The 71,555-nt window shown below is 38.1% G+C and overlaps 5 protein-coding genes and 1 long non-coding RNA gene across 9 annotated transcripts in view; 3 read left to right on the top strand and 3 right to left on the bottom strand.

The window, feature by feature from the left end:
* The window catches only part of LOC110729064, a 1,136-nt gene extending 492 nt beyond the window's left edge, over nt 1-644 (top strand). The window contains exon 2 of the long non-coding RNA XR_002512801.1: nt 469-644. This is a non-coding gene — a long non-coding RNA (uncharacterized LOC110729064). The remainder of the gene's footprint in view (nt 1-468) is intronic.
* A 2,203-nt stretch (nt 645-2,847) lies between these two features.
* On the bottom strand, nt 2,848-3,772 carry LOC110729063 (auxin-binding protein ABP19a-like). The gene has a single exon (XM_021908759.1). It carries the CDS (start codon nt 3,705-3,707, stop codon nt 3,075-3,077), a length of 633 nt encoding a protein of 210 aa, XP_021764451.1. The 5' UTR covers nt 3,708-3,772; the 3' UTR covers nt 2,848-3,074.
* Nucleotides 3,773-23,570: 19,798 nt separating this feature from the next.
* Nucleotides 23,571-37,343, top strand: LOC110729174. Its single transcript, XM_021908895.1, has 3 exons — nt 23,571-25,748; nt 35,581-35,736; nt 35,871-37,343. The coding sequence occupies exons 1-3, from the start codon at nt 23,571-23,573 to the stop codon at nt 37,341-37,343; spliced, it is 3,807 nt and encodes a 1,268-aa protein (XP_021764587.1).
* A 17,445-nt stretch (nt 37,344-54,788) lies between these two features.
* Nucleotides 54,789-57,873, bottom strand: LOC110729145 (zinc finger CCCH domain-containing protein 39-like). Of its 2 annotated transcripts, none has more exons than XM_021908865.1 (2): nt 56,564-57,873; nt 54,789-55,401 (listed from the first exon to the last, which is right to left on the bottom strand). In XM_021908865.1, exons 1-2 carry the CDS (start codon nt 57,390-57,392, stop codon nt 55,133-55,135), a joined length of 1,098 nt encoding a protein of 365 aa, XP_021764557.1. In that variant the 5' UTR covers nt 57,393-57,873; the 3' UTR covers nt 54,789-55,132. The 2 variants fall into 2 exon arrangements, with proteins under 2 accessions (XP_021764557.1, XP_021764558.1); XM_021908866.1 differs by having other exon boundaries at nt 54,789-55,383.
* Nucleotides 57,874-58,092: 219 nt separating this feature from the next.
* LOC110729142 (transcription initiation factor TFIID subunit 15-like) lies at nt 58,093-70,158 on the top strand. Of its 3 annotated transcripts, none has more exons than XM_021908863.1 (8): nt 58,093-59,212; nt 61,566-61,636; nt 62,220-62,447; nt 63,306-63,411; nt 67,082-67,237; nt 69,248-69,623; nt 69,768-69,838; nt 69,937-70,157. In XM_021908863.1, exons 6-8 carry the CDS (start codon nt 69,268-69,270, stop codon nt 69,948-69,950), a joined length of 441 nt encoding a protein of 146 aa, XP_021764555.1. In that variant the 5' UTR covers nt 58,093-59,212; nt 61,566-61,636; nt 62,220-62,447; nt 63,306-63,411; nt 67,082-67,237; nt 69,248-69,267; the 3' UTR covers nt 69,951-70,157. The 3 variants fall into 3 exon arrangements, with proteins under 3 accessions (XP_021764555.1, XP_021764554.1, XP_021764553.1); XM_021908862.1 differs by having other exon boundaries at nt 59,993-61,636; XM_021908861.1 differs by lacking the exons at nt 58,093-59,212; nt 61,566-61,636; nt 62,220-62,447; nt 63,306-63,411; nt 67,082-67,237 and adding an exon at nt 67,246-69,076 and having other exon boundaries at nt 69,937-70,158.
* On the bottom strand, nt 63,640-65,662 carry LOC110729144 (zinc finger Ran-binding domain-containing protein 2-like). Its single transcript, XM_021908864.1, has 4 exons — nt 65,228-65,662; nt 64,563-64,948; nt 64,394-64,464; nt 63,640-64,318 (listed from the first exon to the last, which is right to left on the bottom strand). The coding sequence occupies exons 2-3, from the start codon at nt 64,934-64,936 to the stop codon at nt 64,395-64,397; spliced, it is 444 nt and encodes a 147-aa protein (XP_021764556.1). The 5' UTR covers nt 64,937-64,948; nt 65,228-65,662; the 3' UTR covers nt 63,640-64,318; nt 64,394.
* Nucleotides 70,159-71,555: the final 1,397 nt, after the last annotated feature.

Below are 71,555 nucleotides of genomic sequence, written 5' to 3'. Positions count from 1 at the left end.
ATTGTTTGTTTGCTTATAAATATTTTTGTTTCAAAACCTATTTTCGCCAATTTATTATGATATTTTCATTTAAAAACACCTTTCTTAGTCAGATCTAGTAATTTTCGTCTTTATTAATTTTGCATTTGATTTTCTATTTTTGTTTCCATTTTCAATTTCGATTTTAGCGCTTTAGATTTAAGTTCTTGTATTTTTTTATTCCTTTGAGAATTTCTTGACGAATTGTTCTTTATTAGGATGTCTTTGATATTAGTATATTTTTCTTGCTTTGATTTTGTGTTCAATATCATTTTAAACTAATTCTCGTATTTCGTTAGTTAAATTGAACAATTTCTCATATTTTTTTTATTGTAAACGAATTTTATTTTATATCTCATTTTAAACTAATTGATTTTTCATTTTCAATCTGTTCCTTATTATGTTTTATTTTCAGGATAATAATATTTGCGTTTGTATTTGTGGTTGTAGGTAACGATCTCTCAATTTTCAAGTTTGAACTGAAGAAATCTGCAATAGAAGATTTGGGAATTTTATAGTCATCATTTCCGGAAAATTTTATTTTTATTTATGTATTGAATTTTCATTCATATCTGTAAAATGTACATAATTTTTAGAGTGTATGAAATACAAGAATTATTTTTTTACTTCTTATTTTTTAACTTCTGATTCAACAATGGAATAAATAAATAAAATTAAATCAGTTATTATGGATGTTAATATCGATGAATTGTACGAGTAATTATAAAAAAAAAATATTTTTTTTTATTTAAAATGAGACCAAAGAGACCCGTTGAGTTGAAAAGCAGTCTCACTTTTCTCAAGAAAGAGATTGCTTATTAAAGACATGCGGTCTCAGTTTTTTTAAAACAGAGACCGCTTTTCTTATAAAGGCAGTCTCAATTTCCTAAAAATTGAGACCGCTTGTATTTAAGAGGTGGTCTTAGCTTTCTCATTCTAGAGACCGCCTCTAATAAAGCAGTCTCTTTACCAAAGAGACCATTGTGCTAGAGACCGCCTCTAAGACAGTCTCTTTGGCTAATTTGGACCGGTCTCTTTGGCCATTTTTGTAGTAGTGTAGGTTATAAGGTTTATACATTTAGGCTTTATTTTAATGATATATTCTTGTTATTTCGTTAAATTAGGTTTGTTTTAATAGTGCGGATTGATTATAAGAGGTTTTATATTTTAAGGGGCATCAAGAAGAGTAGGAAGTGCAAAAAAAATTATGTTAGCTTCAAACAATAATTAATAGGTTATATAAATAGTGGTTTGTAGAAGCGTCCAGTTGATTTTGTAATCATAATTCATTAAATAATTTTCAAAGCAATAAAAATTAAAAATTATGATTTGGAAATTTTATCAAGGAAAATAATAAGTCTACGTACTATTAGAGCCGAGGACGTCAAAGTCTTGCATGGCGTGCATGCATGAGAATTTTGCAACAATTACGTATAGTACATTATTCACTTCATTTTCACGTACTTTTTTTTACAGCAAAAGCCATGTTTTCATTTGTTCACCCACTTTATTTTCACTTATTTAAAGTCAAATAATAAATACATATATATATATATTTTCGAGGCAAAATACATATATATTTATAAAAAGGAAAGAAACTATTTAAATGTGAAATAAATCAAACATTTATACTCCATATATAAAACTTCAGTATTTAATAACTTTTTTAGAGGATTTCTCATTAGGATGTAAAATTGCACATTCTCAATGGAAACAATATATTTTACAAATTCTCCCAAATAGTATAACTTTTGGCCGTACTACTCTTGAAACTGAGCGCGTGGCGCCGCCGACACCCCACCTTGACTCCGGGTGATAAAAAAATTTGGTTCAGTCAAGTCAAGCATTCATATCTCATATCCAAATTCGAGCTTTTTTTTAGCCTGAGTTTGGATTTTTAACTAAATAAATGTTATTGAATTTGCCAAATCCGTCCTTTTTCAGGTCGGATTAGATTCGTGGGTTTTAAGTCATAGTTGATCACCTTTACAACAAATATGTTTCCCGTGAGAATGGTGCAAGCTAAGCTTATGTTGTACCCATATTGCTCTCCATTTTAACTCGTAATACGTTATTACTCATATATATAATATGATCCATACAAATTGATCGCACTAATCATAAAACTAGTACATTAAACATATAGTAGAAAGTATGAAAAATACGAAGTACTCTGTCTTAGATTATGATGAGAATTGAGAAGTCAGATGAGTTGCAAAAACACCAACAAAAAACACAATAATGGGTGCTAGGGGTTTCGAACCCACGAGGCCACAACCAATGTAAAGATATTATTACCAACATAAATATGGGCATTGTATTATATATAAATATTAGTTTTTTAATTAAACTAGTCAGAATTTTCCAGAATCCAGTATGGGTTCAGCTGAACCCATACTGAAATCGCCACTGGTCTGAACTTAGCTATTGTTGCCCATATTAGCATAATTCACGAAAAAAAAAAAAATCCTAAGACGAAGTAGGACACACCTTGGTCTACGTCTACTGTACACTCATAAGTATTTTTGTTTTCATTTTGATTAATGTTTTTTATTTAATCATTAAATGAACAACAAAACTAACCTTGGGTTAGTTGGATGTATATATAACAAATTCTACTCAAGATTATGCAAATAAAAAAACAAAAAAGAAAAAAAAAATCCTACTACCCTCAAAGAAGGAAGGCTTCAGCTTAAGAAAATTGCAAACACACCAAAAAATTCCTAATGATTCTAGGGTGATCTAGTGACGGAAGTGAATCCTAGTTATCTCATTCTCTATCACGAAAATCAGTCAACATAATAATATGATTCATATAGTAACAGTAGCTTAGAAACGGTCCAAACGGAGCTAAACTTAATCTTCAGAAAGCAAAACCAAACACTGAATTGGAAGAGTATACTCCAAAGTCCAAACATTATACTACGTAACAAAATTACACATATGAAAAGTGACCTGAAATTAATGTTTGATCAATTATTTTTTCTATGTATGTATATAAAATATAAAATAAGTCCAACTAAAACTTAAGAGAATTGGTCCCTAAGAATAATAGATCAATTAGTGCCACCAAACATCTTCTTGAGCTTCTTAATTTGTGCATCATCTAGCAAGGCAACCTTCTCAATCAATTCCGAGGGTAGACTGCTTTGAAACAAAGCAGTGTCAACAATTTGAATACCAGGATTTTCACTTGCGAAACTTGCGTACGCAAGAACCGGCGTTGATCCTACATTAACTTGGAAGTGTAGCAGTGTTGGTGGGAAGATCATTATATCTCCCTTGGTTAAAGTTTTATAGTATGCAGTGTTATTTGTGTCGATAAACCCTGAAATTATTGTTCCTTCTACAACGATGATAAGCTCAGACACTCGATGTGTGTGGATTGGTACAACCCCGCCTACCTCCAAGTCTGCTCGTGCGATGGAAATACCCATACCATTCAAACCCGGGAACTGAGGGGCAAATGCGGTACTTGCACCCGATTTAAAAGGCTTTGCGATGTTACCAGCCACTCGCAAACCTGAAAAAACAAAATCATCAGCTGTGACTTTTGCAGGATTCTTACAAGAATATCCCGCCGGACTACTAGGTAGGCTTAAGTCTCCAACACAATAGTCGGATTGAATAATATTAGCATAAGATGTAGATACTAGGAGAGAAAGAACGGAAAAAATAAGTAAATTCATCTTTGGAAATGACTTTAATTGGTTATATGCTAGCAAGGGTGTTTTAATATTATTCGTTTATTGAGATATATTCATTTTGAGGGGTTTGTAAGCGTATTTATATGGGTAGGTTGTAATTTACTACTTTGTTGACTTTCCTACATATGTGTGTTATGACGTAAAGGGACTTTTCAATTCGATGTAATTACTGATGTCACTTATAACCTTTAAGTGGTAATCAATTAATCAGATAATTAACTGAGATAGCAACTGAGAATCCTTTACACGCCTATCAATTCCCAACATTGTTGTAAAAATTATTATTACTCATATAAAACTAGTTGATGTTTATGCATCAATAATATGGTTTTTGACATAAATTTTACATGCACAGCTTCAATGAGCTCCATTACCCACATGTGTAAAGAGAACACCTTGGGGCTAAACTTGCTTTAAGGGGATGAATTACTTGTGTTAAGCAAGGAAGCATTGGATGGTTGAACTTCAACTAGGCATATCTCTCAAACTACTTAGAGTTTTTAGGCAATTCAAATTGGAGGTGAAACCTTGTTTCAAAAGCTTTTCAACGATAGATCATAAGCTTAATTCTGATCAGAAACGAGGAAGTTATAGCTATTCTACTACGAGTTATCTGTGTTGATTCGAACAGAGAATGCACGTCCGTGCCAAATTTTGCATTGAAATGTGTCTACTAAATACGTACAATATGATTGAAATGTGTCTTTAGCTACCAAGTTCGTTCATGACTTTATGTCACTAGGTGTCTTTAGCGACCAACCAATAATATTTGACCATAACGAATTCATACGACGGTGTAATTTTGAACTTTTTTTTTTGTTTAAAAATTAAAATGATATTCACATAATAAGGTAAACATAATTTGAAATTTTTTCTTGAAATAATTCACAATTTCACGAACACAAGGTGAGAAATGGTAATGTAATACTCTGTAATAATTTAATACTCCGTAGTACAAAGATTGGACACCAAGCCACCTTGATATTTTTCTTATATATACTACTTTCATTTCAAATTAATTGCAACGATTTGATATAAATTGTGAGTAGCAAATGTCTAATTAATCGTTGTAAATAACATTATACTTCTTTTATAGACGTGAAAAAAATCATACGACGTAAACAGAGCTATGACTCTATGACGTGATTAATACAAAGTATAATGTTATTCAACCATGTTGAATTTTACTCGTAATTGTTTACACCTAAACAACGACCAACATAAGGCCTCTATTTGTTGTTGTTGTTGGGTAATCTACATCATTAAATAGTAGAATTGACAATTTAGCCCAAATTAATTTGATCCTAGTATGTGCAAGACTGATGACTCTATCCAAAGAAAAAATCACTGATCCAAATATGATGGTACAACTAACTCTTAATTGACTAATTATATCAGGATTTGAAAATTATATAAAGGAAAATAAGTCTATTATTACAGCCGAGGACCTCATCAAAGTCTTGCATGCATCAAAATTTGCAGAAATTACGACGTACATTATTTATGAATATGCAGTTTTAATTCCATGGATTTGGGGGTCTCATAAAGGTATTAGGTATACTCTTGTATGCCATACAAAGTATATCATATGATAATATCATGTACGTACTGACGTCAAAAATTTGTTTTACGTACCCTATTTCCGTTCTGAGGTGTTTTTCTTAGAACAAAATATTGGTGTAAATAATCTAGCCTAGACATGAAACTTTATTAGTCCTTATAAATGAAAACCCTTAAAAATTATTGATTTTAATATCGCAAATTTCTACTAAATTGAAATTCTTTTACTAGTTAAGTGTGGTTGTAATTGACGTTAACTAATTAAAACTTTAATTCTTTTAATTAAAATTGATTTTTACAGATCAAAACTTGTCACATATATTTTTTTTTAAAAATACTACTATAAGGTGAAAAATCTTTTAATTTACAAAGTACATAATTTGATTTTCTCCCTTGGCAACAGTGAACTTTTAACTTTTACCATTAAATAATGCAACGTATATATCTTTAATTATGAATAACAGAATAGTAAATGTTGAATTTTGGAAGATATAGATTGAGATAAGAGAAAACTTAACAATATCTCACATGCATCACTGTTTATTTTATTCCTTATACGGAGTATAATTTGTGCAAACTATAAATTAAACACCAACCAACATTTTGTTGAAAGTACAGTAGTATATGAGCATTATTACTACAAAGTACAAGTGTTTGAATTGAAAAATACGAATGGAGTAGATGATTGATTACTGATTAGCCATGACAAAGTAATTTTCTCAAATAAATATTTCATACATTTATTGTCTTGAAATATCCGAAAGACAGAAATAAATAACACGCCCTCAGTTTATTCTCCTTATGCCAACTTAATTAATACGATTACATACTATGCATGCATATATGCATGTAATTAGAAAATATAGTTGTAATAGTTCAAACATGGCTTAAAAACAGTGGAGTACATATATTTAATGGATTAATTAGTGCCTCCAAAAATCTTCTTTAGTGTCTTCACGATCACGTGCCACGTGCGTGATGGTCAACACCGGAGAAGTAAAGTCAATGGTCATATTTCAACATCAAGGTCCCTCCTCACAACAAAAGTGACTTAGCTTAGAAGAACCTTCTTCACCATTTTGAACATATAAGGTCCTTCACAAAGAAATGAATATATAAATACCTTTTAGACAAATTTTCCTACACAAAATTATCTACGATGACTTTAGCAGGATCTTTACAAGAGTACCCTACTGGTCCACTAGGTAGGCTCAAATCTCCTACACAGTAATCAAATTAAAAGCAATATTCGCCAAAGAAAGATCAGAGAAACTAGGAGAGAAAAGACAAAGAAAATAGAAAGTTTCATATTGTATTTTGGTCACAAAAGTAAAAGCACGCTAGTTGTATACTTAGGGCATGTTCTCATTGACTGAACTGAACTGAGCTGAACTGAACTAAACTAAACTGAAATGAAATGAATATTTTATAAGAGAAGGAAATTAGGAGCTGAACTGAGCTGAGCTGAACTAAACTGGGCTGAATTGAACTGAAAATAAACGTATGAGGACAGAAGAATAAATAAAGTTGCATTTCTTTAATTTGAGGGCTTTGGAACCCTATTTATTATAAGATGCATGTATGTGGTGACTTGTTGAATTTTCCTTGCAACATGACAAGTAGCTAGACAAATTAATTGATCATTTGATCGATATCATGTATGAATTAATATGAAGTGGAATTAGTCATCGATCGATAGCAGAAAATTAAAATTCGTCAACTTGAAAATCGAAATTGAGAGCAACATAACCCTTGTCTAATGTGAGTCATATTCATATATTAAGGTTGAAGAAAAATTTAATGGGCCATACTGTAGATGAAATTACGAACATAATCAAAAGAAATGTTCCAATCACTTTATTCCAAAAATAAATAAATTCAGATATAAGGATTAGATTAAGACATACAAAATTGCATATAGTGATCATATTCATATACATTGTATATATTTCCCTAAAAAAAAAAAAAAAAAGATAAAGACATACAAAATTGCATATAGTGATCATATTCATATACATTGTATATATTTCCCTAAAAAAAAATGAGAAAATTGTAAAAAAAGGACCTTTTAATTAAGTGGTCAACTTTTTGAAAAAGGACTTTTAAGTGAAAACTTGTGAAAAAAGATCTTTTAAGTTGTATTTTGTTTGTATGGAGTACTTGGGTGAGCTTGCATGGTGGTCAACACCGGAGCTTCGAGGTTGACTATCACGTATTAGTCACGTGTCTTTTTTACAAAAGAAAAAACTAAAAAAATTTCCCAAATTTCCCTCATTTCTCGACTTAACCCTTTCATATAGTATTCTTACTGAGGTCGGGAAATGAGGGAAATTTGGGGAATTTTTAATTTTTTTAAAAAAATAGGTCACGTGATTAACATGTGATAGTCAACGCCGGATCTTTGGTGTTGACCACCTCGCAAGCTCACCTAAGTACCCCATACAAAAAAAAAATACAACTTAAAGGTCCTTTTTCACAAGTTTTCACTTAAAAGGTCCTTTTTCAAAAAGTCGATAATTTAAAAGGTCTTTTTTCACAATTTTCTCAAAAAAAAATATACATTGTATATATAAATATATAAGGTATATATATTATCATAATCAAACATTTATACTCCATATTATGTAAATTCAGTATTTAATATATAGTTTTAACAATTATAACAAAAAAGGTAAGTATTATAATTTCCATAATAAAAGATATTGTTCACATTTAAAGTATGAAGACTAGCATTGCACCAAAAAAAAAGTATTAACTTTGATTAAAAACCCCATAAAATAAAAAAATCAAAAGCTCCAAGTTTACTTCATCATATGGCTGGAAAGAATTCATTTGTGCCTCTCATTCTGGTGCTACTATTTGTCTTGTATTGTGGTAAGTGTTGAAATTGATATCGTAATATATTATCATTTTCGTTTTTTTTTCTGTAAAGAGATATTGTAATTGAATTATTTGAATTATCTTGATTAGTAAATTAATCCCACCGTTTCTTTTTTTTTTTTTAAAAAAAAAAAACTAATTTAGTTTTAAAATATAATCGTGTGCACGAAGTTACATATGTGGTTGGCCATACTGTGTGACTGGGGCTACCCGGTCGATTGTTGGGGGTTACTCGATTATTAGGATTTTACCCGGTCAACGTTTTGATGTGTGTGAGCTTGTCACACGGTGTGACACACCGCACACGCAATAAATTAGGTGAATGTGTTGACTCTTCGTAGCTTGTAATTATAGGAAAATTATACATTTCTAGTCAATTTCAAAATTATATGGTTTTTTTTTTTTTTTTTTTTTTTTTTGTCAAAAATATCATCTAGCCTCCTATCAAATTATCTTACACTTGCTTAGTAGTATGCCAATTTGATAGAAGAAGGGTGATGTGGCATGTGGTCCACAATTTACTAACCGTCAGACAGTCTTCTACAAAAATTTGTACAAAAAAAACTATCTAATTAATTACTTAAGTTGATCAATAATTTAAAATAAATTGTAATGCTTTTTTTTAAAAAAAAAAATATTAATATGGAGTATTATAGTTTAATTTATACTAAGTATTATTCATGATTGTAGGTACAAGTGTTATGAGCTCAAGATTTAATAAAGTGATGCAAGCTGAAGATATTGGAGTAGGAGGAGTAGGACCTCGTTGCAATATTCACATAGTTAATTGTACAACCGAATTATGTAAGGCAAAATGTCCACCATTTGCCTATAATTCCTATTGCATACTGAGCCTATGTTGTTGTGCAGCATAAATGAATTTTTGTTACAATAATAATAATAATAATAAAATTATTTGAAGGATAAAAAAATTTATTAGTATGAATATAATGTAGTAACCATATAGTATATCAAAATAAAAATTTGAATTAAGCATTATATCCACATTAATTATAAATATACATATTGCAGTATTGTTATTTTCATAGTGCAATTTGAATAATTTTATGCAAACATATCACTCCATACTTCTTATACTCGTTGCTTCAACTAACTTGAAATATGAATGTAATCTTCTTTTCCAAAAGTAAAGACTTATTCTGAAAAATTCCCTACAATATGGACATGTTCTTTTCAGCTTAATTTCAGTTCAGTTCAACTCCTTCAATTCAATTCAGTTCTTAATATTCTTCTCTCATAAGCAATTCAGTTCAACTTAGTTTGATCAATTCAATTAAGTAAATCTACAATTAGTTCAGTTTATTTCATCTCAGTTCAATTCGGTAAATTAGAACATGCCTTATGTCTCCCCTCTTATTGTTTCAAATTACACATTGATAATTTGATATGGAGTACGAAACTACGAATTTATCAAGACATTGTTGATTGATGTTTTATTACGAGTACAAATTTCTGGAATGGTATGGAAAAGAAACACAAAAACCACAATTAGAGGGTATTGGGCCCATTAGACCATGTATCCATGTACCAATTCTAATGGGCTATTTCTTCGAATGTTATCTACAATACTTTGGGCTTTATGTGGCAACAAAAATGTTCCTCATGAGAATTGTGCATGCCTCTTATGCTGTAACCATTAACACTCCATTTGTTAACTCAAAATACCTTATACTTCGTATAATGTACTATAATTCATACTTCGTACTAATTAATCACGCCAGGCTAAAGGCTAGACTGGCTAGTACATACGAAGTATTATTTATCATGGATAAATCAGATGAGTTGGAAAACAAAAGCCATCATTTATTACAATTACCTCTACTCCGTATTATAAGTAGAGGCGGCAAAACAATACCCGACCCGATTTAAAATCGATCCGAGAAATATCTGATTCAGATTTAAATTTACGTGAAAATAATAATTTAGCAAGACTCAACTTTAAAAATTGACCCGACCTCATCAGACCCGATCCGATCATCAAAATTGACACCTCAAATTATAAGTCGAGTATACATACTTCTGAATTTCTGAAGTCTGAACTAAGCTATTTCGTGGCTCGTATATTAGCATCTAGCAACCATATATGTATGGGAAGATATGTAAAATGGGCCGACATCTTTTACAAATACGGACCTGAACCTAGAAGAGCTGATAAATGGACAGATATGTTTGATAAAGCAGGCATATCGGCCTGTCGGTATTCGGCACGTGGCAACAACAGGTTGACACTTGGCAAGAAAGGCTTTGCATGCTTTGTAGCCACCTGTCTTGGTATTTATTATAAATAGTAGGTTAGGAGCCATTAATGAAGGTAATTAATGACAATCTCTCTCTCTCTCTCTCTCTATCTCTCTCTTTCTCTCTCTAAATTCTTTTTCTTCATCACAAACTGACTTTGTCATCGAAGCGGTTATCCCTGGAATACCCCAGGGTTAGCTAATCCTTTCTCTTTGTGTAGGTTCACTTCTGGCCGATATGAGCTTAACGGGTTGCATACTTGTGCTTTGGACTTTTGAATCGGGTTGTCGGATCCTTGCAGGAACAATTGGCGCTAGAAGGAGGGGAAGCAGCATAATTGCTTCTATCGCCTAAGAACCTCACATCCTACAACAACAAAAAAAAAAAAAAAAAAAAAGAAAAATGCCTGAAAACTAGAGTACGCCAATAGCCGAGAAGGTAGTTAATCGGACAATTAGAGTGGGAACTGGGGTACCGAATCCGGAGATTGAAATTGAAGATGAAACCCATACTTTAGAAGGTAACCATTTCCATATGTCGTTAACCCTAGAAGGTCAAGGAGAAGGGGATCAGGATCCAATGGCTGAGTTCACGCCAGAAGAACTCGAAACAGCAGCGAGGGTAATGAGTGCCATGAGTAGAAAAAGGAAGGAGGCTAGGGCAACCCAAGATGGGGAAGGGGTGCCGATTATTGGTCATGGTAGCCAATCAAATCGGGCTAGTAGTTCACAGAGGCGTCGACATGACAGGTCGTCGATAAGGTCACAACCGACTCAATGGGAGTCAGAAGTTCAATCTACAGGTCCCGTTGTAAGCACCGGAAATCAGCAGCAAGGGGCAGTGCGAACGATAGTCCAGTTGAGGGCATCGCCATTTACACAAGGGAACTTAGACCAGCCTATGGAAAAGATAAAGATGCCAACATGTCGATATGATGGAAGAGGGGATCCAGGCCGGTATATAACCTCTTATGAAGGGCACATGATCTTGTATACAAATTCGGACGCTGTATGGTGCAAAGTTTTTCCGACTACTTTGACAGGGGCAGCGGCAGATTGGTTTAACAACCTAGGAAATGGAACTATAGACAACTTTAAGAAACTGACAGAGATGTTTGTTGGGCAATATATCAGCAACAGTGTGAGACAAAGGACTTCGGGGGAATTGATGGCAGTAGAGCAACGACCGGATGAATCTCTGAGAGACTATATTAGATGTGTTTCGGGGTTTTCTGATGTCCTGCGGGAGAGTTACAATTCCGAGACTGGAACCGGACGCCTGTACCTGCAAAATAACGGAGACTCCTGAGAGCTCCGCCTCCAACGGTCAAGTTAGTACCTGATTAAGGAGTAATTAATACGGAAATTAAAGTAATAAGATCTCTCTAGGTGAGAGTGCTTAGTGTTGGTAATCTGCGTCGTTAGCGAGATTAGCCAGTTGTCGATGTTCCGTAATCACTCTGTTCTTCTCTGCTTGAGTTCTTTTGATTTGTTCGATTACCTAACTAATGAGGATTAATTAAGTATTTATAGCCTTGAGAAGCGTGCAACTCTCTAGGTTTAAAGTAAACCTAGGGCTGATCGGGCCTCTAAACTGGATTGGGCCTTGATGGCCGGTTTTCCCATTTGGCATGAGTGGACACGTGGCGTGTCTTAATTGGTCCGTAGAGGACGTATCTGTGATTGACACGTGGCAGGCTCCCGTTGGCATTCGTGAAGGACACGTGGCGGAACCTGGTTGGTCCACTTGTCTGACGGTGATTGGTGGATAAAAATCCCCTAATTATTTGCCCCTCACAGGTGGCACGTGACTGGTCACGTGTCGCCTGTGACAGGTGTCGCACGGTGACAGGCGACGGCCTGCTACAGGTGTCACCTTGCAAACGGCCGAGAGATTTTCCCGCCCAAATTTTGAATTTGGAAGTGACCCTTCGCCTTCTCACTTTGCCTATAAAAGGAAGTGCTGACTTCGGTCATTTTCACATTTGAGAACTTTGCGAGAACATTCCGACCCCTGAACTTGCTCTGACATTTCGGACTTTTTCTGCCTACCGCCTGTTCTGACAAGCCGACTGACCCGAACTTCCAGGACTTCATCAACCGTCACTCGTTCAGGTAACTCAGTTCTCTTACTCTTAATTTTCTTTTTATTTTTTGAAATGGCACCATGGAAGCACACGACACGACCTAAGTTAGTGATCAGCCGGTCACCGGGGACGGCTGAATCTAGGACTAGGAGTGCCGCCTGCCCTTTTCTGGACCCATCTTTGCCCTTTATACAAAGTCCGACTGTATCTGTGTCTATGCAGAACGTGATGGCCAGAACGAAACAGACTGCTATGATATCAAACTCAGACGGCTCTTCCCAAAGGGTGCTCCTTAGTGAAACATCTGACCAGGCGCCAGATGTAGAACGAGGCGACTGTCAAGCCGACAGTTCTGAGAGAGGGGCCAAGGTGTTCCCTTCCCATCTTACTGTTGACATGTCTAATTTTCCTCCTGCTCCTTCTAAGGGAGAGGAGGCGGGCCCCTCTAGGAGAGGGGAGGAGTCGTCCTCCTCGGACTCGTCAGAGGACGAGTCTGAGTCCAGCTCTTCTGGCCACAGTTCTCCAGGCTCAGAAGAAAAACATAGCCGCCTACAAGAGGCGAGACTTTCTCATGCAGTTGAGAAGGGGGACAATTGGGCGGAGCCATCCGCCTCTTACAGAGAGGAAAACACCCCCTACTACTGCAGGGTACCCCGGGGCCGGATTGCAACCATGCAAGACAACGTGGCGAGCTTTATTGCTAACCACAAAATGGGCCCGGAATTTTTACTGTTTGTGCCGGATCCAGAAGACACTGTCGTCTGGCCGGCTGGTACCAGCTATGGTGACGGCTGCTTTGGCTGCTATGTGGCGGCCATCAAAGCTGGACTGCGCTTCCCATTACATCCGGCTGTTCAGCGGATTTTAGATGGGTATGATCTGGGGTTATGGCAGTTAGCCCCCAACTCTTGGGTAAACGTACTCGGCTATGTGGCCGGGTGCGAAATGTACGGGGTGGAGCCAAGCTTTGAGGCTTTCGCCCACATGAACTATCTCAGCTGGACCCCTAAGTCGGGAGGTACCGGCTGGTACCAATTAACAAGCCATAGGGGTTACCTCATGACGAGAGGTAAGGCGAACAAATGGAAGGATTGGCGGAACACCTTCCTTATCATTGAGGGTTCAGACACGGAACTGAACAAACGTTTTAACAAGTGGAATAGGGATCCGCCTCTCCTCGCAGGCGGCCGCAGCATGCCGCCTGTTCCCCCAAAGGCTAAAAAAGAGATCCTAGACAAAGGACTCTTCAAAGTAGAGACTAGGGTGAACTCTACTTCAGGGGTACGAGAGCAAGTACCCCTAAACTGCGTCCCGAGCTTCAAGTGGCTCTATGACGAGTACTTCTTGGCCGCCTGTGGCCTCGGCAGTCGGTGCTCTAGAGGTAGCCGGCCTGACAAATACTCTGTTTTTTCACGCCTTGTTTACTTGGGACTTTTACTAACTTTGTTGTTTATTTCTTGCAGCTGACGCCATGAGTAAAATAACAGCATCCAAGACTGCGGCGGCCATGTTGCGGGCCTCGCTCATGAAACAGTCGTATGCCGACTCCCCCAACAAGGAGGCACCCTTGGTAAGCTTCGAAAACTCTTCCTCTTTTAGTTGTCTTATGCATATACTAACTCTTTTTGTTTTCAGTCTGGCACTCCAAGGGCTTCTTCCTCGCAACAGCCGGACCCCAAGGCCCGGAGGACGACTGTTGCAAGCTCTCCTGGGTCTTCCAGGAAAACAGTGGCGGCTGAGAAGCAGCCGGCCACTTCTTCAAAAACACAGGCGGGGCCGCCTAGATGTATGGATACTCACTTGTAAAAACTCACCCTTGCTTCCTCCTTGACTAGGTCTAACTTGTTTTTTCCTTTCACTTAATGCAGCCGGCCCCCAAGGGCTTGACTTGGTTGAGGTAGCCAAGTCAATGGTTAAAGTAGTTCCTCCATCTGACAGGGAGGCGGTCAGGGGTGCCGGCACCCTTGACCTTGATGGGATTTCAGGGGTCCTTGCTGAGGTACACTTAGCATATTTTTGAGCTTTTGAGTTCCAGGACGCCTGTTAACTTTTCTGTTTGGAAACTGACGCCTGTTTTTCTTTGTACTTAGGCCCTGCTCCGAGTCAACAGCCTTCGCAAGCCGATTGATCGGAAAAACAAAGAGGTAAAGGCCGCAAAGGCTATGGCCGCCTCCAGCTGTGATAAGGCAATGTTTCAAATTGCCCAAAATGAAGTACTGACCATTGATCTTCTTTATTATCAGGCGCAGGCTACCGCCGCTGTTCGGGCTTAGTTAGAGGCGGCCCAAAAGAAGGTTGACGAGCTGGAGGGGACCGTCACCAACCTTAAGGCCGAGCTGAAACCTCTTCGCCAAAAAATGCACTCCTACGAAGCCATGGAGAAATCTTTGGCCAACGTAAAAGAACGCCTGGTGAACCAAGAGAAGAGTCTTACCCAGGAGCTCTCGGATAAGGCCGAGCAAGAGAAACAAGAGCTCGTCCGGGAGATGGTGGAAGACTCCGCTCAAATCCAGCGCATGACCTGGGAACGACTGTTCCCCAGTGCCGACTTTGCCTCATGGGAAAGAACGTACCGCCAGTGTTCGGAAATATATAATCAACAGATCCTGGCGGCTGCTGAAGAAGAGGCGTTGGACGGTGCGTTGGAGGAGGAAGAGCCGGTCGTGGCGCTTGTGGCACTTGGGGGTAAGGCATCAAAAGAGGGTGCAGCTAAGGCCGAGTCCAGCAAGAAGAGTGCTGACCAGGCGGCGGCTGCTGATACTGAACTGCCCCCTTCTTAAGCTTTAAGTATTTTTTTTTTTTTTTTTTTTCACGACCTGTGTGCCGTTTGCTTTGTAATTACCCGGCCAGGGGGCCGGGGTTTTGAATATTCTGCTGGTCTTTAATGGCCGGCTCATTTATCAAATTTTTGTTTTGGTTCAAATTTGTCTAAGTATTTTTAATTTGTTCACTAGACCGACTGTTGTTTATGGCCGAACGTTAAAACAGGTACAAATAGTAAGTATGCCGCCTATGCCCCTGGACGACTGGTGGTCTGTTTCCAGGGTAGATGATCAGTCGGCCATTTATTCAATCGGTATTCGAACTATTTATTCAATTTGTCTGACCAAGTAAATAGAATTACCTAGTCGCCAAGGAACAAGCGGCGGGTACCGGTTGTTTCCCTTTATTGCCAATGTTGGCTTTTAACTCGTAATTTGTTAACCTAGCAAGAGTATTGGTTGAGAGCCCTTGTTTATTAAAAACAAGTGGACGACTCATACCTTTTAGGCTCCATACTAAGTTTGAGTGACTATTAACTTAGGAGTTACTTAGTCTTTGTCGCAATCTAGATTGAGTAGTAGAGGTACCAGACGGCGTAGGCCGGCTAGACCCCTTGATTCGCCAATGTTGGTTGGCTATTAACTCAATAGGTTACTTAGTAGGAATAGGGGTTCGAATGCCCTTGTTTGTTTAAAACAGGCAGACGACTCAAACTTTTTAGATTCCATACCAAATTTGAGGGAGTGACTATGAGTTAACGTTGGAGTTACTCAGTCGCCGTCACTTTTGTTTGAGAAGTAGAGGTACCAGGTGGCGTAGGCCGGCTAGACCCCTTGATTCGCCAATGTTTGTTGGCTATCATCTCAATAGGTACCCCCTGCATCTATCCCAAGTAATACAGGCGGTCATCTGACTCAGATGTCAACTGCTACCACTGATTTGGTTAGTGATAGAGTTATCCTTGTCTCAAAAACGGCTACGTAGTTGCCCTTGGGGACAGTCGTATAGGTGCCGTGTAATTAGTTTATAGAACAATGTTCCACCCAAAAGGGAGCTGCTCTCTGCGACGAATTTCATCCGGAGGGATGCCGTCGGACGCCTGCTATGATGTGGGGACAGGTCGAATTAGTTTTGTAGATTTGATCAGTTGGCTTGGCGCCTGGTCTGATCATTCGGCCGGTGGCCTTTGTAAGTTCTTGGTGAACGTAGGTGCTAAGTGAGAGAAGGGTAGCCGCCTGTTAGGCACAGGGTCGGCCAGGCCCTAATCTTTTTAGCTAAGTGTTTGAGTAAAATACTCAATGGAGAGTAGCCGACTGTAAAGGAACAGACGGCATGCCCCTCAGAAGATAGAGTGAAAAACTCAATGGAGAGTAGCCGACTGTAAAGGTACAGACGGCATGCCCCTCGTAATACAATTAAATAGTAAGTGCAAACTTTATTAAGTAGCTCTTTACTTTACATCTCTCAGAAGAAATATTTTTTAAGGTTATCTACATTCCAAGTTCGAAGCAACGGTTGTCCGTCTGGTGTTTCCAGACGGTAGGTACCGTCCCTGACTTCCTCATAGATTCGGTAGGGTCCTTCCCAGTTGGGAGTTAGTTTGCCAGACTCATTAGCCCTACCTATTGCTTCCATTTTTCTAAGTACAAAGTCCCCTACTTTGAGTGGACGCCTGTGTACTTTTTTGTTGTATGATCTAGTCATTCTCAGGCGATAGATCTCATGGCGCAAAACAGCATTGCCCCTCTTTTCAGGAAGTGAGTCTAATGCCAGGCGCATGGCTTCCCAGTTTGCCTCTTCGTCATATAGCATTACTCGAAGAGTCGGCTCGTAGTGTTCTATTGGAAGAACAGCTTCCGCACCATAAGTTAGGAGGAATGGAGTTTCTCCAGTCGCCCCTTTTTCAGTCGTCCTAATGGCCCAGAGAACATGTGGTAGTTCATCCGCCCATAGGCCGCCTGCTCGTTCAATCTTTTTCTTGAGACCGTCTGAGATGATTTTATTAAAGGCTTCTACCTGGCCGTTTGCTTGTGGACGACCGACAGATGCAAAGTAGTGTGCAATTCCTTGGTCTCCCAACCAGCTTTTGAGAACAGGCGTCTCAAATTGGGGACCATTATCAAAAACCATAGACATGGGAACCCCGAACCGAGTGATGACGTTTTTCCAAATGAATGAAATTACATCTTTCGTCTTGATCCCCTTTACAGCCTCCGCCTCTACCCATTTAGTGAAGTAGTCAACGGCAACAAGTATATACCTTCTGCCGCCTGTAGCAGGCGTATATGGACCCAGAATGTCCATGCCCCACTTAGCAAACGGCAGTGGGCTGTGAATGGTAGTGAGGTCAGTAGCCGGACGGTGAATTAATTTGCCAAACCTTTGGCACTTGTCACATTTTTTCACCATCTCCATTGCATCTGCTTCCAAAGTAGGCCAAAAGTAGCCCTGGCGCCTTGCCCTTTGAGCAAGCATCCTACCACCTATATGGGAAGCACAGAAACCAGAGTGAAGATCATCTAGTATCTCTCGTCCCTTTTCAGGAGTAACACACTTTAAGAAGGGTTGAAGGTACCCCCTCTTGTGAAGTTCTCCCTGTATCATTTCAAAACAGGAGGCTCGTTTTTTTAGTGCTGCCGCCTGTTGAGGATCATCCGGCAGTGTACCGTTTGTCAGATATGCCCTGATTGAATCCATCCAGGTTGAGCTTCTGTCTAGGATTCCAATAGGGTTTTCCTCGATGCTTCTCTTCTCCATCACTTCCCAAAAAACAGTTCGAGGAGTATCGGAGGAGGCGGATGATGCTAATTTTGACAGTGCATCTGCCTGGTTGTTTTCTGACCTCGGCACTTGGATTAGGTGGAAATCCTCAAGGGAGCCGACTGCTTGTCGAACCGCCTGTAAATACTTGATCATGGCCGGATGGGTTGCTTCGTATTCGCCATTGTACTGACTCACTATCAATTGTGAATCAGAACAGGCGTCTATTTTTCTTGCCCCTGCCGCCTTACACATGCGGATCCCGGCTAGTAAAGCTTCATATTCTGCCTCATTGTTTGAAGCCTGAAAACTGAAGCGTAGGGCATACTCGAACCTGTCGCCCTCTGGAGATTGACATACGACGCCTGCTCCACAACCATTTGAAGTAGAGCTTCCGTCCACATATACCTTCCAGACTTGGTCTGGAACTTGAGAGTCAGGAGGACGAGTCATCTCTACAATAAAATCAGCAAAGGCTTGCCCCTTCACTGCTTTTCTAGGCTCGAAAGTAATTTCGAGGCTCTGTATTTCTATGGCCCATTTGATCATTCGTCCTGACGACTCCATGATGGTAAGGGGCCGCTTGATTGGTTGGTCGGTATACACGACGACTGCATGTGCCAAAAAGTAGGGCTTCAATTTTTTAACAGCCATGAAGAGTGCAAGACCAAATTTCTCCACTAGGGGATACCTCAACTCGGCATTTTTCAGTACGTGACTGACAAAGTAGACCGGGAGCTGACAGCCGTCCCTTTCAGCAAGAAGCACAGCGCTTAACGCATGATCAGAGACGGCCAGGTACATGTAGAGATCTTCTTTGGGCAAAGGGCTGACTAGCCTCGGCAAGGAATGCAAGTGAACCTTTAATTTCTGGAAGGCGGCCTCAGCATCCAGCCCCCATTCGAACCTTGCCTTTTTCTTAATTGCCTGGAAAAAGTATAGGCATTTGTCGCCTGATCGGCTTAGGAATCTCCCCAAGGCCGCCAGACAACCCGTTAACTTCTGAACCTCTCGGACGGTACGAGGCGACTGCATGTCAATGACCGCCTGTACCTTCTCAGGGTTCGCCTCTATTCCTCTCTGATTGATAAGGAATCCGAGAAATTTCCCAGACTCAACTCCAAATACACATTTCTTGGGATTGAGCATGACATGGTGCCGCCTGAGTGTGACGAAAGTTTCTCGGAGGTCCGTCAGATGATCTTTCTGAAGTTTAGTCTTGACAATCATATCATCAATATATGCCTCGACGTTTCTCCCAATCTGATCAAAGAACACTGTGTTTATCATTCGTTGGAAGGTAGCCGGGGCATTCTTAAGACCAAACGGCATGACCATGTAACAGTACAATCCCTGATCAGTGACGAAGGCCGTCTTCTCCTGATCTTTCTTCCATAAAGGAATTTGATGGAAACCAGAATAAGCGTCCATAAAACTCATCAAGGCATGGCCGGCTGTTGAGTCGACCAGGTTATCAATTTTAGGCAGAGGGTAACTGTCTTTGGGGCACGCCTTGTTCAAGTCTGTGTAGTCTACACACATTCGCCAGGTGCCATTCGGCTTTTTAACAAGCACCACATTTGCAACCCAATCTGGGAAGTAACATTGCCGAATGAACCCTGCATCAAGTAATTTTTTGACTTCGGCGGCTGCCGCCTGACCTCTTTCTTCACCATGGTTCCGCTTCTTTTGCCGTACCGGCTTCTTTTTCGGATCCACAGCGAGTTTATGTACTGCCAGATCAGGACTAATGCCTGGCATTTCATGGACTTCAAATGCAAAGATGTCCTTGTATTCTTTCAACAGATTGTGAAAGTCGTCACCAAGGTTTCTCAGAGCAGTCGTCCCAACTTTGACTGTTCGGTCAGGACGTGAGTCGTCTAAGATCAGGTCCGCATGCTCACCAGCCGGCTGAGGGCGGAACTCATCCGGCCGCTCCTCTGCCAATGATTGCTATTTTCTTGCTTTTCTTGCGAACTCTGTCTGGGACGCCTTTCTCTTATTGTCGCCTGTTTCTTGAACAGGCGTACTCTCCTTGACATTGTCAAGGTCTGTTTTTTCTCCACTTGACCCAGTAGCCATAACAGTGGGCTTGACATCCGAGAGATAGCACTCTCGGGCCATCCTCTGATCTCCCCTCAGGGAGCCGACTGTTCCATTATCCCTTTCAAACTTAAGCAGCATAAGTGACGGGATTATAACAGCCTTGGAATTATTCAGGGTTGGTCGACCCAGAATCATGTTGTAGGCCGAGAGTTCCTCTACTACTAGGAACCGGACTACCATGTGTCGTCCTTCCCCTTTTTCGCCCAGGCGAATGGGTAGATCTACTCGTCCCAGTGGGTGGACGACTCCTCCTCCAAACCCTATTAAAGGGTGGGAGGCCGGATGTATGCAGTCCGTCTGATATTTTAGTTTTGACAGACATTTGCTGCTGTTGAGATCTGAGGAACTCCCGGTATCTATGAGGATTCGGCCAACTCTCTGGTTGGCCACTTTACATTCAATAACGAGAGGGTCGTCATGCGGCCCCCTTATTCCTCCTAGATCCTCTTCAGTGATGACAATCTCAGGAAATGTATATTTGGACGGCCGTTCTTGGTGAACGGAGTTTACATCTAACCGCCTTATATTATCTTTGTTGCCCCTAATAGTGGGGCCGCCTCCTGAGAAGCCGCCTGCAATGGTGTAGACGACTGCATCATCTGTATCGGAACTGTCGGCCTGTTGATTCTTTTTGGCCGACTGCTTTTTTGAGGAAGTGTTCCCCGTAGATTTCTTGACATAAGTGTCAAGATCACCTTGATCAACCAAGCGGTCTAGGTACCGCATGAGACTGATGCAGTCATTGGTGTGATGACCAACGTCATCATGATAAGCACAGATTTTGTCTTGGTTCCGGTTGCTCGCAGAACCCTTCATGGGGAGCGGCTTCTCAATTGAGAATCGTCCCTTTATTTCTTTTAGGATAAACTGGTTATCCTTGTTAAACACATACTTTGGGGAGTATGGTTTGAATTCTTTTTTCTTTTTCTGGGCCGGCTGTTTAGAGGAGTCAGCCGCCCAGACCTCTTTTCTTTTCTCATCTTTGTTGGACGACTGTTTCTGTCGGCCCTCTCTTTTGTCGAACCTCTTCCCGTCCGACTGTTTTATCGTACACAGATCAGTCGCCTGTATATAGGCTTCTGCTTCAATCAAGGCCTCTTGAAGAGTCGCCACCCTTTTTCGAACTAAATCAAATTTGAAGGTAGACCCGTCTTTGAGACCTCTAAAAAAGTCAGTATAAGCTACCTCATCCGGTAACCCTTGAATCTGTATTCTCATCAGGTTGAACCGCCTGATGTAAGAACGAAGCCCCTCCTTCTCGCCCTGCTGAATTGTTCCCAAATCAAGGGTCGTTTTCTTCGCAGGGATGTTCATAGCGAAGTTGGAGGCAAATAAGTAAGCAAGCGTCCTGAAGCTGTTTACACAACCAGTCGGCAGGTTGCCGAACCATTGCTGTGCAATTCCCTTGAGAGTCGCTGGGAAACACTTGCACCAAGTGGGATCATCCAACCCTTGAAGGTACATCAGGTTGGTGAATGCCATCAGATGGTCTTCTGGGTTAGTAGTGCCGTCATAGGCGCCTACTAGAACATTTTTTACTTTGGCCGGCTGAGCGACTTCAGTAATTTCCTTGGAGAAGGCCGACGGCTGTTCACCAAGTCTAAGCAGCCGTAGCTGCCAGTCCATAGGTTGGACGTTTTTTGCTGCAGGTCCACCAAATGGAGGTGGCTGCATAAAATACTGTTGTTGCGGCACAAATGGTAAGTTTGGTACCGCCTGGGCACTATGAAAGCCGGACTGACGGGAGGTGCCGCCTGACTGACTCTCATGGTACGACTGAGTATGCCTCATCGAGGCATTTCGCAAACTGTCCTGAAAATTTGAAGTAGAAGCCGACTCTGATAATCGGTCACTCTTCTTCTGCTCTAGCAGGTGCCGAGCATCTGTGAACGTTTGCTTTGACCCGTCCGCCTGAATATGACGAACCGGTTTCCTATTTCCCGTAGGATAACGGAGTTTTGTGAAATCAAGAGCAGGTGGCTCCCGCTTCTTGGATTTAGGATGGGGAGTCGCCTCTCGCCCTTGAACTGGCTTCCTCTTCAGTGAAGTGGAAGGTTTCTTGGCCGACTGCTCTTTGACTGAAGCAGGCGGTTTTTTGTTAATCAACTCTTGGATCTCTCCCTTGAAGTCCCTCATGAAGGTCATGAGTTCGTTCCTTGTGATGGGAGCAGACCCATCAGTCGGCTGTTGCCGAGCAAGCGGTGCGCCTGCTGGCTCGCTTCCTGTTTGAAGATGCTCCCGTTCCCTCCTTTCGGTATGACGGGTACGTCGGGCCCTTAGGGTCCCGTCTGGAGCTGTATGAGTTTCAACTTCAAATTCACTTTCGGTATCATGGTCCGACTGAACTTGAGGGTCGTCTAGGGGACGCCTCTCTTCTGGAGTCGGTACAGACTTGGATGCCATCTCTGAAGTACTCTCCCCACAGACGGCGCCAAATGTTTCGGGGTTTTCTGATGTCCTGCGGGAGAGTTACAATTCCGAGACTGGAACCGGACGCCTGTACCTGCAAAATAACGGAGACTCCTGAGAGCTCCGCCTCCAACGGTCAAGTTAGTACCTGATTAAGGAGTAATTAATACGGAAATTAAAGTAATAAGATCTCTCTAGGTGAGAGTGCTTAGTGTTGGTAATCTGCGTCGTTAGCGAGATTAGCCAGTTGTCGATGTTCCGTAATCACTCTGTTCTTCTCTGCTTGAGTTCTTTTGATTTGTTCGATTACCTAACTAATGAGGATTAATTAAGTATTTATAGCCTTGAGAAGAGTGCAACTCTCTAGGTTTAAAGTAAACCTAGGGCTGATCGGGCCTCTAAACTGGATTGGGCCTTGATGGCCGGTTTTCCCATTTGGCATGAGTGGACACGTGGCGTGTCTTAATTGGTCCGTAGAGGACGTATCTGTGATTGACACGTGGCAGGCTCCCGTTGGCATTCGTGAAGGAAACGTGGCGGAACCTGGTTGGTCCACTTGTCTGACGGTGATTGGTGGATAAAAATCCCCTAATCAAGATGGTTTAATAATGAGGCGAACACAATCCCAAAATTGCAACAGGAAATAGCTGTAATGGCTTGAATGATTCTGAGTTCAAGCGTTATCTCACAAGAAAGAATTTTCCTACGTTAGCAGCCGCCTTTAACAAGGAACATGATTACATTAAAATTGAAGAGTTGATGAAGACAAGCAGCAAAAGTATACCGACTGGAAGGTATCAGGCTGAGGGAGTGGCCTCAGGAAGTGTGAGATCGAGAGTTCCAGCCCCGATAAGGGGTGGAAATCGGCAGGAGGCAAGGGCAGCAAAACTGCCAATGCGATACAGTTCGTATACCCCCCTTAATACACCAAGGGCGGCAATTTACTCGGTGAATCAGAATAGGGAAGGATGGGTGAGGCCGATTCCGATGAAAGCGAACCAAGGGATGCTAAGAAATACTAAATGTATCATAGAGATGTGGGTCACTATACAGAGGAATGTACGCAATTGAAAGATAATATAGAAGAACTGATAAGAAAGGGTCACTTAGCTCAATACCGGCTAAATGCGTGTGGAAGCCAGCCGCCACCCCGACAAATTGAAAGGCAACAACTTGAAGTAAGGCCAGAAAGGCCACAGGGTAGTGTGATCCGACAGGGAGGTGGAGGAATGCCGCCGTTATCAACGGGAAGAGGAGTTGATGTGATAACCGGAGAGCCGGTGCATGGAGGGACTATTAGTGGAGCAAAGAAGCACTTATCAGAGCACCGCCATATAATTAATGCCCTGGATACCGATAGCCGCCCCAGGCCAACTTCGATCCCTGATGTTGTATTCACTGAAGAGGATACAAGGGGGATAGTCTTTCCGCATGATGATCCGCTGGTGCTGATAACAAAGATTAACGGAGCTGACATAAAAAGAGTTCTAGTAGATGGAGGAAGTTCAGCTAATGTTCTTTTTATGAAGGCCTTTAATGAGATGGTGATAGGAAGGCAATACCTGACGCCGGTATCGTACCCAGTTATTGGATTTAATGGGTCTTCAGTACGACCAGAGGGGAGCATAGTCTTGCCGGTACGACTGGGTGATGGGCCTACAACGAGAGATGTGATGGCAGAGTTTTTGGTAGTTATTGTTCCATCGGCTTATAATGCGATCATTGGAAGGCCGATAATTCATGATATCCAAGCTGTTGTGTCAACATACCATTTGACGATAGCTTATGTGTCAAATTTGGGAGCTGTAGAAAAGGTTCATGGGGGGCAAGTTATGGCGAAGTCTTGTTATTTAACGGCTTTGAAGAATCCGGTCGGAGATGGTTCAGTACCGAGTAATCCTAAAAAGGAGCTGGAGCCCACAGTACGTGACTTATCCATGGGTAACTTTGATACAAGGCCGGAAACAGCTCCGAGACCATTACTAGGAGGGGAAACGGTGCAGGTTGAGTTGCAGCCAGGTGACTCCAGCAGAACGGTTAGGGTTGGAGCCGATATGGATGTTGACATGAGGTGTAATCTGATAAGCCTGCTGCGCGAAAATGCAGATGTCTTTGCTTTCTCGGCGAGTGAAATGCCAGGAATACACCCGGGGGTGATGGAGCATAAATTGAATGTCAACAGGGGGTTCAGGCCGGTAAGACAGAAAAAGCGGAACTTCTCTACTGGGAAGATAGAAGCTATACAGGCTGAAGTTAACAAGCTCTTAGCGGCGGGTTTTATTGAACCGTGCACATATCCAGAGTGGTTGGCAAATGTTGTTATGGTAAGAAAGCCGACAGGAAAATGGCGAATGTGTGTCGACTTAACCGATTTGAATAAGGCTTGTCCTAAGGATTGTTATCCATTGCCCCGGATAGACAGACTGGTGGATTCTACTTCTGGTCACGAGATGCTCAGCTTTTTAGATGCGTTTTCAGGGTATCATCAGGTCAGCCTTCATAAAGCCGACAGACCGAAAACGGCCTTCATAACGGATGCTGGGGTATTTTGCTATAAAGCCATGCCGTTTGGGTTAAAGAATGCTGGGGCAACATATCAGAAGTTGGTTGACAAGATTTTTGATAGGCAAAAGGGCCAGAATGTGGAGGTGTATGTGGATGACACAATTGTTAAAAGTAAGAAAAAGAAGGATCACATAGCAGATTTGAGGGAGACATTTGAAACTTTACGAAAATATAAGATGAAATTGAATCCCGAGAAGTGTGTATTTGGAGTCCGATCAGGGAAGTTTTTAGGCTTCATGGTTAACGAACGGGGAATAGATGCAAATCCTGATAAGGTGAATGCGGTGCTTGAGATAAAGCAGCCAAAGACAATCCAAGATATACAAAGATTGACTGGCCGAATGGCAGGGTTAACTCGTTTTATCAGCAAATCAGCTGATAAGGCACTTCCCTTTTTTGTGGTTCTACGGAAGAACAAGGTGTTTGAATGGGGAAAAGAACAGCGGGACGCGCTAGAGGTGGTACGAAATCATTTGAAATCTCTCCCAACAGTTGCAAGGCCGGAAAGGGGGGAACAAATGCAATTATACATCTCAGCGTCTCCAAAGACAATAGCTGCAGTGTTAGTAGTGGAGAGGAAGAAGCAGCAAATGCCGATATACTTTGTTAGTCATGTATTAAATGCGGCTGACAGGGTAAAGTCGTATCCCCAAATCAAAAGTAATACCTATATCCTCTAACTAATGTAGATAGGGAAGTAGGGTCGAATCCATAGAGAAACGAGTCTTTCTATTCCTAATTAACTAAAATAATCTAGATTATTAGGTAACCAATATATAAGTTGAATATGAAACTAAACTACGAAAGTTAAGAATAGGGAGAAAACAATATATGAAAGGATCTAGGGCATAGGTTCACCAATAAATAATATTCCAGGGTAGAATATAATAATCATTCATCAATGCATACATCAATCAGATTATAAAGGGCTTTTGCTGCGTATTATAATCACACAATTAATTTACCGATATTAAATCTCATCTTTCGAATCTCGAATTAACCATTTATAAATTAACCTGCCTATTGAAACTAGACCTAAACATTAATTCTCATCTGTCGAATCTCGAATCAATATTGTTAAACTCATGCATAAAAGATCAGGCCTAATCTAGTCACAGAGCATTAATTCAATCAATAGGAAATTAATCTAGCATTGGTAATTAACAACAATAAATTACCCCTTCATATTATTTATGGATCCCCACAAACCCTAGAAAGTAAACTACTCACACATAGTGAAAATTAAACTAATCAAAGCAATAAAGCCAGACATGATAAAAAGAATAAAGTAAATAACTAAGATTAAGAGAAGAGAAATCGTTACCAAAATAAATCTGGAATTAAGAGTAGAATTAAGAACAAAGGTTTTTGAGAAAGAAAATCTAAGAGCTGAACAATTAAGAGAGTAAAGAAAGAGTATAAAGAGAGAAGAAGGAATGCTAAAATCGTATTACGGAGGAGTATTTATACTCCGTACAAAATCCTAAACTAAAACAAATTAAAACGACGCTAATCGTCTCATAAGACATACACGCGCCCGATCGGGCGCGTTTTTTTGCTCATAATAATAATCTCGCGCCCGGCCGGGCGCGTCACCGGGCGCCAACCTAAGCTTCTCCCGCCTGGCCGGGCGCGCCTCCGGGCGCTAGCCTCTTTGGCCGGGCGGCTCATTTGGGACACTATTTGGACTACGATTGGGCTCCAATTCTTCGGGCCAATCTGGGTTTCCTCTTCCGGTCTTGAATACTCGGTCCAAATGCCCCGATATCACCTATACCGAGCCCTTAATCACCATTTCGATGGCTCTAATCGGCCCTGGGCTATAGAATCTGGTCGTGCTTCTCCAATGTTCGTGATTGCTCCAAAATATCTCGGGAAAATACTCCAAAAGCATAAATCCCTGCAAAAGTCAACCAAATCTACGAAAACACTAGAAAACACCAATTAGTAATAAAAGTGGCTCTAAAGAGCCAAAAACACTACTAATTATGACCAAGGGACGGGGGTAAAATACTGTATAAAATAGACACATCAAACTCCCCCAAGCCAAACCTTTGCTTGTCCCTAAGCAAAGATCTCATAAATAAATCAATAAATATGCTTCACCCCAAAAAGTAAAAATCAAGCACAAACGTTCCAGGGTAAATCAAATAAACATGCTTCAAAGTCAACCAATCAAATCCATTCAATTACCAGTCTTCCCTAATAATTGTCAAATAGAGCAAACCACAAGAGCATATAGAATTCAATACTAGTGCTCACACACTCAACTCTCATTTATGTGGCGAGTAAAAGATGTACTCGATCGCTCTCCATCTAACCCCCTTTATGTGAACAATGCCCTCCCAACTCACACTCTCGTGTGTATAAAACAATGAACGCTCAATCCTACTAGTCGACTCGAAATATGCCAAATCATAACTTGTATTGATAAACAACACTTTCACATTCATACAATTCTATGCACAAAGGTCAGAAGGTCTTTAAAGCTTGTAATGTAAGGCTAGGGTAAAGGGTAGGATAAATTTGGGAATAAGTGAGAGAAAAGCTATGCTTAAAGGAGCCATATCCTAATAAAACCCATGATCAAAATAACTAATGATCATACATCTCCTACATAACCAATTCCAACATCAACCAAATATACTCCAATCATAATGAATAAACCCAACTTCTTACAATTTCACTCATAAGATATAATAATGAAGAAGTAGAGTGAATAAACAAACTTTATTTTCCAAACTTGAATTTTTCATTGAGGTTCAAAATTATTATTATTTTTTTTATCAACCTCCAACTAGAACATTTGAACATTTTTTTTCTTTTGAAGTTCACTTATTTTTTCACATTTTTTTTCTTGAACTTCTCTCTTTTTTTTTTCTTCATAATATCATGCTTTATTTTTTCAAGAAAATATAACTCTCAAACTCATCAAAAATAAACATGATCAACAACAAAACAACTTCTCAAAAACCCACCCAAGTTATGCAAATAATAAGCACACCACAAACTCCCTCACCTCACTCACTAATAGCTCCCCCAAGCCAAGCTTGTGACTAGTAACCAATGGGGCAAAATAGGCTTGTAATGCGGCTAATAAACAACAAAAGGTCAAGGCAACAACATGGGTAGCAAGAAGGGAACAAATGTATCTACAATATCTGGAGGCTACCTAAAAGAACAAATGCCTTCGTCCACCACAATGTGCATAATAATGAATCATATAAATATTACTAATAGTTGCAAACCAATACTCAAATTCATTGACATACCAGGAACTATGGAACTATCACACATTCCTTACCAAATCAACTAGTCAAGCACTATATTCACAAGTAGTTGGACAAAATTGACGCATGCTAAGATTTCAAGGCAATCAAACATCAAATCATGATCAACTAATCCACAATGCTTATCATCAAATACCAAGAATCAAAACAATTTTCTCAAGTAGGGGCATAGGGAAGCATAATTTACAATTCATTGGAACGTATTTTTAAATTTTTTTTGTATTTTTATATATATATAAGAAAGCATTAAAACTAACCTAGAAAGCAAGAAATCTAACCTAAGAAAACACACCAAAAATAAAAGAAAAGAGAAAAAGAAAAATACCAAACCAAAATCTCCCCCAAGCCAGAATCAGACAATGTCCTCATTGGCTCGGGAACTAGCCCAGCATAGCTAGTCCTGATGATCCTCATCCATCGAGCCGAAACCCGCACCTCCACTGCCACCTGCACCACCTGCCCCAGAAGAGCTACCACCAAAATAATCAGCGTGAAAACTCCCTCCCCCCGCTGGTCCCTCGAAAGGAATGTCCTGGCCGTACCCGAAGAAAGAAGAATAGTCAGTGTAAATACCACGGGCAGTGGGATCCCTATCGTATCCCTGGGGTGGAGGCTGAAACCAGTCAGGGTGAATAGCGTCGTCGGGAATGTTGCCCCGACGAGCATAATCATTGTACATAGGGTAGAGAGCTCTACCCTGGTTCCGTTCTATGTACCCTAACCTCTGGTCTAAGGAGCCTACCATCCTCTTAAGGTCAGTATGGGAATGCTCGGTACGTCCTAGGGCCTGACCTATACTCTGAAGATCCCAAACTGGGTCAGAGTCAACATGAGGGACGGAGTGGGACATACGAGGTGGAGAGAAAGCCACCTCGGGTTGAGGCTGGGGTGGTGGAACTGGTGGTGGTGGTGCCTGCCCCCTAGCGTTGGCAACCAAAACATCATAAGTGTAAGAAGGTTGCCCTGGGGGAAAGGCGGTCAAGTCAGGACTGGGTAGGGGAAAAATGGGCAAAGGTTGCTCGCTCCCAGTCCGAATACAACAAAAGGGTGTCTGCTCGCTATCCGGTCTAACCCACCCCACATCCTCAAAATACCTAGCAGTCATATAGGTATTTGGTCCACAGTTGGTCAGCTGGTGGGGTCCGTTTACTACAAAATCGGCCTTTTTCACTGCTATTCGAGTGATAAGGCCACCTAAACGGATAGAGGTCTTGGATGTGGTGCTGGCTGTGGCATGCCTACTCAAATGGTGAACTATAAACCTACCTATGTTCAATTTCCCGTACCCGTACACATAGTGTCCTATGACAGCTAGTTCGTTAGACTGAGCATTATGGGGCTCGGCCCTACCTAAAAAACACAATCCCGCAAATCTTTGCCAGATTTTTGGGACAGGTTGGTGAATAGGTTTGGTACTAGCATGTTGGGGGTCGGGGGTAGGCAAACCAGTCAAAGAATAATATAAGTCACCCATTTTATAGTCTGCATGCCACTGGTGAGATAATTCAGAATTTAATTCAAAAATTTTACAAAATTCTACAAAAGTTAGACTAATATTTCTATTGTTTAACCTGAAAAATAAATTTGGCCCATTTTTACTACTAACAACATGGAAAGTGGACAGGAATTCACAAGTAAGTTCTCAGTATGTAGGATAGTGCATATCAACAAATTTTCTCATGCCAATGTCATTCAAAATCGTTTTACAAAATCATACAAACCAAATGATTCTAGGGTAGGGCGGTGTAACCACCGAGAAGGAATTACCTCACGACCGATTAAGTGCTCTAGCCGTTCCTTTTTCTCTCGGCTCACAATCCGGATCGTCGGCCAGTACGGGAGTTGCAAGTCCGGGTTGTATTCCTACCTCGAACTGGAGCTCCTACCGAAAATGGACCTAGCCCTCTTTGAAGCCATGTTAGGAAATGGGTTTAAAAATTTATTGAACTAAATCTGAAGAATTTTTATATGAAAGTGTAGAGGATGAAGAGAGGATCACAAATATGTAAAGAGTTTTGAATTTGGGTAAGAAATGGAGGAGAAATCTTAGAGAGAAGGTAGAGAGAATTTGAGTTTTAGAGAGAGAAAGTAATGGAGAAAGAAGAAAGAATGAGAAAAGGTGAAGAAAGAAGAAGAAAAAGGCACGGGTAAGGCTCGCGCCCGGTCGGGCACCAGCTCGCCCGGTCGGGCGATCTAATCATGAATATTGGGCTGGCTCTCGCGCCCGGTCGGGCGGAGTTCGCCCGGTCGGGCGGAGTTCGCCCGGTCGGGCAGAGTTCGCCCGGTCGGGCGATCTTTCAATCCGATTTTGACCAATTCTCGCGCCCGGTCGGGCGCCGTTCGCCCGATCGGGCGATCTGTAGCTCTAAAATTTCACCCTTCTTGCGCCCGGCCGGGCGAGGCTTGCCTGATCGGGCGGATAATTTAGTCCGTAAACGACAAGTTTCGCGCCCGGTCGGGATAAATTACTCTATTTTTAGACCTTGCTCTCGCGCCCGGTCGGGCGAGCTTCGCCCGATCGGGCCCGAGGCTAAATCGTCTAATTATCATTTTATACTTATCTCCAAAATTTGGCTAACTCTTTTCTTAAAACCTGTACAAACACTCATAAGACTCATTAAATTCCCTCATCTCTCCTCTCATAAGGAAAAAGGAAATAAAAACTAGTCTAAAAAGCATTGAAAATACGGGTTGCCTCCCGCAAAGCGCTGGTTTATCTAGTTCCCGCATGACCTTCTTACCAAGTACAATATCTAGGACCCTTGGCCTAACGCTTGATTAGGTGGTTTCTCACCCGGTCTAGTGGTGTTCAGGCTGCGATGCGGCTTCCTGACATACCCTGTGGATCCTCCTTGACTTGGAATGGTGGATCTTCAATGCTACGCACTAAAGTCCTTCTTTGATCGAGGATTGCTTCAAATTTTTCTTGCATGTAACACTTGCAACTCGATCTGACGGAACACTTACCGTAGGCTCGATTCGCACAACTTTCTCGATCGATTCCACCTGTTCATCCTCGAAACCAAGACCAACATTGTAGAGTGCTCTTTCTATTGCATCGACTTCCTTCTTCCATTTGTCTATCTCATCTGAAAAGGATGCAACACAAGATACCGCCGCCAAGGGATCTTCTTTCAAGAGCTTGGGGCTTGTTAGAATAATTTTCAACCACATTAACACTGAAACATTTCTCCTCAGTCATGGAGATTTTAGGGGCACTATTCAGATTAAAAACAACTTTATCATCCCCTACTGATAATGTTAACTTACCACTTCTTACATCTATGACTGCTCCTACAGTGTTAAGGAATGGTCTACCCAAAATAATTGGGGTTTGCATATCCTCATCCATATCAAGAACAACAAAATCTACAGGTATATAAAATTTACCTACTCTAACGGGGACATCCTCTAAAACACCTAAGGGGTATTTGAAAGAACTGTCGGCCATTTGTAGAGTTATATTGGTCGCTTTTAATTTACCCATATTCAACTTAGAACACACAGATAATGGCATGACGCTAACACTAGCACCCAAATCACATAATGCATTATCAATCAAGAGATTGCCAATATGACAAGGTATAGAAAAACTACCCGGATATTTTAATTTAGGTGGAGACTTATTTTGAAGTACGGCACTACACTCTGCAGTGAAAGCTACTGTCTCTACCTCACTAATAGACCTTTTTCTCGTCAATATTTCTTTCATAAATTTTTCATATGAGGGGATTTGTGTGATTAATTCAGTAAAGAGAACTGTTACCTTCAAATCTTTTACTACCTCCAGGAACTTACCAAACTGCTTATCCAAGTTTGTCTTCAATTGACGATTGGGGAATGGAAGTTTGATAATTGGCTTTGGAGCATTATTACTCTTGTCTGGAGTAGCCACCTTCTCTGGAGTTGTACCCTGCAATGTAGAATTAGATATGTTAGTATTATCCTTTAGCCCTGCAGGGCTATCAACTACATTGTTTGGTTTAATGGAATCAAGATTGGCATTATTTAATAAAACAGGTTTATCAACTCCGCGCATAGAGGGACCTTCATATATTGAACCACTCCTTAGAGTAATTGCGAATGCTTGATCCGTAGGCCTAGTCGACTGTGCCGGCAGAGCTCCCTGTTGGCGGGCTTGTAGGGTAGCGGAGAGTTGCGCAATTTGATTATCTACAATTTTATTATGCGCTAGAATTTGATCAATTGTCGCATCTCTGCTCTCCATGTGCTTTTGCATATTAACCAACATTGCTCTAATTTCCACCAGAGAAGGGTCAGAAGATGAGGAGGGGTGTTGTGGTTGGTTCTTCTGGCTAGCATTGGGATGATAATATTTCTGTTGCTGTTGCTTTGGCGCCTGTGGTTCTTGTGGTGGTGGATTTTGAACATTAGTGCTCCGGTAGGATAGGTACGGATGATTCCGATACCCAGGATTGTAAGTGTTGGAGTATGGGTTATTCTGCCTATAAGCTTGGAAGACATTAACTTGCTCCACGGAACTCCTGCAATCTTGCTCCCAATGACCTACAATACCACAATTTTCACAGAAAGCCTCATTAGAATTATTATTAATCCAGAAACATTAGCTACATTAGCAATGCTCAGATTATCTAATTTTTGGCAAATAGAGGTTAGTTGAGCTTGAAAAAAGGATACAGAGTCGACACTATGCTTCCCCTTGTTAGCAAATCCTCTAGGGTTCCGTATTGGGAATTGTGTATCGCCATGTCTTCAATAACCTGACCTGCATCTTCAACATCAAGATTCATAAATCTCCCACTAGCAACTGAGTCTAAAATTATTCGAGAAGAATTTCCAAGGCCATTATAAAAGGTTTGGATTAACTGCCATTGCGCTAAATTATAGTGAGGGCAATCTCTTTGTAAATCTTTGAACCTCTCCCAAGCCTCATATAAAGATTCATCGGCTTCTTGGGCAAAGTTCTGGATCGCATTCCGTAGTACGGCTGTTCTCTCTGCAGGATAATACTTGTTATAGAAATTCAAAACAAGAGTTTCCCAGTCAGTTATACCAAGTGTAGTTCTATTTAAGCCATTAAACCACAATTTAGCTTTTCCAGTTAAAGAGAAGGGAAAGAGAATCTCCCTGATTTGGTCTTGAGTGACCACGGCTTGCCTGATGGTGTTGCAATATTGACAATAGTCGGCAATGTGAAGATTCGGGGCTTCACCCTTGGCTCCACTGAATTGCTTCCTCTCTATCATCGTTATAAATTGAGGTTTAATTTCAAATTGAACCCCATCAAGAGTCGGAGTAGGGGTGAGATGTGGAAAATCCGTAAGCTTTGGTTGTGAATAATCACTAAGCTTCTTTGGAGTCGTCATCTCTGATTCTGCGTCTGATGATGTCTCTGAATCGCTAGAACCAGTTGGAGGATCGCGGTGATTATTGTTATTATCACCAGAATCCGCCAGGATTTGCTTGTAGAAATTTTTCTGTCTATGGAAGGAACGTTCGATCTCAGGATCGAATGGGATGTAACCTGATCTGGAACACCTGGGCATAAACAAAAACTAGAAGCAAATATGAGAATTGTCTTAGAGAACTAACGCTCTCTGAGACAAAAGGGAAATAATCTAGACTACAAAAACAATCTGAAATAAAAATAGAACCGTTTCCCCGGCAACGACGCTAAATTTTAACAGGGTAAAGTCGTATCCCCAAATCAAAAGTAATACCTAAATCCTCTAACTAATGTAGATAGGGAAGTAGGGTCGAATCCACAGAGAAACGAGTCTTTCTATTCCTAATTAACTAAAATAATCTAGATTATTAGGTAACCAATATATAAGTTGAATATGAAACTAAACTACGAAAGTTAAGAATAGGGAGAAAACAATATATAAAAGGATCTAGGGCATAGGTTCACCAATAAATAATATTCCAGGGTAGAATATAATAATCATTCATCAATGCATACATCAATCAGATTATAAAGGGCTTTCGCTGCGTATTATAATCACACAATTAATTTACCGATATTAAATCTCATCTTTCGAATCTCGAATTAACCATTTATAAATTAACCTGCCTATTGAAACTAGACCTAAACATTAATTCTCATCTGTTGAATCTCGAATCAATATTGTTAAACTCATGCATAAAAGATCAGGCCTAATCTAGTCACAGAGCATTAATTCAATCAATAGGAAATTAATCTAGCATTGATAATTAACAACAATAAATTACCCCTTCATATTATTTATGGATCCCCACAAACCCTAGAAAGTAAACTACTCACACATAGTGGAAATTAAACTAATCAAAGAAATAAATCAAGACATGATAAAAAGAATAAAGTAAATAACTAAGATTAAGAGAAGAGAAATCGTTACCAAAATAAATCTGGAATTAAGAGTAGAATTAAGAACAAAGGTTTTTGAGAAAGAAAATCTAAGAGCTGAACAATTAAGAGAGTAAAGAAAGAGTAAAAAGAGAGAAGAAGGGATGCTAAAATCATACTACGGAGGAGTATTTATACTCTGTACAAAATCCTAAACTAAAACAAATTAAAACGACGCTAATCGTCTCCTAAGAGATACACGCGCCCGATCGGGCGCGTCATTTTGCTCATAATAATAATCTCGAGCCCGACCGGGCGCGTCACTGGGCGCTAACCTAAGCATCTCCCGCCCGGCCAGGCGCGCCTCCGGGCGCTAGCCTCTTTGGCCGGGCGGCTCATTTGGGCCACTATTTGGACTACAATTGGGCTCCAATTCTTCGGGCCAATCTGGGTTTCCTCTTCCGGTCTTGAATACTCGGTCCAAATGCCCCAGTATCACCTATACCGAGCCCTTAATCACCGGTTCGATGGCTCTAACCGGCCTTGGGCTATAGAATCTGGTCGTGCTTCTCCAATGTTCGTGATTGCTCCAAAATATCTCGGGAAAATACTCCAAAAGCATAAATCCCTGCAAAAGTCAACCAAATCTACGAAAACACTAGAAAACACCAATTAGTAATAAAAGTGGCTCTAAAGAGCCAAAAACACTACTAATTATGACCAAGGGACGGGGGTAAAATACTGTATAAAATAGACATTGAGAAAATAGCATTGGCAGTAGTGGTTGTGGCAAGGAAGTTAAGGCCCTACTTTGATGCACATCCGATAGATGTTCAAACGAATTATCCATTGGAAAAATCATTGCACAAGATGGATACGTCAGGAAGATTGCTAAAATGGGCTGTGGAATTATCGGATTATGAGATACATTATAAGCCCAGGGTATTAATAAAGGCAAAGGCCTTGTATGACTTCATAGTAGAGGCTTCATATACAGAAGAAGAAGAAGATATAGGCACTTGGCAGGTTTCAATAGTTTGTAATTTAATGACCAAAATTTAATAAAGTTTTTGGTGTTTTCTCTTCTTTTTATATACAGAGCAATCAAATACATATTTAGCTTATGACATGTTTATTGTTGCCAACATATAATGTCACAGGTATCTGTGGATGAATCCGCGACATCAATAGGATCAGGGGCTGGCATAGTCATAACGTCTCCAGATGGCCAGATCTTTGAGTATGCAGTAAAATTTAAATTCAAGGCAACAAACAACGAAGCTGAGTATGAAGCAGCGGTGGCAGGAATTCAGTTATCTGTTGCAGCCGAGGCAAAGCGTTTAGTGCTGACAACTGATTCCCAACTCGTGTCAAGTCAGTACAGTGCGGAGTATGAGACACGAGAGCCATCAATGGTTAAATACCTAGAAAAGATAAATCAATTGACGGCACAACTACGGTATTTTGAAATAAAGCTTGTGTCGAGAGCCCAGAATGCGCAAGCAGATGCTTTAGCAAGGTTGGCAAGTTCGAGTTTTAATAACTTAGAAAGAACTGTGATGGTTAAGATTTTGGGTGAGAAGAGTATAGATGAAGCACCAGAACAGGTGCTTTGTGTTGATAGTGTTACCCAGTGGTATGATAACATACTAGCATATCTCGTCCATGGGGTGCTACCGGCAGATAAGGGAGAATCACGAAAGTTGCAAAAGGATAGTGTATGGTTCATTATGCATCAAGGACAGTTTTACAAAAGAAGCTTTTCATTACCATTGATGAGATGCATAAGTAACCTTGAGTCGAAAAGGTTGGTTGAAGAAATACATGAGGGTACATGTGGCAATCACCTCGGACCGAGATTTCTATCAAGAGAAGCAATGAGGAGAGGCTACTACTGGCCGACCATGAATGAAGATGCGGTACGATATGTGAAAGCGTGTGAAAAATGCCAAAAGTTCGCTCCAGCTATCAACCTACCACCAAATGATTTAACACCGATATTAAATCCAATTCCTTTTGCACAATGGGGAATGGATACAGTAGGGTCATTTCTATCAGCAACAGGCGGTAGGAAATTTTTATTGGTGGCTGTAGATTATTTCACAAAATGGATTGAAGCTGAGCCGGTAGCAAAGATAACAGCAGCAGAGGTGAAAAAATACATTTGGAAAAACATTTTCACAAGGTTTGGATTGCCGATGGCCATGGTTTTTTACCATGGATCTCAGTTTGATTGTAAGCCGGTAAAAGAGCTCCTATCAATGTACAAGGTTAAGTTTGCATATGCAGCGGTGTGTCATCCGCAATCGAATGGACAGGCTGAAGAAGCTAATAAACAAATAATAAAGGCAATTAAGAAGAAGATAGAAGATGCAAAGGGACTATGGGCTGACCTGGTGCCAGAAATATTATGGGCTAATAGAACAACGGCCAAAGAGGCAACGGGTGAATCGCCTTTCACATTGGTTTTTGGAACAGAACCAGTAGTGCCGGCAGAGGTAGGGTTGCCAACATTTAGAATTCAACACTACTGTGAAGAGCAGAACGATCTTTTATTACGTCAACAATTAGATTTTCTACCAGAATTGCGTGAAAAAGCATTAATTAGATCACTGCCTATAAAAACAGAATGATAAGGGCTTACAACAAGCGCGTCAATCATCGGCCTCTTGCTGTAGGAGACCTTGTACTACGAAGAACAGCTGCAACCGGGAAAGGGAATGAAGACGGAAAGTTGACGGCAAATTGGTAAGGACCTTATCGTATTAGAGATATGATAATGCAGGGTTCATATTTCTTAGAAACAATGGATGGAAAGCCATTAAAGAATGTTTGAAACACAGCTGTATTAAAGAAATATTTTGAGTAATGTGTTGTACTTAGAAAGATAAACAATGTTAAGCATTCAGAAAGTATTAACAATAAATGCAAGCAGTTTCGAAGAAAATTTTTCATGATATAGGCATCCTCTACTTAACATAATATCTTATGTAGGATGGACAGCTAAAAACCACTTCCCTGAAGTCAATAAGCTTATAACCTGATCAGTTATAAACATTGATTCGCGAGGTTGCTGGTTCAATGTATAATACCGGTTAAATCGATTCAAGTATATGCTGAATTGAAGCATAGCTTTGAATACGATCGCCGAGAGGATACTTCACTGGCTACAACTATAGCGCAGTAAGTGATCAAAGCTATGCAATGAACCAACAACAAGTGTATATAGTTATTTCTTAACCATATACACTGTGGGGGTAGAATGGATATAGCATCTGCGTATAAGTTTGTGCTTGAATTATTTTTAAATGTATAAGTTTGTCTTCAGCTCTGGTAAAATGGCTGATAAGTAATAAAATCAATAGTAAAAATCTGGTAGTCATAAGGCGGTGAAGCAGATATAAAAAGAAAGATGATAGCTGATAAAAATTATTTAAAGACGATAAGGCAAATGCAAAAGTGCATGACATATTAGGAAGGTCAGTTAAGAAAAAATTTTAAAAATAAATGTGACATGTTCAGATTGATATAAAATGATCAAAGAGGTTAGACGCAACAGTCGACAGGCATCACCACAAAAAAGGGCATATGCCGATATAACAGCATTACAGATACAAAGTCCAACAAAAGCAAATAAATACAGGATTTAAGTCAAAGCTGATAAGGCCCAAAAACGCAAGACCCGCAAGAAGATGCCGGTGATGACTGCCCGCCCCTTTAAGCTTGTGTACCGCCGAAAGCTGGAGAATCCAAGATGTTGGGATCTGAAATACCCTCATCGTCTGCTGGAGCAAGGTTGAAAAGATCTTCGTCTACAAACTCTTGCTCCTCAAAACCATATGGAATCTTGAAAACTTCTTCGTTAAAGGCCTTTTCAACGGCAATCCAATCCTCTTTCTTCCATCCGACAGCATGGGCGATACATCTTTGGGCAGCAGTCCATCCCCGTCAAAACGGTTCTGAAGTCGTGTGCAAAACTCTTGAGATGTCAAGAAGCGTATAACTGCCCTTTGCCGGACTCCAGGCTTATCAGCCTCCAATTTTTTGACTTTTTCTTCAAGATCACGAACGCAAGCCTTGGCAGCCTCGAGATCCTTCTCAAGAGTAGGAACGCGGCTGATAACTTTGTTCTTCTCAGTAATTTGAGTCTTTAGTTGCTGAACTTCCAACTCAAGATCCCCAACCTTAGAAGCTCTATCCCTGAGAGATGACATCTCAAGATCATCTCTTTCTTTTGCCTCATTTAAGTTTTGCAGAGCCTTATCAGCGTTATCCAGGGCTGTTTGAAGTGCGTTTTGGCTAGCAGAGGCTTGATGGTGCTGTTCTTGGTAATAACGGTACATTTCAACAAGCTCAGTGCCACACATAACAGCCTGTGTAGTAATAAAGGCAAAAAGTTAGTAAAAATATATATATATATATATATATATATATATATATATATATATATATATATATATATATATATCAAAATATAATAAAGGCTACAATGTTAAAGGGCGAGAACCTTCATCATGTTATGCATGTGCATAGCAGCCAAAGGGCCGATGACACCAGCAGGCCTATCCATTGGGAGGGTCAAGTTGCTTAAAAGACGATAGCCAAGAGTTCCACCAAGCATAGGGTCATCGGTAAACATTGATTCATTCCGATATACGTCAATGGTAGGTTGCCATTTGTCCCCAGAATGACCGGGAGGGACAGAGAATCCTTTGAGAAAAACCTCCAGTATCCTCTCATTGGGACGCTCGATCCATTGATTGGATTGATAGATAAGATCAGGAGCGCTTGTGTCGGAACCACCAGCAGTAGTGGTAACATTATGAGCAGTTGTTTGGTCCGGTATGTTAGGTTGAGCTGGGGTAGGAGATTCAATGTTGGTAAGATCCTCAACATCAATTCCATCAACCACTTTTTTGATGATTGGTTCAGAACTCTGAACAATCGTTTTCACCTGAACCCTTGGAGAAGGAGGTTTATCCTTGTTCTCGGCCTGACTCTTCTTGCTGCGATCTTCAGGTTGCCAAGTAACGCCAGACCTGGGAAAACTACCCCGGCGATTGGCAAGAGAGGTTAGCTTCCTTTTCTTAGCATTCTCATCAGCCATATTCTCAGCTTTTCTTTTGGCACCGACGGTCGGAGCACGACTACAGTGAGTAGCAAGAGTGTCGTACAAAGGTTTAGTAGCTTTAGGACAACGTCTGATAACCCTCTTGCCGGCCCTACGCTCGTGTTTGCCAAGATTTCTCTCGGGAATAGATTCAAACCTTGGATGGGGCCGAAAGAATGTCCTCCCGAGTGGGAAATCATCGGGAACCGACATAAAAAAGAACTTGTCTTACCATCCTTTGCAGCTTGATAACTTAGGGTGAACGGTGTATTTGTGAGGTTGGGTATATAAACACCACCACCCATCCGATTAGCCATCTCTCTTTAAAGTTAACAGCCGCCTGAATGCATTAAGGGTAAGCGGATAGTTTCTATGAAGCAGAACCCAAATAAGGGAAATAACGGCACGGATGGTGGGAGGGGTTAGTGTAGGGAATAAATTCAAGCGTTAAACCCCAAACTTGAACCCCACTGTGATCATACACTAAAGTACGGTGGCGTCCAAAAGGGAAGAAGATAGAGCAAAAGAGTCGCCAACAAGTTTTAGGAACTTGTAAACCGTTCACATGGTGAAGGTTACACCCCTTAACGATCCAAGAGATCGTCAACTCCATAAGGTCTAGAACCAAATAAGGGTTCGGGGATGAAGGTACAAATCCAACCTAAAAGAGATTGAACCTGCCCTAATAATAGGCCTCTACTTTGTTCAGATCGTATTCATGTGCGCTTTTTAATTAACATACAATCAATAGGTTAAGCCCTAAACCTGTTTATCTATGTTGGTTGAATATAATGCACAAATAAACTATTATTGGCGATCACTTGAATTATAATCACATTAACCCTAACAAGATTATTAAATATCTTATTAAGCATGATTACAAGTACCAATTCCCTTTAGACATGCATAAAAGGCGTGATCAAGCAATAACAATAAATATCAAGCAACATAATAACCAAAGTATAAATATCATGAATAATAATTATAATCATCAAAATAATCATAATAATAATATTCATCACAATAATTATAACAATCAAAATAATCATCATAACAATAATTATAATAATCATAATCATAATATTCATGTTAAAGCATAATGAAAATAGCAAGATCCTAGGCATGATACTAACAAGATTGATAACAAACCTTAGCATGTCACTAAGCAATAAAAATCAAATCTTTAGCCCAAACATGATACTAACAATCATAAATATTAGGAAGAGAATATGAAGCATCGCAACAATCATATTTAATATTAAAATTATCCTAGACATGATACTAGGAATATCATAATAACAATTTAAACATGATTTCTACATCATAATATCAATTAAAACCATTAAAGTACTTACTTTGATGTCTCGTACCTCTTTTTAATTACAAAATACACACGTTAGTAACTTCAAAGAAAATAATAAATCAAATAATTAAATTAAATAATTGAAAGAGAGATTTGGGACCAAACCCTCATAAATTAAACCTTTCACGTCTAGGGCGAAGGCAACTTCGAATATTGCTAGGTGTTTCTAGATCTTGTGTGCGGAATTTTGTATGTAAAAGCAAGTTTAGAAAAAGAGAAAGATGAAGAGATGAATGAATTAAGAGAGAATTAATGATTGCGAATGAAAACTGATTGTAGGTGAGAATTGGTGAATGAAAACGGAGTTTTAATACGTTATTTATAGAGAAATCAGCCTAAAAGATAAAATATCAAAACAGAGCACTTGGCGCACGCAAAACGAGGTTGGCGCACGCAAAACAGAGCTGGCGCCAGAACCAGCTAAATGGCGCCAAGCGCCAATGCCTGGAGTCAGGCGCTAGGCCTGTTTTGGACGCGTTTTCGAAAATCAGATAAGTTTGTCGTACTGGAGGATAAAATCGTATATTTTCCTCAAAAATGCTATTTGATTTTAATTAAAACTCTGAAAAGTCAACAAAAGTCAAATTATCAATGCTAATTGAATTAGGAATGAAAAGAACCTTCTAGAAGAATCTAGAAGACTAAAACCATTCCTAATTGCATTAGGAATGATAAATCTATTAGGCCCTCCCCTAGATCATTGGGCCGCATATAAGGCTCAAACCGGGCCCAGTTTAGTAAATTGGCCATAACTTCCTCAATATTCATCGGAATTGGGCATATAATATATCGTTGGAAAGCTCTTGTGAAGCCCCATACAACTACACTACTATTGGACCCATATCATGGACCAAACAAACTGGATTGGCTGTTTTCTTAAAATAAGTTTTCAAAAACAGAGAGAAGAGAAAAGAAATTAAAACTTATCCGCAACACTAGACTTTCCACACTTTCACTTCATTCGATTATGATTCGACGCGAAAGGTACTCATCACTGGGTTTGGTTTTGGGGAGACACAAATGGGTGTCTACAGTTAGCTGTACAAGGCAAACGTTCCAGGCCTTTAAAATTTTGGCCACAAAAGGATGAAGAGGGAACCGAAGGCCGAAATCAAAGTGCTTAAGATAAATGGCAACATGGCCATCCGGGCAGTCAAGCACTGAAGATCTAGAAGGAGGAAGACAAAGGTCATACCCGTCTGGAAGTTTATAAAACTACTTGGCGCGCTGGCAATAATCCTTGTCCAAGGCCGTCTGCCTAAACTTTTTGCTTATCTTAGCTTCAGTGACTTTGCCTTTAGTAGCTAAAACAATAGGCTGCCGAAATTCAGCCCCGTCGGTCTCAGAGTTATACCCTTCATCAAGATTCTCTTCTTGAATAATTTCAGCCGTCATATCGATTATGTCGTCCATACTATCAGTATTAACACTACCTTCTTGGGTATCGTCATCACCCATAACAGAATTAACAGCTGATTCATGAACAGAAGATGGCTGATTTCTCTCAGCATTTGGAGGGGTTTCCATATCATCAGATTCGGAAGAGCTCGCAACCTCACCTTGCTTAGCTTTTTTGCTTGACTCGACCTCTTCAGCAGCATCACGAGCAGCAACCTCAGGTTGATAGCTGGTACGCTTAACTCTTGGCATAGTGTTTACACCTATATGCCCCACGTTTGAGCCGTATTGATCAAATTGAGTATTAGCAAAACTCCTCAAATGATAACGAATACTGACCGGTTCAACCTCAAGGATTTCAGTATCTTCCGGTATGTTAGGATTAACAGGACGGTTTTCTTTTTCACACTCGGCTAATAATTTATGACGGTAAAAGGCCTTCTTTTGTTCTTCTACAGATAACGGTTGAAAGGGGTCGTCAATGTTGTCAGAAAGTGAAGAAGTGGTTTCTCCAGTTTGACCAAGGTCTTTTCCTAAGGATTGTCTAATAAGTCAGCGCCTAGTAGTGTTAAGGGTAGGTTGTTCTTCTTCAATACTGCTGTTGGACATCTAATTCTTGGTTTATAAACTTCAAAGTAAAAAAAAAACAACAACAAAAACAAAATTTAAAACATGCAATTTGATCTTTTTTCTAAAAAAAAAGAAAAAGAAAATAATAATATAAATAATCAAAAGCTCGAAATCAAAATCAGTCAAATTAGGATCAGAGTTTTGTGAATACCTTAAACTATTCGCCAACTGTAGACACCCATTTGTGTCTCCCCAAAACCAAACCCAGTGATGAGTACCTTTCACGTTGAATCATAATCAAATGAAGTGAAAGTGTGGAAAGTCTAGTGTAGCGGATAAGTTTTAATTTATTTTCTTTTCTCTCAGTTTTTGAAAACTTATTTTAAGAAAATAGCCAATATAGTTTGGTTGGTCCATGATATGGGTCCAATAATAGTGTATTTGGATGGGGCTTGACAAGAGCTTTCCAACGTGGTGGCGAACACGCTGGCCCTAATTCCACTCTACCTGGTATGTAATCGCTTATTATAAGGTTAAGGAAAGCATGGTAAAGTCTGAAGGAAGAAAGAGATTGACAAGTGGCGATCAGAGTGACTCATAGGGGAGCAGGCTCATACCAAGTCAAATCAACAGGAGCGGAGAGACAAACCTATTCAGACGAGGCCTCGCATTCCCACATTAGCAGCGCTTGGGATGATTTTAGGCGCGGCCTATTCCCTTTGGCTATATAATCGTGTGGTTTCTGGAAATTTAAAACCCGACTTATTATAAGCCCAATCCCGATAAATATTGAGGAAGTTATGGCCAATTTACTAAACTGGGCCTGGTTTGAGCTTTATACGGCCCAATGATCTAGAGGAGGGCCTAATATGATTTATCATTCCTAATGCAATTAGGAATGGTTTTAGTCTTCTAGAATCTTCTAGAAGGTTCTTTTCATTCCTAATTCAATTAGCATTGATAAATTGACTTTTGTTGATTTTTCAAAGTTTTAATCAATATCAAATAGCATTTTCGAGGAAATTATATGATTTTATCCTCCAGTACGGAAAATTTATCTGATTTTCGAAAACGCGTTAAAACCAAGCTTGGCGCCTGACCCCAGGCTTTGGCGCCTGGAACCAGGCCTGGCGCCTGGCGCTAGCCATTGGCGCCTGGCGCCAGTGTTGGTGCCTAGCGCCAGTTAGCCAGGGTTTGCGCCAGCTCTGTTTTTTGTGCGTCAGACTCTGTTTTGTTTATTTTATCTTTTTGGCTGATTTTCTCTATAAATAGCATATTAAAAACTCTGTTTTCAATTATCTTCAATCATCTACATTCACCATCATTCACCAATTCTCACGAATATTCACAAACAATCAGCTTTCATTCGCAATCATTCAATTCTTTCTCTCTTAATTAATTAATTCATCTTTTCTTTCTTTATTTTCTCTAAACCTTGCTTTTTCATACAAAATTCCGCATTCACAAGATCTAGAAACACCTAGCCATATTCGAAGTTGCCTTCGCCCTAGACGTGAAAGGTTTAATTTCTGAGGGTTTGGTCCCAAATCTCTATTTCAATTATTTAATTTAATTGTTGTTTATTATTTTCCTTGAAGTTACTAACGTGTGTATTTTGTTATTAGAAAGAGGTACGAGGCATCAAAGTAAGTATTTTAATGGTTTTTATTGATATTATGATGTAAAAATCATGTTTACATTGTTATTATGATATTCCTAGTATCATGTCTAGGGTAATTTTAATATTAAATATGATTGTTACGATGCTTTCTATGTTCTTCCTAATATATATTTTTGTTAGTATCATGTTAGGGTTAAAGATTTGATTTTTATTGCTTAGTGACATGCTAGGGTTTGTTATTAATCTTGTTAGTATCATGCCTAGGATCTTGCTAATATTATGATCAACATGATTATTATGACTATTATTATTATTATTATTATTATGATTGTTTTATTCTTATGATGATGATTATGTTGCTTGCTTGATCACACTTTTATTGCATGTTAAAGGGAATTGGTACTTGTAATCACGCTTAATAAGATAATTAGTAATCTTGTTTAGGGTTAATATGATTATAATTCAAGTGATCGCCAATAATAGATTTATTTGTGCATTAATGTTCAACCAACATAGATAAACAGGTTTAGAGTTAATCCTATTGATTGCATGTCAATTAAAAAGCGCACATGAATACGATCAGAATAAAGTAAAGGCCTATTATTAGGGCAGGTTCAATCTCTTTTAGGTTGGATTTGTACCTTCATCCCCGAAACCTTATTTGGTTCTAGACCTTATGGAGTTGACGATCTCTTGGATCGTTAAGGGGTGTAACCTTCATCCTATGAACGGTTTACAAGTTCCTAAAACTTGTTGGCGACTCTTTTTCTCTATCTTCTTCCCTTTTGGATGCCACCGTACTTTAGTGTATGATCACAGTGGGGTTCAAGCTAGTGAGATTTAAGGCTTGAAATTTATTCCCTACACCAACAGTGGAATGCTCCAACAAATCTGTAGTGTCGATAGAACAAATGCAGAAGACAGGCGATTGCAAGGAAGATATTCTAAATCGTAAACCTTTTTTGTCGAAATGCTTTCTCAAGAACAAATTCACAAGGGAAATGGCAAGAAAAGTAAGTGAAATGAATAGGAAAAGTTGCATTTTAATTATTAAGTACATAATATGTTTAAAAAAAAAAAAAAAAAAAAAAACGGTTGATGTGACAACCGTGTCAGAAATCTAACGGTTCCAAAATTTAAAAATTAAAATAACAAATTGACAGATTAATGACATGTGTCTGTCTTCAATATCCGTTTCCCGCTTATTTTTCTGGTAGACGCAAATTAAAATAACAAATTGACAGATTAATGACACGTGTCTGTCTTCAATATCCGTTTCCCGCTTATTTTTCTGGTAGACGCTTCATTTACTTGACTGACCTTGTCTGCCTCCCAATTTATTTTTCCAAAGTATACCTTGTCTGCTTACGGAACACAAGGTCACTTGGGGGAGAAAACGGAGTTTTTTCTGCTCCCAATTTATTTTTCCAAAGTAGTCCTTGTCTGCTTACGGCACACAAGGTCACTTGGGGGAGAAGACGGAGTTTTTTCTGCTCCCAATTTATTTTTCCAAAGTAGACCTTGTCTGCTTACGGTACACAAGGTCACTTGGGGGAGAAAACGGAGTTTTTTCTGCTACCAGTGTTTATTTTTCCAAAGTAAACCTTGTCTGCTTACGGCACACAAAATTTAATTAATGTAACGTTAGCAAAATACATACCAAAGAACAACAATAAATTATTTCATAATAAACTCCAACAAATTATCCTAAAATACCGAATACATGATCTTTATAAGGTACTCGACAGCGCACAAGAAATGAAAGCCTGAACATATCATAACATAAATTAAAGTTAACTATTATACATTTTCTAAAAGTGTGAACGTCGACCTGTAGTCGAACGTCCTCACTTGGGGGGCTAGTTGTATGGGAAGATATGTAAAATGGGCCGACATCTTTTACAAATACAGACCTGAACCTAGAAGAGCTGATAAATGGGCAGATATGTTTGATAAAGCAGGCATATTGGCCTGTCGGTATTCGGCACGTGGCAACAACAGGTTGACACTTGGCAAGAAAGGCTTTGCATGCTTTGTAGCCACATGTCTTGGTATTTATTATAAATAGTAGGTTAGGAGCCATTAATGAAGGTAATTAATGACACTCTCTCTCTCTCTCTCTCTCTCTCTCTCTCTCTTTTTCTCTCTCTAAATTCTTTTTCTTTATCACAAACTGACTTTGTCATCGGAGCGGTTATCCCTGGAATACCCCAGGGTTAGCTAATCCTTTCTCTTTGTGTAGGTTCACTTCTGGCCGATAGGAGCTTAACGGGTTACATACTCGTGCTTTGGACTTTTGAATCGGGTTGTCGGATCCTTGCAGGAACAATATATAAATATAGTCACTAGCACTGTCAAAACGGTTTGACAGTTCGGTTTCGGTTCGGTTTGAAATCGGTTCGGTTTGAAATCGGGTCGGTTTGAAATCGGTTCAAATGTCTTACGGGTCGATTTCGGTTCGGTTTAAATAATTATCGGTTCGGTTCGGTTTCGGTTTATTCTTGAACGGTTTAAATTCGGTTCGGGTTATAAACGGTTCGGTTAGTAAACGATTCGGTGCAAACGGGTTGCGGTTTGTTAACGGTTCGGTGTAAACGGTTTTTAACCCGGTTTAAATTCGGTTCGGGTTGTAAACGGTCCGGGTTGTAAACGGTCTGGGTAGTAAACGGTTCGGTGCAAACGGGTTGCGGTTTGTTAACGGTTCGGTGTAAACGGTTTTTAACCCGGTTTAAATTTGGTTCGGGTTGTAAATGGTTCGGTGCAGACGGGTTGCGGTTTGTTAACGGTTCGGTGTAAATGGTTTTTAACCCGGTTTAAATTCGGTTCGGTTTGTAAACGGTGTGGGTTGTAAAAATTCCAGGTAGTAAAAGGTTCGGTGCAGACGGGTTGCGGTTTGTTAACGGTTCGGTGTAAATGGTTATTATCCCGGTTCAAACAGTTTCAGGTTGGAAACGGTTCGGTTGTTTTTTTGGTTTAGTTTTATTTTAGTTCGGTTTTAACTGGTTCGGTTCGTTCACGGGTTTGGTTCTTCTACGATTTAACATTATTTAGATCGGTTTTATTTCAGATTTACTAAATTACGGTTCGAGTCTGTTTTTGATTTCAAAAAATTTTGTACTACTTTCTAACTTTTTGCCAGTTAACAAGTTTTATATCAAGCCGAGACTTCATCACTTCATATTGAGGCATCATATTATATGCAAATTCTCATTAATTTTATAAATACATATCATGTTATGATTTAAGTTTAGCTATACTGATCTTACTAGTTTATTATGAAGTAGATTATAAAAGTTTAGTGCATTAATGTATTATTGTTTTACTATCAGATTATTATCTGCTTCTGATTTGATCATTTAGTTAATAGTGTCATAATCATGATTTGATGAGTTGTTGTGACATCGAAATTTGCAATTTGGTATTCGATACTTAATTAGTCAACAAGACTGATAATTAAGACTCGTTTATCATTATATATTTGCATAAAGTTATACATGAAGATATTACAGAGTAGTTTGATTTGTATAATGAAAGAAAACATTAATGAAGAAGAAGGTAATGTTGATTCCTTCAATCGATTATACAGATACATAACATATAACCATCTCATATTCTCATAGTTAGATATTATTAGTATAAAGGGATGAGAAACATAAGATTATTATATTTTTGTATATCCTTTACTGGTTTACCCTTAAGGCTTAAGTCACTAATTAGTAATTAGTAATTACTTAATTAGACTAACAAGTTAATCAGAAAGAGTAACTTTTAACTTGAGTCTAGTAGATCAAATACTGAAATGGTATTAGTATATTACCGAGTATGATAGTCTAGTACGCTGCTAATCTGTTATGCAGCTATGCTAAATTGACAATTGCTCATATAGTCATATTAGTCAATCACTCATGTAGACATAACTCATATCTAATTAAGTAATTTGTATTTATGTACTAATCTACTAGTCAACTATATCATTTATAAGTTTACACGATTACAAGTGTATTGCTTATAGGTACAGCTAAACTGATATAAATATAACCATATAACAAATTCGTAGTACTTCTAACTCTCTAAGATATGACATCATTATTTATTGAACAATTTTCGATTTTTTATTAATCGCAACGCCTAGAAATTACACGCTAACCGATTCACATTTTATAATTTAAAGAACTTAATATTTTAATGTGTGTGTTAAAAAAAATTATAAAAGCTGATATTATGAAGGTGAATATCGTTTTATCGGGATCCGAGAAATGTAATTAGTTTTTTTTTTAAGTCATGTAATTAATTAATTGTATAAAAGTTTGTTTAATGTTATTAAAATAAAATTAAAAATTTTGATTTTTACAAAGTGGAAAATTAATTTCATTTTTTTGGTTGACAATTTCAACAAAATATGGTGGGAAATTTCCCTCCAAAAACCAAAAGGAAAAACACATTTTAGATTTAGAATTTAGATATTTTGATTCTTTAATAATTAAATAAACATGTGGTTCATATATTATGCAAAAGAGAAAAAAAAAAAAAAAGTGAAACGTGAAACTGTGAAAGACTGAAAGGCAATTAGGTTCTTCATTCATCCTCTTCATTCCACAGCATTCACCGTTCTTCTTCTTCATCCTCAAATCGAAGCGTTGAATCCTCACTCACTCTCAAGTTCTCAACTCTCAAGCTCTGAACTCTTAGCCTTCAATAGCTCAAAGGTAAATTTTAGTTAATTGTTTTTGTTTTCGTTTCGTTTTTTTCGATTTTTTTTTCGATCTCTCCATTCTCGTTTTTTTTTTTCATTCTCCAGTTCTCCATCTTCAAATCTTCCTCTCCTTCAAGCCGTCACTGCTCAAAGGTAATTTTATGTTAATTTTTTTGTTTTCATTTCGGTTTTATGTTGATGATTCGTTGTTTGCAGGATTTGCATGTCTTTATTTTTTGATTTTTACTTCTGATTTGTTCATATAATTTCATATAATTTCTGATTTGTTCATATAATTTCTGATTTTTTGATGTTGTTCATGTAATTTTTAATTTTATTGTTCTTGTTGTTCATTTAATTTCTGATTTTTTAATTTTATTGTTCTTGTTGTTCATTTTTTGTTATATCTATTTGTGAGGTGTTCTGGCCTTACCAGCTTTGGCTATGCTCAGTTCTGATCAGGGTTGTGGTTGTAGTACCATGAGCAACAATTGAGTTGATTTGGTTACCTTATTCATGCTCGTGGTTTCTTTTCGTGTTATTAATTGTGCTTGGTTTTTTTCAGGCTGCTGTGTTGTTGCTGGTCTGCCTTTGTGACTGTTTGTTGTTTGTTGAGCATTTAAAATGTATGGCTTTGTCTATAATGCTCTATTAGTCTTCAAATATACTGAATGCTATCCTTTGTTCTATCAGCTGCATTGTTCTCTCATTAGTGTTTCTGTTTATGTGGGTTAATGCTGAATGCTAGCAGGATTTTTTTATTTAAGTTTGGGTTTGTTTTGTTGCAAAAGTGCAAGTGCATTCAGATAAGAGTTGTCTAATAGTGTTTAGTATATTTTAGGACTGAATTGTAGATGGACTACCTCATCTTAGAGCATGTAGTACTAGCTAAGGTCTGTCCTGTGCTGCTGCTGTTCTAATGTTTGGCCAGATCTGCTAGATGTACAAGGCTAGATTGTAGGATCTGCTGGGTGTTTTCTGCCCTGTTCAGAGCAGAGTCTTTCTGGCCATGGTTTGTGTTGTCCTAGTTGATGTCTCTGCTGCAGGCTGGGTGCTGGGGTTGGTTGCTGCTGGTTTTCTAGGGTATTGCAGCTGTGGTTTTGCTGTCGTCTTGTGTTAGCTGGGCTGTGTTGTCTGTCTGTTGCTGGGCTAGGTTGCTGGTGTGCTTTGCTTGAAGCAAGCAGGTCCGGAGCTGCTGTGTTAATTTGCCTATTTTTTTTTTATTTGCCCTTAATTTGCCTTTTTTTTTCACTTGATTTATACTGTTGTGTTTTTGTTTTTTCAGCAATGGAGCAAGAGTTTATTGGTTTTGATGAGGATTCTACTGTAAAGAATCAAGATTCTACTGTTCAGAATCAAGATTGTACTCAACGTACCACTAGTGGTAGTAAGCGTGGACGAACATCAGATGTTTGGAGGTATTACACCTTTTTTGATAAGATGGTTGGTCTTGCTCCGATAAAATATGCTCGATGCAATGTTTGCGGTAATGAATATAAAACTCCAGGTAATGCTGGTACTTCAACTTGTAAAGCTCATACTAAGACATGCATGAATAAAAATCCACACCATCCTGGAAATCATGAAAGTGGTGTTGAGCTCCTGTTTAATCAAACACGTCATTTACAATTGCTTGCTAGAGCTATAGTTTTGCATTCCTATCCTTTAAGTATCGTGGAGCATCATGGCCTTAGGGAAGTTTTTACGAATTTGAACCCCAACGTGAATCATGTGTGTAGAAACACTATTTTGAAACATTGTATTGATGAGCATGATAAGTTTAAGTCTTTGTTGTTGCAATCTTTTTCGGGAATTGAAGGTAGAGTTAGCTTCACTTGTGACTTGTGGACAGCATGTACTAATCGAGGTTATCTTAATTTAACGGCACATTATGTTGATAAAAATTGGTGTCTTAGGTCTAAAATTCTGAATTTTAGATATTGTGGTCCTCCTCATACTGGTGTTGAGGTAGAAAAATTTGTGTTAAAACTTATTGGGGAGTGGAACCTTCAGGGTAAAGCTTTTGCAATGACTGTTGATAATGCTCGATCCATGGATGTTATGGTTAACCTTTTGAAGAAAGATTTAATGTTGACTTCTCCTCTTCCTTGTAATGGTAAATTTTTTCATATTCGATGTTCAGCTCATGTCTTGAACATTATTGTTCAAAGAGGTTTAAAAGAAGTTGATAGTAGTGTTCAAAAATTGCGTGAGGTTTGTAAATATGTTGATTCTTCAGATTCTAGACTCACTCAATTTGAGCATGCTCTTCATGAGGTTAACTGTGTGTTTAATGGAAAGTTACGTCTTGATGTTGTGACTCGTTGGAATGCCACATATACGATGATTCGAAAAGCTTTGGAAGCAAAGGAAGCCTTGAAATTGGTTATTGATAGGTTTATAGGTTATGAATTCAAACTTTCGAATGATGAATGGGATACCCTTACTAAAATATGTAATTTCCTAAAGCCATTTCATGAAATCACTGTGTTATTTTCTGGTTCAGAATATCCTACTGCAAATTTGTATTTTGCTAGTGTTTTAAAAATTGAGCACACAATAAGTAAAGCCTATATAGATCCTAAACTTGCACCCATGGCAAAAGTTATGCTTGAAAAGTTTGAGGGCTATTGGGATGAATATAGTTTGATCCTATCAATTGCTATTGTTCTTGATCCTCGTTATAAGCTTGTTCGAGTGATGAAGATGTTAAAAGTGCTTTATGTTGATGAGGCATGTGTTGAAAAGGCGAAGGTGATTAAAGATGCTCTTTTGGAGTTGTATAACTTTTATTCTTCTTTGTCTTCCGGTTTTACATCAAGTACAAATGCTCCACCCTCCATCCCAGCTGTTATCGAAAATTCAAATAGTCACTTGGATGATGATATATTCAAGGTAATCAATTTCTGATTATTGTGGTTTACAAAATTAATAATTTTATGTTTTAATTTTATTATTTAATAAAAGCATTTTGTTTGAACTTTTCTAGTATGTTGATAATGATGATGATGAGGAGGATGACACATCAAATCGGCCATCGATGGAGATTGATTCTTATTTGTGTACTCCTCGACAACCAATTTATGAAGGGCAGAAGTACGATGTTCTTAGTATTGGGAATCTCAAAGTAGTGTGTACCCCATATTAGCTGTTATGGCTAGGGATGTTTTGGCCATTCCTATTACATCGGTAGCCTCAGAGTCTTCTTTTAGCATGGGTGGTCGTATTTTAAACAAGTATAGGAGTGCGCTTTTGCCTAAGAATGTTGAGGCGTTGGTGACCACACAAAATTGGTTACGTGGTTATGATTGTGATATTGAAGAAGACGTCCTTGAAATTGGTAAAGAAGTGATAGATGAAAGTTTTGCATCTAATTAAGAAGACATGGATGTTTTATTGTAGTGAACTAGTGATGCTTAATATATATTGTGTTGCTTCATTGCTAAAATGTTTTAATCTCATAGAACAAGTATTAATAGTTTTAGTCACATTACATATTGATATGTTGTTCCTTTTTTTATCTCGAGTTATTGGTTATTATTTATGTCCCGCTAAATATTCATCTTGACCTGCAACCGACTCACTTCGTAAATGATCTGCATCGACCCACACTGACCCACCCAATAACCACTCCTAGTAGTAAGTAGTTTGTAAACGGTTCGATTTATAAGGATTCGGTTCATAAACAGTTCGGTTTATAAATGGTTCGGTTTATAAACGGTCCGGTTTATAAACGGTTCGGTTTGTAAACGGTTTGGTTTGTAAACGGTTCGGTTTGTAACGGTTTTTATGCCAGTTTAAACGGTTTCGGGTTAGAAACGGTTCGGTTTATTTTCGGTTCGGTTTCCTTTCCAGTTCGGTTTAGATTTGGTTCGGTTCTAAAACGGTTTAACATTACTCGGATCGGTTCGGTTTCGGGTTTACTAAAATGCGGTTCGGGTCGGTTTTCGGTTTCAAAAAATCGGTTTTTAATCGGTTCGGTTCTCATTCGGATCGGTTTGAATCGGTTCGGTTTCACCGGTTCGGTTCGGTTTTTGACAGTGCTAATAGTCACGATTCACACCTAAACTCCTAAGATAGTAGGGCATCCACATTAGTTAGATTTTTTTTATTTAATTATTTATTAATATTTTTTTTAACAAGGAGACATATTATTGCAAATCTAATTTTACCAAAGTAATATGATGCTTTAGGGAGACGAATTCATACAAACTAATTCATCGTTACCTCTTACGTCCTATCTAACAATCAATGAGTTAATGAGTCACGATATTCCCGCCCCTTTGAACATGAGAACAAAAGGGGGGAAAAAATCAAATAAACTAGATAATCGCCTGATATCATCATACATTTATACAATGAGTAAATTGAACAATTGTAGTGTTATTATTTTCACAGTATGAATTGAACAATTTTATGAAAAAAAAGCTCACATTTTATTAAGCCATTCTGTACTTTCTAAACTCGTTGCTTTAACTAAACTTTATGTGAAATAAAAAGATGAAAATATGTAATCTTCTTTTCCAAGAGTAAAGACCTATTGCATAGTTATGTCTACCCTCTTATTGTTTCAAATCACACATTTAGCGAATTGATCAAGATTTTCGTGAAAGATGTTTTATTGAAAATTTTGAAACATAAAAGTTAATATTTTGGAAATTAAGGGATGATTTCTGGATGATATGGCAAACTGTGGGCTATATCATGGGCTGTGTCTTTGAATGTATTCTTACAATACTTTGGGCACTCTCAAAGTCTCAACCTATGACAACAAATTTAGAAGTGAAAAAAATTTGGGACGACCTGGCCAAGCATTAACATTAAATTTCATATCCAAATTTGCAAAATATTAAAGCAGGTTTTTGGCTTTTTCCAAGCCGAATTTGGATTTTTAACTAAAATGTTATTGGAATGCCCAAACCTACCCTTTTTAGGGTCAGATCGGACCAAATTAGTCGACCAAATGTATGTTCTCTTCAGATTATTTTCAGTTCAGTTCTTAATTTCTTCTCACATAAAATATTCAATTATGTTGTCAATCAGAACAGGCCCCGAGTTGATCACCTGCACCAGTTGTACCATAATTATGTTTCCCCTCAGAATTGTACATGTTTCTTATGCAGTACCCATTACTCTCCATTTGTGAACTCGTAATACCTTATTAGTTATTACACATATAAATTAATATATACAATATTACAATCTGATCGCATGAGTCTTAAGCTAGTACATAGTACGAGTAGTACGTACGTACGTAAAATATACGAATCATACTCCGTATTATCATGGAGGAGACAGATAAGTTGCAAAACAAAAGCCATCATTTATTATAATTCCCTCTATTATCAACTGAATTTATGAAGTCTGAACTAAGCTATTGCTGCCCATATATTAGCATCTAGCAACCATATATATATATATTACAACTTGCAAGTCACAGTTCGCAACAAAACTCCTAAGACAAAGTAGGGCATCCACCCAAAATTATGCTAAGAAAAAACCAAAAAATAAAATAAAAAATTCCTACTACCCTCAAACAAGGCTTCAGTTTAAAACAATTGCAAACACACCCAAAAATCCTAATGATTGTATCAATGATGATGATATTGATGAATACCTATAAACACTCCCAAGTCATAGATTCTAGCAAAACTGGCACACTCAAACTCAGCCCTCCACTTGATTAGGTAGGTTGAGGGGCAAATCATCGATCCAATCTCCATAAATGCGGTTAATCTTCTTGGTTCCTTTCCATTTGAAGATGCATTTCTTTCCTTGACCTTCATGTCCAGAGGGAGTCCCGAGATCAATCTTTGTGGGTGTTGGATCGTTAAGAGGAGCAGAAACAGGTTTTAGAGGAGCAGAGTTCATTGTCACTGGTTCAGCATCAGCTGGACGACCACCAGGTAGCAACAACTCTGGAAAATGAACAAAGCCTGATAAGGATTCAGAAAACACGTGCGCATTGGATTAATGCATAGATTTCACAAGAGTAGCATATCTATTCAGAAAACACGTGCGCATTGGATTAATGCATAGATTCCACACGAGTAGCATATCTACCACAAGTGCATTGTAACGTACAGTTAGCATAATCAATATGGCTAGGGTTATCTAGTGACGGAAGAGAATCGTATCTCATTCTCCATTACGAAAATTAGTCAAGATTATCTCATCCTCTATCACGAAAATCAGTCAAGATTATCAATATGGCAATGACATCTCATTTTCTATTAACAAAATCCGAATATAGGTCTCCATAATCAATATGATTTATATAGTAACAGTAGCTTAGAAACGTTCCACTAAGCTAAACTGAATCTTCAGAAAGCAATCATGGATCATCAAATCAAACCAAGCACTGAATTAGAAGAGTACACTCCAAACCTTATAAAAAATATTCAGTCAATACAGTCTTTGCCCGGATACTAAAAGGTGTTACCCCTATCTACTACTATCTAGAGAAAACAAGAGAAAGATGTTTTCCAATGTACTACAACAATACAAATTCAAATTAAGTTCTTATTCATTATCAATTTCAATAAACACGAACAAAATAATGAAGCAAATTGCGTAGTCTGAAACAGGAGACATGGTATTTTGACAAGGGTGAAACAAGAGTTGCACAACTGCAAGATGGTAGCTATCCTTATTTGCACAACTGAGATAACTTCTACTCCAACAGCATCATTTAACAGTGATAAACCAATATAACACTTTCAAAACATTTGGTAAAATAAGTAAAGTAAATTACTTAATCAAATCGGATTTGACCATGTACTTCTCAACAAGTTTAGCAGGACAAATGGCAAGAAGAAACAAGTCATCAATTGACATTCTTTCAAGTCTATCTTAGTTCCTTAAAGGGATAACATACAAAACAATCAACCTCATATGCACAAGATAAAGCCAGCACAGATCCTAATTGTTTTGAGACTAACTCATAAAACATTGTAATAAAGATTGATCAATGAACCATAATAGATGCTAGTTCCAAACAATAGATAGTAAACAACCGCAACAAAACATTAAACATGATCAAGACTAATAATAGAACAAATATTGACACAATCAATCAAAGTTTGTCAAGGTATATACCTGATTGCCCATGAGCAAAATGGCAATTGTCCCCAAAAGGACATTGCCCTGTTGTTTCAAACTTGGTACAACGCTTTGTCTTCCAATAAACCGGCCTCGAATTTCCCCTCATGACATCCATACCACCATTACCATTGCCATTACCATTGCCATTACCATTGACATTGCCATTCGCCGCCACCATCCTATGAACATCATATTGATCAGGAGCCCTAGATTGTTGCTGCTGCACCATAGGAGGGCCAGTAGTACCAATGCTAATAGCAGAGCTCTCCCTAGAATTCTCCCTAAATCGAACCGGAGCCGGTTCCCTAAACTTAGCAGGCTCTTTGTGAAGGAAGTTGCACCTATCACCATAAGGGCATTCTTCCCCATTGTAAAACTTCTTACAAAGCTTCATCTTATGAATAATTCTATCATCATCTTCCCAATTATCACTCCCACCATTCCCTCTATCCTCGGTTCGGCCGCCTACGAGTTCTTGCCAATTAGGAGGAGGCTTTCTCAAGTCATCCTCACCATGAGCAAAGTTACAATTTTCGCCGTTTCGACATTGACCCATCCTAAACTTTGCACATAACCTGGTTTTAAAGAAGATTTTCCCAGTTGGCTGATTAACAGGAGGATTCATCTGAGGTGTTCTATGAGTCAGATTGCTAGGTAGGTTATCTGATGAGTTCTTAGACCTCTTTAATGGCGGAAGATCATGATCAAATTCTGAATTTACTTCAGGTTGTTCATTTGAACCATTAAATTGAGGCCAAAACCCCATTGAATCTAACCCATTGGAAAAAGGTACAAACGATGAAAAAGAATCAGAAAAACTCATCTTGATGAAAATTAAGATGCAAAATCAATCAAATTCAACAAACCCAGATCAAATTAAGACCAAAGATTGAATCTTTTGATGCACCCACTAATCAAAATCAATCTAATCCCTAAAAAAAAGGTAAAAATCAAAGAATTTCAGAGGATTGGGGAATTACAGCGAAGATTTGATAAGAGAGAAAAAAGAATTGTACTACTATAATTGAATTCTGAATAGTATATATTAAAATAAAAAGAGATTTTGGAGTGATTAATTTATAAATCTGAGAATTAGAACATGGAAAGTAGTGGGTATAAAATTGGACGAAATATGGGAACCCCAAATTGAAAACCCTAGCCGCCTTGGTTTAGGAATTGACAATGGGAAATTGCAGGAGGAAGAGAGAAAGAAGGAAACTTAAAAGGAAAAACCCTAAACACCTAAAACCCTAACGGCTCATTATCTTAATTTACACCATTAACCTTAATTTACTATTTTTAGATTGTTCTGTTCTTCTAATTAGTTGTAAACAACCAAACTTACCCTTTATATACAATATGGGTAATTGGATATGATGGGTATTTCTTTGGGCCCTAATAACCCAAACTAATCTTTATTCTCCATAGACCATAGTCCAATTGGCCCAATATCCAACATATTTTACAGATGTAATTTTTAATTAATTTATTTATTTTTATAATTTTTAGGTTTTTTAATTTTATATTTTCAGAGGGGGAAACCCATATAATTTGTAAGATTTAATGTTCAATTTAATATGGTAAACTCGTATAAGGTTCATTGTGATCTCGAATATAACATAATATTACGTAGTTTATAGATAGAATATGTATCTTAAAAAGTGCATTCATAAATTTCATATCTTACAAATGAACTACCAATTTTAAGATTACTTGTGTTATGGCGTACGTGTATCATAGAATATGTTAAAGAGTCAATATGCGTCTGGACGAGGATATCACACTGTATAAAAAACGATGTTAACCTAGTTTATTTTTCACCCTGGGCTAGAAGTGGCAAATTAAACGACTGATATAATCATATAAGTGTAGATTAACTATCTACATAATACTCACGTTATATGAAGAGTCAATGTTCATCCAGACGCGCATTATGTGAATAGGCAATGTACATTGAGACGAAAATATCACAGTTGTTTACCTTATTTTTAATTCTTAGCCTGGTTTAGGAGGGGCAAAACAAACACTTTACATAGGTGTATGTATGTATATATCGAGCCAAAAGGACTAAGAGTCTATTCTCTACAACTTAAATTCAGTTTAGTTCAGAACCTAATTTCCCTCTCTTATAAAATATTCATTTCAGTTTAATTCAGCTTCAATCAGTTCATTTCAATAAATCAGAACAAGTATTAAGTTAATAATTTGATGTTGCTGATTATATATATTTTTTCATCAAATTTAAAAATCGATCTACTTTTGATAATTAATGACTTAATTTTTACATTAATTGAAATGAAGTACACCCTTCTCATCCTAATAGTCACCCATCAAGTTAAATAACCGAAAACTCCAACAACACAACAACCACCCCCCAAAAAAAAAAACCCCAAAAAAAAAAAAAAAAAAAAAAAAAACAATTGTCACCTCTACAAACGAGATACATAAGTTTAGATTATATTATACTTCAAATTTCACTAAAGCAATAAGTAAAAACTTCTATTAAAGTAATAAACTCAGTTACTCACCCCAAATAAATACAGTAGTTCGTGAAGCACAACTCTTGTTTAAACGAGAAGCCAACAACAGCAAGTATAGTTATGTCCTTTGAGAATCAAAGAGATTTTCATCTCCTAAATTCAGGTATATTGTCTGAATTTTTTTTGATAGTTGAATTCCACTAACATTCTAGGTTCTACTTTGTGATTGAATGTCATGCGATGTCCCTATTTTAGTGTGACAACAATTTTAGTGCCTTGCCATTTAGGTGTTTGATGAAATGCCTAAAAGAAACCCATTTGTTTCCCACATTCTCTTTGGTATGTACTGTGCAGGTGTAAAAGTAAAGTGGGTTTTTAATAAGAATTACATAACATTATGACCCATGCCCAAATTGGACTCTTTCTTAAGCGGGTACGTGTTCGTTTCATAGTGTACATTAATATCGTACATTTAAACATTTAAATGTATTACGAGTGTAAGTAAGATGTGTTCCGATTGTACTAGGGATGTCTCGCGACTTTAACATTATAAAGAAAAACAAGTGGGGTCAAATGAATTACAAATTAAAGTATTTGTATATGTCTAATTGAATTAAGTCCTAGGTTGAGGAAACTTTTTTTTTTTTTTGATTTTTTTTGACATTTAAGTAAGTAGAAATTTACCAAAATACTTGTATTTTATGCTTTATATGATTAAGATTATGTTTTTGGTGGGAGGTTGTGGTTGTTTTGTGTACAATGTTGAATTTGTGGGCAACACTGCTGATATGGATGACACAGTTAAGTAAAAGCAGAGATAAAGACTTGAAACACTTCAATGACAAGAACAAATTATGTTGTTGAAGAAGCAACTTGGTGAAAAATGTCACCTTCACCTTCATATGCATGTATTAAGTCCCAAATTGGTTAAATATTTTTGCAGGAGTACGTGTTTCTCTTTTGTACATTCTTAAGGACTTTGGAATAGTTGGAATGAAAAAACATGGGCCAAGTTTAAATCTTACATAAGCACTATGATCATGGCTGTAATGGGAGCTGCACTTGGTGCTGGTAATCCCTGGTGTTGGTAGGAAGATGACCGATAAGCTGGGAAGAAAACTAACAATCTTAGTTGTCGACATTTTGTTCTTGATTATTGCAGTGATCATGGCACTTGCTCCTGCCTATTGGGTTATCAATCTCATCGTGATGGGAAGAATGTATGGTAGTTAGGAGTTGGATGGCATCCATGGCTTTGCTGCCCTTTTCTTTGTACATACCAAATTACCAGGAACTTCTCCTTATAGTATTAGAGGGTGCCCTGTTAGCACTAATAATTTGTTGATCACTGGAGGCCACTTCTTGTCTTACCTAATTACCTTAGTAATCTTGGTTACACTCAAGTTTGGAAACCCAAACATCAGAAACAAGTTTATTGGAAGCCACACACATATACCTGCCCATAAAAAACATAGAGTGAAGATTAATTCTCTTAATTACATGGCATAAAATCAGGCTTTAAAATTTGAGGAAATCTCTAACTTAAAGCTAGAGTACTCGAGGACACAAAATTGCTCATATAGCAGTTCTGCATTTTGAAATTTTTGGCTTTCCCCCTGCTTTAGCATTGATTTATGTAATTGTTGTACATTTCATAATGATATATTTTTTCAGGCTTCAGCTGTTGTTTATCTGTATATCGGTGGATGGTCGAAACAATTTATTATGTAACTATTGCAGAAGCAGCCGATTGATGTTATATCGGTATTCAATTGATATATTTTCCAGGTTAATGCATCTCTGGGAAGGCTGCAATGCCTGCATTGTTGCAGCTCATTCTGATTCTATTTTTCCCAACTCACCTAGATGTCTTTATAGAAAGGTTTGGTTAAAAAGGGAAAAATGTACTAGATGATACTTGACAAGTTGACAGAAAAAGCCCTGATACAAGGAGCTTTTCTTTCTTCCTTTGATCAAAATAAGGTTGTTGAGGCTGAGGCTATCTTGGCAAGAATCCATTGGGCTGATTAAGTAGAGGACCTAAAAGAAAATTGTATGTATAGTTTGAAGTTGAGTTGGCCTTGAAAACTATTTAGAAGGGGGCTGAAATCTGGGGCCTGTGATAGTTGTTGAAATAGCTCAATAGAACAACAGCACAGCTATGTATGTCGTGACAGTCCTGTAATTTTTTGACTAGAAGGATTCATGTCAAAAAGCATCACTATGGACCTTGGCTCTTTCTCTCATAACTTCTGGTCACTCTAATGTACTTGGATCATTTCCTCGCATATTTGTTAATATTTGATAGGGCTGGTAGGAGAAAGCTATTGATCAATTCTATGTTTACAACAATTTCTGCTTTAATGTCTTAGCGGGTTTATTTCATCATTTTGCTAAAACTGTTCCTAAGCTATTATAATCTTCTTATTAATCATTTTAAAGTATTTAAAATTAATAATAAAATCATTTTAGTGTCTATTCTTCTTCTCATGCTTATGTAGCCGCTTCAAATGCAGGGTCTTGGAGCTCTATGAGTTGCTTTATAATGGCCTCAGATTGCGCATTTTCTGTCAATAAAAATAATTAGGTATAAACATTTATTCTTATATGGTATGAAGAAACAGTTCAAGCATGTGCCTAATTTCTTTGTCACCAATTGGTTGAGTATCTAATCTTCATCTTTATTGGTATTCAACTTGTACCCATGATGCCCTTACACTATCAGTGAAACTGTGTAAGTGGGACCGTTTAGTGGTTTAACGCTCAGTTTGCTGTTGCATCTATCAGAATACTTGTCAGTTGTCATGATTATTATGGTTTATGGTATCAAGTTCAATGTTTGATTTTACCCTTTGATTTCCTTCACGGGTTTCCTATAACAATTTGTTATTACAATAACAGTCCCTTATGTATCTTACTGCTGACAGGGTGCCCTAATGAGTTATGAGTCTAAACGTTGATATGTGTTTCAGAAGAAAGACAATTATGTTTCTTAAAATTAGCTTGTAACCAGTAGGTTTGAGGGAAATAGTTGTTTTCTGAAATTCAGAGTTTGGGTCAAAACTTAAAAGTCGATTTTTTTTCCCCTTTTGTTTCAAAAACTGCCTGCACTTAGTTTCTATTTTTCCTGAATAACATTATCTTTGATCTCTTTTTTTTTGCTGTTACAGACTCTGTAAGGGAATGCTAGCAGTCCTATTCTTAGGAGCACATTGATTTTATGCTTCGAGTATGGCAACTGTACCACTGTCCACAGATCATGATTTTGGTGATTTACCTGTTGTGATAATGAGGAATTGAGGGAAGTACCACTGCGGTCACTAGCTGGTCTGCTAATCTTTTGGACTTTTACTGAACAAGACCTTTTTAACCTTAAACTGAGGTTCTTGGCTCTTGAGGTACCTTCCTTCTCCTTGCAGAAGCTTTAGTCGGCATTTACTAGTATTTATTTACTTGTTGGTGCTGGAAACCAAAGGGTTGCCAACTTGCCATATGAGGATGTGGAGCAAATGTTAGAAATAGGGCTCAGACTCACTTATGTCATGGGTGTAATGAAGATAAGGAAATTTTTAGGCTGGTGAGTTGGTGACTGGGATAATTACCCATGCTTTGGTGTAATTTAAGTTTGATTTCACAATGTTTCTTGGGAATTTTATGTTGTTAATTGGGAGAATTAGCCATACTTTGGAGCAATTCAAGTTTGATCTCACTATGTTTACTGGGATTTTCTTTTAAGTAGGTTTCTTTAATTACATGCAACTGTAAATAAGCTAAGATAGGAGGATCAAAGCTTGGCATTGCTAATATCAGTTATATATCCTGAAGTTGATTCTGTTAGGACTTTTGTTTCTGAAAATCAGTATTTTATCTCTTCAACTTTAATTTTACAAGCCTCTACATTCTGCTAATTTTTTGAGCTTCAATATAAAGCTCAGTCATCATAAGCTTAGACAGGGGGGAAAATATCTGTATTTCCAATGAAAAGAGGATTCGGAAAATGAAAGAAATATGCCACTCTACATCTAGGGAGAAAATCCTGTATTCAACTTACAATTATAAATATTATACGCCACTTACTCCTGTATTTCAATGCTAGGTCATTAGCATGGACCAATGAGAGCACGTAATGCATGCTATGGTATAGATAGCGGGATAGATGACTTTGATTCGTCTTTTTGTTCACATAATCATGAGTTCAATTTAGAAAATGATCATGTTGTTTGTTGATTAAATTTTTTGTGGTTTACAATGCTCAGAAGAAAAAAGGGCAACAGAAGTGGCCAAGTAATGGAATGCAACTTGCAAGTGTGGGCACTGAGTCATCTATTATTGTGAACTTCCAGTGAAACCAATACTCTTGTGGTAAGTTACGAATATTTTTGTCACTTCCTTTGCACATTGATCATAACCTGTAATATAGTTTGTACTTCTAAGAACCCACAAAATCATTGAAAAGTTCACTCATAAAGTTATATGGGGTAGGCAATAGTATTATACTTTTTGCGGCTTCTTGACCTGTTTATCTGAGTATCATGCATTACATGTAAAATAATGCAACAAACACACTAAACCAAACAATTAGGGCTTGGAGGTAAATCTTTACTTCTAATAAAGTTAGGATATGCGGAATTCATCAAATTTAGCATTGGGAAGTCGGAAGACCAACAGAGGATTGGACCTTTTTTTTTTTTAAACCCATGCTCTAAAGTGCAGCATCAGGTTCTTATCTGCATGCTGCTACCCTTGAAGATTTTATGCCAAAAGGGGCTCATTAATTATTGCTCCTTTGAAAGGGAAACACATTAGCAGAATGAAGCACACCCCTAAAACCAAATTAGTCTTGAGGTTCTTATCTGCATGCTGCTACTCTTTAAGATTTTATGCCAAAAAGGGCTCATTAATTATTGCTCCTTTGAAAGGGAAATACATTAGCAGAATGAAGCACACCCCTAAAATCAAATTAGACTTGAGTGATTCCCAGAATGGAATATTTTTAAGTGAGAGTTGTTAGTCATTGCTTAAACAAGTAGTGGCCAAAAGAGGAGGAATTGCACTTGTAAGACATGGATTTTTCCTTGTAACCCAGAAAAATACCCTTTTTGGGATTTACTTAATCCTTTCATAGCACCTTACAATGACTAAAATTACACTTAAAAGTAGAAGGAAATAAAAACTCCTCAATAGGTGCTATGATTCAGAAAGTTACAATAGAAACTGAATTAAATCATGGAAGCCTCTGTAAAATTATTTCTCTCTTACATTGCTCCACCTGCCCAAAGAAAAAACCTTGAGATATGTTTTCTTATATATGTTACAAATAAATTTTGCTAGAGGAGATAATTACCTTAATCTCTTGGTAATCTGCACTTGTAGCATTCCATCCTGCATGCATAATTGTGTAAACCACATCCAGGTCTGCAGTCATAATAATGTCATTTTTAGTCATCCCACAACTAATGAAGCCTGAGAATAAGACGAGCAGTCTTGGTTAGTAAAGAAATAAATTAAATCACCTCATGCAAATCCAGTCTCCAGCCTTCCACCCTGGCATGAGTTGTTGCTGTTGTTGTTCTGAGCTATATCCTCCAGCTCCCATCATCATGTCACCAGTTCCATAACCAACACCAACAGTCCCGTATTCACATTTAAGGTTTCCACAGCGGAAGCAGCTTGTACGGCTAGCGTAATTGTGGGCCCCACAATTCATGGTCTGGCAGTACCAGTCTCCGGCCAAAACCTCTGTCCTACTAGACTTTGTGTTAGCAATGTAATATGGGATATCAGCCTGGCTTCCGTACTTTGGAAAGCTACACTTCTGGCATGATTCTCGCTTCTTGAAGTTTACATGTTGGCATGCACCACACAACCAATCCCCTGGAGAACTCATTCTTGCCTTTATCTGCAGTAACCAATAAGGAAAAAATGGAGTTAGAACATTGTACTTCAGCATTTTTTTTTATATTTGCATTAATTGATTAAGGATCATTGTTTTGTTTTCCATTTTTGTACATCTCTTTTTTTTTTTTTTTTTTTTTTTTTTTTTTTTTTTTTTTTTTTTTGCAGTTGAGGCATAAAGGTTACAAAGTCCTTGAAACTTTATCGGTTTACCTCATAGGCTGAATGATGTAATGCACTAGAGCATTACTTTGATAAGATAGAAAGAGCTCGAGGAACTAACCTGATAAAACTGGAGCTTCAGAAAAAGGAAGAAACTGAAAGCAGTGGTTTATGAGTGTTGATAGCTAGAGAAGTGTTAAAGGTAGTTGGTGGGTATTTGGTCTGTTAAGTGGTGACTCCTTTTATAGTAGTTGAGGAACTTCTTTTTAGGTGGGACCTGAGTATAATGTTCACATCATGCTAGAGGAGTATTTGCCTTTACAAAGGGTTCCCCTGCTTCACTTGAGTCGTTTCCTTAAAAATGGGATTCCCTGGTATGGGAAGACAATATTAAATTAAAGGATCTATTTCAGGGTTCTGATTAATAATTCTGCTCCATTTCAGATAAAGGGAGCTTATTTTATTAACAGGCAAGTTCATGCACACATCCTTGAATATGGGAGAGACTAGAGAATAGTAATTTCAAGCATCCTTTTTTTCTTTATTCCCTCTATATTAGATTACTTGATATGTTTACAATATCCAAATCTGCAAGGTGTTATTTGGGGTGGGGGCTTTGAGATAAGTTTTCTTAGACAGCCATTTCAACTCTTTGTTTCTGATGATACAAAACCTAAGCAAAGTTTGATTCTACGAAATACTTGTTCAAGATTGATTGTTCCATATCCTACTACTTCAGGATGACTGGAAAAAAAAATGTATTGCTGTGGCTTATTATTGAACTTTCCAACTTGCCTTTTCTCAAATTCGTTAGTAGGAGTATGGGAATGCCTAATATTATTGTTAATTATACAAATAAAGTTGCGTATGGAGTAAAATTTGTGATATAGTGTATATAATTATATAATTTGGCATGGAGCATGATTTTGTTGTTAATAAGTTGCAGCTGTGGCAACTTATGTCTCTTATTAATGAAATGGAAGAATCAGGCAGCTGTATGACATGGTGCACAGCATGCGGCTACTGTTTGGCAATTAAATTAGATGTATTAGTTAGATTTTTCATAATAAGTTTATTATCCATGCAAGGAACATGTTTGTTGAAATCTTAAAATATGCCTTAGAGATTTAAAGTCAAATTAGGCTTCTAATTGTTTTCTTAATTGGTGGGCATGGGAATAAGATTTTTACGTGTTCTAAAATTACATTGTTCCAGGCAATTAATTTTAGTTACCTAGTTCATGTAATGATATATAAATCGAGGGCAAACATTTGGTTATTATTCACAGAAATAAAAGTGATTCCTTGTATAAAGAGCTAGCAATTTGGGTAAGCAAATCATGTTCATATAGAAACTAAATTATATGTAAGATGGTGACATTTTATGAAAATGTACCAGACCAGGTTGACTCATGAGTTTCGTGTCTAGTTTATTTCAGTGACTTCGCATAGGATTTAAGCCTTGTTGCCATTTTGGGTGACATATTGCCATTTTCATGCATCATAAGTAGCTTAAATGCTTTGCACCAATTGAATTGCTTATTTTTGGCAATTAAATTTTAAACTTACTTAGATGAAATATATTCTTTGGTGTTAGAGGAGAGTTTTAGATTGTCATGATTTTTTTTTTCCTTTTTTAGATGGTTGGCAGAGAACAAGAGGTGGGAATAATTCTTCCTCTTGTTGCTCCAATGGGCAAAGACTCAGAAGGGTACGTAGTTGTCTATATGAAGTAGTTTACAACTAAGGCCACTCGATCTCATTGACTATCCTGCCTAATTATTACCTTTGGTTTGGAAAAAAAAAAGGGAAGAAGTGATTAGCGATTCTACAATTTGCAGTGTTGACACCTCATATTGTCTTACTTGTTTCCTTCCTGTAAAAGCATCCAGGTGCAGTATTGTTAGTTGTGGAGGCTTATCTAGCAAGGGCATCATTCATGGATTAATAGGGGGTTTTTTTTTTCCTGTTTGCAGAACGCGTAGAGAATAGAAAAGAAAAGGCAACAGCGATTTTTGCTGAGTGATTGCTGTCAGGATGGGGATTCTTTTCAGAATTATTGAGGAGCCATATTTGCAATGACCACAGGTGGAGAATAAAAAAGTGTTAGAGAGGGCTCATCTGTCTTTAAGGTTTTTCCTTTTAAATCTTCCTTCATGTGAGAATATTCAGTGTGCATGGTAAAAACTTCATGATGAGGATTCTCTCTTATCAAAATTGCGAGTCAACAAAGTAACAGGCTAAGTGGAAAATCGACATTGTTTGCCATGTGCCATGTCAACTTGTAGTCCGTCGTCTCCCATGAGGGGGTGATATGGCCTCCATGCTGCCGTTATAGTTTTTATGCCCCTGCAGTATATTCTCTGTTGCCTTTGAGATATTATTAGATTACTTCATTACTTATGCTTTAACACCTTAACCTGTCATTTGATATAGATTTTCTTTAGGTCCAGTACTGCTTCATTAGGTTGATATAAGATTTTCAATTCTCTGCAGATAGCTCTTTCTTTTAAGAAGAAAAAAAAATCGATAATCAGCTGAAATCATCATAGATTGAGTTCATGCAGTATACTACATCTAGGTTTCTGCTAAGTTATTCTGAAGGGAAACCAGTACCTTTTATCTCTTTCATTTTCCCTTTTTGGGTGGGGGGAGGTTGATGTTTCTTAGAATATCTGTATATGGTACTTATTCTTCAGAGTCGTCTAGGAACTAATTGAAAGCCATTTAATGCTTCAAGGAAAAAAAAAAAAGCATCCAAGTTTTTCCAGCTTCAGTTTTTGACCCTTAATCAAAAAAACCACTCAAGGGACAAATTAATTTATATGTTGTCGCTGTTGGATTTTTATCAATCATACTCATAGATAATATCAAAAAAGTTATAAGCCTTTGTTCTGTTATTACTTTTAAGTTTTACAGGTGTAGCCCTCGTATTAGGTGGGAAAGCCATGTCAGATTTACACTCTCAGGAATGTAAGACAGCATCCACAATTGATATGAGTTCTCTTGAATTAATGCACTTAGGGAATCCAAACTTAAGAAAACTGAGGATTTTTGTTTTCTTTTCTTGCATTTCGTTTCTTATTTGCTCAGGATGTGCATGAGATAGAAGTACTGTTTCCATAGATTTACAATCTTCTTTTTAATATTTCCCCCCTTATTCTATGGCACTTTTTTCATACCATATAAACCTGATGATTTCACTGGGGCTATATGATGAAACCTGCTTGAAAGACAAACAAATAGGAGTGGAAGTCCCACATTTTGCGTTGATGTCGTCTGCATCAGATTCATACATCCTTTCACATGAGAGGATTGAAAGTTTTAAGCTCCAAGTGAAAGCTGTCCCCTTTCAAATAACATCATCCCCTAATAACACCTTTGCTAGAAGGATATTTGATGATTGAAGAGAATAAGAACATAAAGAACTTTATAGTGCAAGAGGGAATCAGAAAAGATAAAAGGTCAATTTTGCTGATCACTTCTTGAGTTTATGTTGATTGCTGACATATATGATTACAGATATGCTTTAGTTTATTGTATATAATTTGAACTTATAACAGGAAAATAAATGTGGTTCTGTGTGTAATTTCTACTTTTGGAATCCCATTACGTCAGAGGGGTCAATTTTTCTGTTCACTTCACAAGTTTCTGACTTTCTGCTAACTGCTAACATATATGATAACAGATTATGTCCTTAGTTGTATATCAGTTAAAGCCTTACATTTTATAGGGTTCTGTTTGTAATTGTCAACTTGCGGAATCCCGTTTTTAAGGTGACTGCATGAAAAAGATAGAGGGAACAATGAAGATGATGTTAACATTCATGTCCGTACACAGGAAGCGTAAATTTTGTTATAAAAGGGCATCATTGTTTACTGAACTAAATTCATTTCAAGTTCCATCTTCATATATCTCTTTCATTGAAAGTACCTTCTTCTCAACCATTTCATATTCCTTAATTATCCCAGGTAATCTTCAGAGACTATGAATCATGACGGCATGACCTGCTAATAGAACATTGTTTGTTTTTAAAGAGGAATGACAGAACACTAATGTTGCAAAGTTTTGCCTAATAATGACAACTAAAATTTATATTAATGTTCTGTTTCTAACAAATATTGCTTTTCTTTTTGGGGTAGGGGTGTTCTTAGGGAAAGAGATGAGCTGGGGAGGGGACTGGATGTGTGGAGCATGCCAATACATTAACTTCAAGAAGCGAGAGATATGCCAAAGCTGTGGATTTTCTAAGTATGGTGGGCAGGATGATGCCTCAGCATATGGACACAACACCGCCACCAACAGGACACAAGTGTTGGCAGGGGACTGGTACTGCCAGTCTATGAACTGTGGGGCCCACAACTATGCTAGCAGGACGACCTGCTACAGGTGCGGCGTGCAGAAACCTGAATGTGCTCGTGGATGCTGTGGAGCTAGCAATGTCATGTCCTCCTGTGCAGGGTATGGTTCGGAGGCTACCCCTCCTGGATGGAAATCTGGTGACTGGATTTGCACTGGGTAAATTCTCCGTTCTACTGCCTAATTATACATTTGTTAGTCTGCCTATTTACGGCATTGTATGGAAATATCATTTTACCACTGTAATTGGTGCATATATAAACATCTGTTAATCTGTGTATTTATGTCATTTTGGATTTACAGACCAGGATGTGGGATGCACAATTATGCCTGCAGGATGGAATGCTTCAGCTGCAAGACACCGAGAAATTTTGGTGAGAAATCTTCCTCTTTGTCTAGCTATATATATCAGAAACAAGCCTATTACTTCTTATGTTTGCGGTTTGTTAAACGACACATTTTGTAATTGCAGGAGGAATGTACTAACAGAACTACCACAAATCTGCTTCCTTATCGTCGTTTATGAGTCTTAATATCATCGATAATGTAATCAAACTAGCACTAACTAGGAAGTGCTTAGTCCCTGTCTGTAATGAAGCTATATAAAGCTCTTGGAGACTAGCTTGTAATTTGACTTGCAGAATTATAAAATATGAAGTATTTATATATATATATATATATATATGTATCCCATGTATTTAGTACGTCTATGTTTCTCATATTCTATGAAGTTTTTTCTGACATGTGTATGTTTCTAGATGTCTTTAACAAACTTTTCAACGATAAACATTGCAATATTCGAGAATCAATATTCTAGATTCTACATGGGTAACACAACAATTGTTCTTCAAAGATACTGACCAAAATTGATATTGAAGATTTCATGTAACATCATTAATAATATGCCGTGATTACTTGATTACCTACATTATTACATAATTATTCAGCATTAATACCCTAGGTTTTCCACATGCATCACCACCCTAACCTTGCTAACCTGAGCCAGATTCTTCCATTAATCGAGTTTACGAGTATATAGTTTGATCTTCATATGGTTTGATATTGCATATACGAAGTATGTAGTTTGATCTTCATGACTTCATTGAGTTAGTTTTTGGTACTTTATATATATAAATGGAAAAAATAAATGTTATTAAAAATTTGTATGATTAGTACCGATTATTCATGTTATAATTTTTTTTTCTTATCAACTTTTTATTATTTGACTACTCCATATTAGACAAATAAAAATAATAATGATTAAAGTTCTTCATTAAAGTTATATTTTGCTGAATTTTAAAGAGACTGATGAAGTATCAAACATGCAATTTATGATGACGTTTTTGCATATATACATGCACTCACTACAAATTCTCATTTGTGATATGCTACCATCAGTCGTTCATGTTTAATGACAATGCACAAATTTTTATTTATTTATTCAAATGAGGAACAAGTCCAAATAAAAAACTAAATAACTGAATAATTATAACAAAATCAAACGTTGTAAGGAGGGACTAGGCGAGGAAAAATCACACTATAGAGTATTGATTTACGTCTTAATTAGCAAGCTAGTATGTTGCACGGTTGCCTTCCTATGTACACATGGATCTCGTGAACTTTCCAATCCGAGCTCTTTATCATGGAACAACAATGAGATGTACATAAATCACCTCCAAATTCTTCATTACGACGCATGCTAATTTAATCATCAAAACATTTCTTAAGGTTGGACATTTATTTGGCTGTTCTTGAATATGTTAAATTTTGAACTTGTGCATGTACGCATGCTGCATGCATAGCAATAAGACTATATATGAATTTGCTCAATAATTGGCCTGGATTCTTGCCAATTATAAATTGGTTTTTGATTTAATAAAAATAATTTGTGCTCGATTAGATAACCAAAGCATTAAGCATAATTTGTTAAATGACCTTTTAGGCAATATGCTTGAAATAATTGGTTGCTGGCTTTGAGTATTGCATGAAATAAAGTCGGTTATTTCGCTTTTTTATTTTTCGAATGAAGAGCAAGTCCAAGTACAAGAAAATAAAAACAAAAAACACTAAAACGTTCGTTATTTCCCTTGA

This window comes from Chenopodium quinoa, unplaced genomic scaffold (assembly GCF_001683475.1).
Source record: "Chenopodium quinoa cultivar QQ74 unplaced genomic scaffold, ASM168347v1, whole genome shotgun sequence".
Lineage (NCBI taxonomy): Eukaryota > Viridiplantae > Streptophyta > Magnoliopsida > Caryophyllales > Amaranthaceae > Chenopodium > Chenopodium quinoa.
Note: the sequence above shows the minus strand (reverse complement) of the source record. Positions and strands in the feature narration are given on the sequence as shown.

Excerpts from the sequence above, each read along its gene's own strand:
- LOC110729063 (XM_021908759.1), bottom strand. The coding sequence starts at position 3,707 with ATGAATTTACTTATTTTTTCCGTTCTTTCTCTCCTAGTATCTACATCT.
- LOC110729174 (XM_021908895.1), top strand. The coding sequence starts at position 23,571 with ATGTATCATAGAGATGTGGGTCACTATACAGAGGAATGTACGCAATTG. Across the intron at positions 25,749-35,580 it reads TATTAAATGCGGCTGACAGG|ATGGATACGTCAGGAAGATT; the intron begins GTAAAGTCGTAT and ends TCATTGCACAAG. Across the intron at positions 35,737-35,870 it reads AAGATATAGGCACTTGGCAG|GTATCTGTGGATGAATCCGC; the intron begins GTTTCAATAGTT and ends ATAATGTCACAG.
- LOC110729145 (XM_021908865.1), bottom strand. The coding sequence starts at position 57,392 with ATGAGTTTTTCTGATTCTTTTTCATCGTTTGTACCTTTTTCCAATGGG. Across the intron at positions 55,402-56,563 it reads TTTTGCTCATGGGCAATCAG|GCTTTGTTCATTTTCCAGAG; the intron begins GTATATACCTTG and ends AATCCTTATCAG.
- LOC110729144 (XM_021908864.1), bottom strand. The coding sequence starts at position 64,936 with ATGAGTTCTCCAGGGGATTGGTTGTGTGGTGCATGCCAACATGTAAAC. Across the intron at positions 64,465-64,562 it reads GGAGACTGGATTTGCATGAG|ACCTGGATGTGGTTTACACA; the intron begins GTGATTTAATTT and ends TTATGACTGCAG.
- LOC110729142 (XM_021908861.1), top strand. The coding sequence starts at position 68,890 with ATGAAAAAGATAGAGGGAACAATGAAGATGATGTTAACATTCATGTCC. Across the intron at positions 69,077-69,247 it reads ATATTCCTTAATTATCCCAG|GGGTGTTCTTAGGGAAAGAG; the intron begins GTAATCTTCAGA and ends TTTTTGGGGTAG. Across the intron at positions 69,624-69,767 it reads GGTGACTGGATTTGCACTGG|ACCAGGATGTGGGATGCACA; the intron begins GTAAATTCTCCG and ends TTGGATTTACAG.